This window comes from Haliotis asinina, chromosome 13, assembly GCF_037392515.1.
Source record: "Haliotis asinina isolate JCU_RB_2024 chromosome 13, JCU_Hal_asi_v2, whole genome shotgun sequence".
NCBI classification, from domain to species: domain Eukaryota; kingdom Metazoa; phylum Mollusca; class Gastropoda; order Lepetellida; family Haliotidae; genus Haliotis; species Haliotis asinina.
In genome coordinates, this window is record NC_090292.1 from 19,044,506 (window position 1) to 19,116,594 (window position 72,089).

The following is a 72,089-nucleotide window of genomic DNA, read 5'->3' on the forward strand; positions in this document are numbered from 1 at the left end:
GCAAATGGGTGGACCGCACATTGCACTCTAAACAGCTGATTCCGAAGGAAGAGTGTCACATATTTTTCATCAACACTTTAAATTCTGAAACAGTCGATATTTTAGGTTAATCAGTCTACGGTTTGACCCAAAACTATGTGTATGAAAACCAAATAAAATCGATCATGAACTTTATGCTTCTATTACTCATCCACAAAAAACCACGGATAACCAAAACATTCGGGAACATTTTTAGTTTTGTGATTAAACCTAGTCAAGGATAATTCTACCGTAGATACAGACTAAAACAAGCTATTTATTCGTAAAATAGTAAAATAACTGGACTTTGACTAAAATAGTTAAAACTTACTATATTATACAGATCTGATTCCATTGAACGCAACTTAGAAATATATTGTAACGATAATGTAAGAGACGGTCCATCAGCCTCCACAGATAAACTCTGAATCAGAGGTCTTTCGAAGGATCCAAGGCAAAGTCCGAGGTCTTGTGATGAACAGAATTGATTAGAAAAGACAAATTTGCCCCCAAAATAGCTTTAATAAATGTACATTTTCAAAATAGTGACACTGAGGTTTATTAGCTATTGTCAAAAAAATAACGGTCACTTGAACTTTGCATCATGCGCAAATAAAGCTTCAGATGTCACCCTTGTTTTGTGTTCCTAAGTTTGTGACGTCATGATACCTTGACATTTGTCCTTTGACCTTCAAGAAATTACATTCCTCGAATTTTCAAGGCGACCAACTATTTGCATGACATAAAGGGCACCCTAAAAGTGACATGTCATATTTCTGTTGCAATTAGTTTGAGTGAAGTTAGATCATTTTTTCATGTAGACTGACTAGCCTACAAGCCTCTCAGATAAATACCTTCAAAATCTATTTTCCCGTCTTCATCGTAGTCACCTTCCCGGATCATTTCATCTACTTCCTCGTCTGTCAGATCTTCACCTAGATGCTTCATAGTGTTCTTAAGATCATGTCTACCTATGTACCCGTCTCCGTCTGTATCGAAAACTCGGAACATCTCGATCATCTCGACGTCGGACATTTTGTTGGCGTTTTTCCGGTTGACAATGTTGACAAAATCCGAAAACTCCCCGAACCCTTTGCCTGAAAATATAGAGGATCATCTTGGAAGTTTTCTTCCATGAGTTTCCTGAAATTGGTATGACACAGAGGCGAGTGTAATACCTGTGTTATTGCCATGACTACGTTAAAGACTCGAATTTGATTAGATTCACTTTGGATTGAAAAATGTGTGTGATCGCATGACCTCTTCACTGCGCTCGTACACAACACTGTCGAACTATTCCCTTTTGACCACCAACATGGCCGCTATTAATATAAAAGACGTGACGGAAATGCTAAAGATAAAACAGTTATCATTACAGTGTCTCGAAAATAAAGTATTAAATGAGCCATGACCTGACAAACGACCCCAGTTTGCATATATGGGAACGCCCTCAAGAACATTCCAGTTGAAACAAGAAGGAAACACGTTGCCGTCTAAGTATTGAAAAGTTACTCGTGCGAATCGTGTCGTGGTGGTGTCTTGCTGAACTAAATCGCTGTACGAGACACGTGTTAAACAGTAGCGGTATTGATTTCACGCAACGGTCAGCATGTATTGCACGTGCTTGATAGCTAATCTACCTGTAGCAACCAAGTGTACTTGTCAAGATTACTTGCTCCGCCTGCTTGTCACAGACGCTGGCTCATCTAACACTTGTCACTTCTTTTCCTCCACCTCTATAAGATAATCTCTATATCACATTATAAGAAAATTCAAACTCAATTACAATGTACTGGTATTGCCACAAGCAAACAATATCAAAGTCATAATGTGATCTTCCCTCACCATCATGGTCCATCTCCTTCACCATATCCTGCAGCTCTGTATCTGTCGGATTTTGTCCTAGTGACCGCATCACCACGCCCAACTCGGCGCATGTGATCCTTCCGTCACCATCTTTGTCAAACAGCGCAAACGCCTCTTGGATCTCTGCAGCTGCAATACATTTTCTCATTGATTGAGCCCTGCATTGATGTAATAACTTCTTTTTTGTCATGTTTCACCCAGCAGTGACTGGGTACCCGCAGCAGTAAGTCACATGACTGGTAATCCTCTGGCGCATCACATGCTAGCCGGGATAACAATATGCGCCTTGAACATGTAAAAGTGCATCGACAAATGTGCCTTTTAAATATAAATTATCAATATTCCATAACAGCTGAAAGATGAAAGTCAGAATACTATGAGCGTCTTTCATGAGCGTCCCTTTCAAGTGTTGTGAAGTTACTTAAAAGTATTAGTACATATATTAGTAGAGACAGTAGATTGTATCAAGAAATAGGAAATTTCCCCTTCAACTTGACAGTTGTGAGGTGTATTTTAGAACGTGGGGTATTTTATTAGTGTTTAAAAGTCTTTGGCACCTTGACTCCTGAGTCTCAGTCTAACGCCCAAACGAGGCAGGTGTATGAAGCACATGTGGTCTCACCTTATCAAATTGCCTCAGTTTACCAAGCAGTGAATGGGTACCCGGTGGGATGAGATGGTCATAGGACTAACAACAACATGGGTTATGGCGCACACTGATTCACTGACAGGGTAATAACGCTAGCGCTTCAAACGAGCATACACCTTGCGGGTGAATGAGTGAGTTTAGTTTTACGCTGTACTTAGCAATTTTCCACCTGTATGTCTAGATCAGACAATCCAGTGATCTACGAAATTGAAATACGACGACATGTGTCATGTGAGTTTCACTACCCGATCCCGTTAGTCGCCTCTAAATTCGGATCTTCACGGATCGCATATTCCTTGTGAGTGGAAGTTAACACAATGTAAATACACATATTATCACATTATTATCACGAAACAACACAATTGATATAAGATACGATGAGAAACATTACCCAAGCCAGTTGCAGCAACCCGGCAGCCTTAGTTGCCTTGACGACAAACATGCATTGTGAACAAGTCTAGTCCTGACCTTTACCCGTCTCACACAAAATTTGGCAGCTGTTAAAACTCATCTCAGCTGTATTACAATGACTTCAGCTCTCCTGGATCCCACAGGACGGTGTGGTAGCTTTGTGGCTAAAGCGTTGGCTCGTCGCACCGAACGGCCGGGTTCGATTCTCCATTTATGGTGTCACCCGCCCTGTTGTCAAACTATTGCTAGAAGCAGTGTAAAATTAAACTCACTCACTCATACAAAACGAGTTAAAACTTTGTGGTGCACGTGTATGTTGGATAAATATATATGTTAACAACATCCGCTATACTAGGTACAGAATACCTACCTGAATATTGGCCTGATGTCGGTTGATCAGTCTGAAATAACATTCTTTAGCTTTGAAGGTACAATGTCACACATTTCGTACATTAGTTTGGACGATAATATATTTGATACTCATTTTATCTTCCTTTCGGTACTATTATCTCCTATGACTTGCCATTCTCTTCCCACAGAGGTTACTTGTGATATCTTCCTACGAACCTCTCTTCTAATACGGGTATATTTCGCGGTTCTCATAAAATCCCCTAGTGGCAAAAAGGCAGCAGATTTATCTCCCTTTTTTCTGTCCAATTAGAACACGTGTTACATCGACCTAGATTCAACTCGACAAATGCAAGCTAGAAGAAACATATGAGTATCGCGCACGGGAAGAGGTTCTAGTTTTCACGATGCATCCGGAAATTACCGACATCTTGCGAACGATCACTTTTGAAACAAGGTCGCTGATTGCACTACTAAATCTGATTGCCTCCAATCACGTGTCTTGAGGTTACGTAGGAAGATATGACAAGTAACCACTGTGGGAAGAGATTGATGACTTACCTGAAATCGGTAATTGAAACTAATTGGTTTCCAGAGAACAGTTGTCAAATATACAACATGAAAAAACATCCCCGTACATCGGAAAAGTCCCACGCGTTTTTATCGGTGTTTGCGTATGATGTTCGTAAAGAGTGCTCCTAGATTTCTGCACTCTATGTGGTTCGCTTAAAATATTGTTTGCGCAGATTGATACTCATGCTGTTGATCACTGGATTGTCTGATTGACTCGATTACTTGCAGATCGCCGCCATATAGCTGGAATATTGCAGCGTAAAACTAAACTCACTCACTCACTCACTCAGTCACTCGCTTTAAATAAGGATAAACCTTATATTCACAGGTTTAGCGGTGTTCTGACCACACACGGCTTATAGAAGCGATATTAAAATCCTACAAACTACCAGGGGAGATAACTTTATAGAATGTAAACCTTTGCATCACCGTCACGTCCTCAACCAGAGTTATGGCTGGAAAATATCACAATGAAAAACAAAATTTTAATTGTAAAACTATTTTTCGTTACCCTTGTAAGTTATTTAACCGTGTTTGTGGGTATTGTTTTTAAACTGGATCACTTGGTAACAGTCTTTAAATTAATCTATGTCCTCCTTATGCTTTAAATTCCGGACCCGTGAAGGTCTACCCGGGGTAGAATAGGCCTTCAACAACCCATGCTTCGGGTGGTAAGGCTCGATGACTTGGTTGACACATATCATCGATTCCCAACTTGCACAGATCGATGCTCGTGTTGTTGATCACCGGGTTGTCTGGTCGAGATTCGATTATTTACAGACTGCCGCCATATAGCTGGAATATTGCTAAACGCGGCGTAACACTAAACTCACTCACTCACTTTACATTCCGTATGTTTTACATTGTAATTCATAGTCTGTAACTTGTTTGTTTCCAAACAAATATGCGCACAACATTGCCTTTGCTTTAATAATAAAATAAAGAATCGGTGCGAAAAATGATTCTAACCCCTGAATTTACATTTTCAGTTATCGTATCTAAATGAATAAGAAGAAAATATACTTAGTCCAAGAACAGGAATGTATCCCAGTCAAACTGGTACTTACCATCTCGTAGAGCTGTTATTACGTTCTGATGTCAAAAGGTGTCGTGTCTTGACCGTCCTTAACCTTCAACACAAACACATCCAAGTCAGAGTACTGAGTGGTATAACGTCACAGCTGTGAAATGTGTTTTGACCACCAAAGATGTAGCTGAGGATGTATCAGATTGTGTTATATTTAGCAACCCGCAGACCAGGAAGTGGTTTGACAAAGGGGATTCCCCTTTGTTTACACATCAGTTGACCTACATTATACATAGCTAGGTCAGATATAAATAGAATGCATCACGTAGTTTCCCGATCTACATTGTTTCTGTACATTGTATTCATGTCTTAAACTGATCTCAGGTATGCCAGCTCGCAAATGATTGGGTTAAAAATACATCCCAGCACCGGACACCATGAGCATCGGTCCGCGCGAATGGGGTCAGCAACATAGTCACGTGCATGTGAGAGTTCCTAAACGGACAGGGTCACGTGTCACTATAGCATGTTATCGTTAGTTGGTTGGCTGGGTTTTTTTTACGCCGCTAAAACCAATAATCCAGCTGCATGACGCCGGTCTGTAAATAATCGAGTCCAGTGATCAAGAGTATGAACATCGATGTGCGCCATTGGGAAGCAATGACGTGGGTCAACCAAGTCAGTCAGTGTGACTACCCGATCCCGTTAGTCGTATCTTACAACATGCAATACCAGCTACAACCCGGATCTTCTCGGGTTGTGTCTCTGTTATTTTGTCATATGTAACAACTAACTACGGATCAGAGTGAGTCAGTAAGTTTAGTTTTGAGCCGCTTCTTACCAATATATCACGGCGGGGAACACGAAGGATGGGCTTCACACATTGTGTTCATGCAGGAAATCGAACCCGAGTATTAGGCGTAACGAGTCACCACTTTAACCACCAGGCTACCCTACCGACCAGATCAATCAGAAGAAATATGTTGTGAACTGTTGCATTTTGTGTTTATTACTTTCTGGATATGTCAACGAAAGGATATCAGATATTAGAGAAAATATAAGTTTAAAGATTGTTTGTTTCTATTTGGGCCGGGCAGCCTAGTCACGCTATAGCCTGAACACCACAACCGGTTTTCCTGTTCAGCCGAAATCAAAAGCACATCCAAAATAATACCATAGCTGAACAGTCTGTTCTGGTGACCCGATCACTGGAACGTCTGGTCCAAACTCAATTATTTACAGACCGCCGTCGAACTGCTCGAACGCTCCTGAGAGAGGCCTTAAACAATAAAAAAAACAGTTTGTTTCTTTCCGCTGACAGAAACAGGAATACGAGAGAGTGAGTGGGATTAGTTTTACGCCGCTTTTAGCAATATTCCAGCAACGTTACTGCGGGGGATACCAGAACCCCACAGTACCTATATGAGGAATCGACACCGGGTCTTTGGTGTGACGAGCGAACGTCGACAGAGAGGTCATGCACGTATAAAGATAAGGGGAATAACTCCGCTATGGTTTACACTGGGTCAATGTAACTCAGATCACATGGAGAGAATGTGCTGTGGATACGGACAGTGTGTTTTCGTGATGTTTTCTTCACATTGAACCAAACTATTCCAATACAAAGTTCTCCAATGTGAGAGGATACCTTTTGGTAATTTCACAATTTGTAAGAAACAATGCCAATGTATTACATCTAAAAGCAGGTTATGGCGATTTGGATGTCCCTAGCCAATACATAATTTAGCTCTTAGATTTCCATATTCTCCTGTTTGCGTAGATGTATTTTGATTAATTTTGCATTATTATGAACCCCACATGGGTACAATGTGTAAGGTCCATTTTCTGGTGTCCCCTGCCGTGATATCGCTGGAATATTGCTAAAAGTGGCGTAATACCAAACTCACTCACTCACTCACTCATTATTAACGGAGTAACAGCCACATTTTCAAATGTAATTAAATAACTGAAAATAATGCGACATTTTAGTTGACGTCAAGGGATGTTTTATGCATTGTGTGTCGTCGGAAAAAGACGACTCTGGTTGCTGATTAGTATATATCTTACCTAATTTCCACTCAATGTGTAAAAGATCTCGGCTTCTGTGTCAGAATTCAACACTTTTTAGCCAAAATATAAAATGAATGGTTTTACCACTGAAATAGTGTCCTGAATATATCAACAATTAGACGGTTTTACTACATATCTTATTGTGAGCAACACGCGCACCTGTCTGGCATCAATTTAGCGTAAATGAAAATTTCACAACACCTGAATATTCACTGAATATTCATTTACGAAATATACGTTTCTTCTCATGATTATGAAATTATTTCACTTCATAAGTATGCAATGAAAGGTGCAGAAGTATTAGAATGTGGACATAAGGCTTGTCCAAATTAAGACATGACCTGGTTTATATATTTTTAACAATTTTCGTATAAATATTGTTTAAGTTAGATATTCTGCCATCAGATATATTTTAATCGAATTTGAATTGACTTTATTATAGAAAAAAATGATAGTGAATCATAAAACGTTTTTGACAAACTCGCACCTGGTCAATCGATCTTCATAATTGTTTTGTCTATAAAAACGACACAAACCCACACAATGAACAAGACCATTCCTTTCAATATGAGTGCCTTTACATTTCAGAAAATGTACAAATCATTTTCATTAAAATTATCAGTTTTACTTTTAAGTTGGAATTAAATCGCTGTTTATTAACCTGTTCATATGAAACTGCAATATTTGTCCGAACGTATTGAATATTGTACATCACGGGAACTAAAGCACATGTTGCAGTAATGGCTACGTGTGATCTTCCAACACTTGTGTACAGGCTTAAAATGTGGTAAAGTACACTTACTGAGTCAATTTCCCATGTAAATATTATTCAAACAGTCAAAAGCTTTCAAAGAATAAAAACGCATACCTTATATCCACATATGATACGTTGAACATGGAAATATGTAGATACTGAAATCAGTTTCATTAAAAAATATCTGAACGATACGCAAAATACATCACAATACTAAAAGTGCAATCGGAATGGTATTGGCATTGTGTGTACTCTTGTTCTTGTACTCTTGTGACCTTCACCTCAAAGAAATTGTCTTATGTGTGCAACAATGTTGACATGTGACATCACAACCGATGACCGATTCCTTATTGAAATGGCGGCTTCGTTGACAAGGGTACACCGGATTTTGCGAGGACGTTTTCAGGGATCTTTTGTACATAAATGTGAGATGTAAGTAATCGGAATTATTCTGACTATCTGTGTATTGTTATATGTTTTTATCGTTTACATTATAAATGACGGAAGAAGCCAGAAATGCCGATAAGTACCGTTGTCGTTCTGCGTGATTTTGCGTCAGTCATGGCGTCACGCTGCACTAAAAGTTTGACAATTTCTTATGAATTACCAACTGATATCATTGTATCTATTTTTAATTTGTTATTTCTTGCTACGACACTCTTCCCCTGAATATACTAAGCGTATTTAGCCATTGTAAGTAATGATTAGACGGCTGGATGTTGGAAAATTCCGAAAATGCTACTCAATGTAAAATTGGAATTCTTCTTTGTTTACATTTCAAACAAGCGCTGTCTTTCGAGCACAGCGTTCGTTTTCATACAAATTATCTTTCGTTTCGTTTTACCTAGACCGTTGGTATTGGTGACAAAGACCATTTGTAATTTGACTCTAAGATGTGTGGGGAATTCAATGATGGATTTGTCGCAGCTAGCTATGAAGTGTACATGATGTAATAGGCGTCTCAATACCGGCCTTCTCGAAACGTGATTTTGTAAACCCTATCCAATATGGCGGAAAGCTCACTTCAGCGTTCGTGTAAGTGTATTTTCGAAAACATCCCAACCGATTGTGGGTTCATCGGCGACATTTCAGAATTGTCATTACTGGTTACATGAAAACTTAATATCAGTGACCATTAATATGCTATTTTTGAAGTTCATTACTCCCAGTAATTATCCGGTTTTCACATTTCAAAATATACTGCAAATAACGCTGTGAATATCGACTTTGTTTAGTTTGAAAAATGACGACATTTACGATGAAGCCTATTTTGAAGGGCAATTTTAAGCACTTTAGCTTGATCTGAGATAATAGTAGATGGTATCAAGAAACAGGGCATTTTCCGCAGAATTCAAAATTGTAAAGTATTTATATATGTGTGGTATATTTAGAATTTTATTGGACTTCAAAGTGAGGGATGTAGAGGAAGGATATATATGTCCCTGTTGCATCCAGGGGGTTAACCGCTAGGCTACCCCTATTGCTCCGAATGTGATGTAAACAAATAAACAAACTAATAACGGCGGACATTCACATACAGGCCCGTATGTAGACCAGTGGGGTAGGGAGACAGCTGCTCCAGTAGAAGTTTTTCACAGGCTGTTATCTATGCATCGGAATATTTACATAAGATTCGTCTAACGATCAAATAGTATTTGTTAGTGCAAGCACAAAACCTGGGATTGAGATGCTTTGCCCATGCTGTGTTTGTGCCAGGTATTTCTTAATTGGCGCACGCGGAACCAGAGCATGAAAAGGTTCAGAAGAGCCGCTCGGATCTTCTCGGCTTATTCCGTCCCGAATATAAATGTCAAGAGAAGTGCCAAGTTAAGACCATATCGCGCATAAAGGGTGATAACTCCGCCAGCCTTCTTGAATTCGTGTAAGTGAATGAAGCGCAAGTCTGACAAAAATCTCACAAGTTTTGCAAATTCGTGTTATCTGAACAATTTGTGTTATCAGAAGCAACAACCGGGGCTAGCCCTTAAATGCTGATAGAGTATATCTGCTCCTTTGAGCGAACTTTGAATGTGGTGCTTATCTTGCTCGTTAGTGATGTTAGTCCAACCCCGAGACAGGATGTCACATCTGCACCAAGTTCACCATATTTTTAAAAGGCATACTCGAAGTAAAACATGAACTCAGCCTTCTGTTCTTCCTAAATGCTTCCTAATTACCACAGTGGAAGGCTTGTTTTGTGGGGTGAGACTTAAATACACACCCTTTCTTTTTTACGCTCATTCATGCAGTCAATGCACTTTTCTCCAAGTATTCGGGGTACAATAGGCCTTCAGCAAACCCATGCTTGCCATAAAAGGCGACTATACTTGTCGTAATAGGTGACTGACGGGATCGGGTGGTCTTGATCGTTGTTTTGGTTGACATATGTCATCGGTTCCCAGTTGCGCAGATCGATGCTCATGTTGTTGGTCACTGGGTTGTCTGGTCCAGACTCGATTATTTACAGACCGCGGCCATATGGCTGGAATATTACTGAGTGCGGCGTAAAACTAAACTCACTCACTCACTCACTTCAAGTATATCGTGTTTGAAGGAAATATGATGCTCTTGTTCCAAGTATTCGATGACTGACACCCGTTCGATTGATTCCCCCATATGGTTTAAATGTGTGAAGCGTCATAAAATCATACTCACTCTCTCACGCACTCCTCTCGTTAGTAGCAACAAGATCATCACAGAAAAACCAGTTTAGTCGAATACAACAACCAGCACATGGATTTCGGTATAAAGTCAGTGATTGCTTGTTTGTTTGTTGTATACCGCCACAATAATCGCTTCTGGATCACACAATCTAGTGATCAAGAGCATAAGAATCGATATACGCGATATGTGTCAGCCATGCCGGCGAGTCCGGCCACCCAGTCCCGTTAGTCGCCTATAAGATCTAACACTGATCTTCACTGGTCTGGTTACTGAAGATCAGTTCTAACCCTGATCTTCACGTATTATGTGGATACTTTTAACAGTGTTCCAGCAATATCACGGCGGGACTCCAGGAACGGGTTTCACACATTGTACTGATGTAGGGAATTGAAGCCAGGATCCTCGGCGTGACGAGTGAACGCGGCTACCTCGCGACCCTCCCGATATTAAGATCGGCGTGGGTTGATGAAGATCAAATATAACCAGGATCTTCACAGGTCTTTATTGTGAAGTCACTGAAGCCATTTTCAGGAGTTACGCGAACTGTCACTACCACAATATCGGATGTGTTAATCAGTCTGTGACGTCACAAACTTGACCACCTCAGCGAACGGCCCGTCAACCCCGCTGAGCTAATTTCGATATAGATACACAGATCAAAGATATGTTATATTTACAAATAACAAACGCCCAGCGTCTTATCCAGCCTCACGCCCTTTTAATATTTAATCCCTGTTATTATGAATGATAAGCCAGCATTAATCGTATCATAATATTAGGGGCGTGACAAAATCTCCTACTGTGTACACACAACATTCTCGCTCACAGAGCACGTCGATGTTTGCACGTGTGCATCCACTAAAGTCGCACACATTTATGTCCGCCTTTAAATACCGCATTTTTACAAATATATAGAGGTCACTAAACGACCTTCCGTGTAATACCATTTTTATTAAACGAGTTAATGATTTGGTATCAGACGAGCGAAAGCGTGTTTGATACTAAATCCTTAACGATATATATGGAAATTGTATTTCACGGAAGCGAGTTTAGTATTCTGTTTATTACTCGCCAACATAGATTGACATAAACTGCGGCGAAATTGCCTACAGTGTGAGGACACTCAGCTTTCAAGTCAAGCAAGGTCTAGTAAAATCGCGACATCAACATTAGCATTGTGACGTCACAACTTTGAACCATTTTGACGTCATACGTCAAGCGGTGTTACACTAAATTGGTTTACACGGAAGGTCGTTTAGTATCCTCTTTACACTGTCAGTAATTTTCACTGAACTATGTCATGTAGCCTTTTCTTGATTAAAGACTCTGCAGGGAGGAGTGTTAAAGATGTATGATGAATATCATTGGAAATAAAACAAATATGGGCAATACGATCAATACGTTTTGTTTTTTGTTTTTTTTAATAGATGTGCAAATCAGATTTACAAGCATTTGCATACCGAACACAGCACCAGACTCACGACGAATCTGGAGAAGCATTATCATCAAAGAGTACAAATGAGAGAGTAAAATTTTACGCCGTTAAATCCCTGCCAACTCATTACGGAGGAGAAAAGAAATGACTTTCACTCATTGTACCCATGTGACGAATCGGACCCGGGTCTTCGGCGCTTCAACCACAAGCCTACCACAGACGATCAAATGATTTACAACACCGCCACAGTCATGTGCCCGCACAAGTAAACAAACAGTCGTACCTGGTCTCAGACAAACCAGTGATTTACAACACTACTACAGTCATGTACCCGGACAAATAAAAACTTTCGAATCTGGACCAGACAATCCAGTGATTTATAACACTGCCACAGTCATGTACTTACACAAATAAATCTAGACCAGACAATCCGGTGACTTACAACACGAGCATCGATCTGAGCAATTCTGACTCGTTGATAAGATGTCGGCGACCCTGTTGTATCTTGCGACAAGCATGGGTTGACGATGACCCATTCTGACCCTGACTGGTGATGATGTTGTTGTTGATAGCGCCGGTTCCAATGCTGTTGGAACAGACAGTTCAAAACTCGGTGCCCGACAGCATTTAGTGTTGGTAGTTAGTTCCCCTATTTCCTTGCGCAAAAACAACATTAGCCGTAAAAGCTGGTATTCGAGGTTTACATACGCCATAGACTTGTCCTAGCATTGCTTTAAGTCGGTGGGGTAGCCTAGTAGTTCAAGCGTCCGTTCGTCACGACGAAGACCTAGGTTCAATTCCCACATGAGTACAATGTGTGAAGTCCATTTCTTGTGTCATTTCTGAAATGTTGATAAAGGCGGCTTCAAACTAAACTCACTCACTAGTCTCTCAGTTTAGTAGTTGGTTGAACGTGTTTTTAGTTAAATGTCTGGCTGGTTTCGTATACTCAAGAAGTGTTGATTTGTGTCTTTGTGTCAACGAGATTCTTGGACTGGCTCCACGCCTCCACATAACACAGGTTGTTGCACCAGGCTGAAGCCTGACTGGGCTACTAAGTTGAAAGCATTTTAACTGTTTGACGTTCCCTAACCCAGTTCTAAACCTGCTTCGTGGGGTAAGCCCTAGGCAAATGATGTACGGGGATTCTCTTTGGTTTGGTTTAAATCCTTTCTGCCTGACCCCGACACAGGAAGGCGTACATCATAATAATCATCATCACCATCAGCACCAGAAACACATTTAGACACTGCACGCATCCAGCTTTTTTACAAATATGACCCTTGAAGGCCCCGTGGTAGAATAGGCCTTCAGCAACCCATGCTTGCCATAAAAGGCGACTTGCTTGTCGTAAGGGGCAACTAACAGTATCGGGTGGTAAGGCTCGCTGTCTTGGTTTGACACATGCCAGCGGTTCCCAATTGCGCAGATCGATGCTCATGTTGTTGATCACCGGATTGTCTTGTCCAGACTTGAGTATTCACAGAGCGCCGCCATATGGCTGGAATATTGCTGAGGGCGGCGTGAAAGTAAACTCATTCACTCACTCATCAAATATCATGGGGGTGGGGTGGCCTTGTGGTTTTACCACTTGCTCGTCACGAAGAAGACCCCCGTTCGATTCCCCTAATGTGAAGCTAATTTCCGGTGTTAACTGCGAAATATGGCTAAAAGCGACGCAACCTCACTCCTTCACCTATCGGGTACCCATTCCCTGCTGGTGAACACAGCCACGTACAAACTCCGCCACTAGGCATTTTTTCATAAAATGATGCCATCGTTGTCGACAACAGCGTGTGTTAAAGACATGATATATCCCAGTGTAAGTGAGCTTAGATTTACTTCACGGCAAGGGACACCAGAAATGGGCTTCACACATCGTACCACTATGGGGAAATGAACTCGGGTATTCCGCTTGACGAGCACACACTTTAACCACCACCTCAACCTACCACCCGCCCGTGTACCAGACACAGGGTAAGTCTATCTGGAGTTATGTGAGCCCGTTGTGAAATTGATATTGTCAACTTTATTACGTTGCTGTTACAAAGCGGGGTGCTACGTTCCAGTGAATGTCGACAAGTTTGCTTGCTATAAATATGTAGGTCATCGCTAGATCTGTGTATTCATGCCCAGGATGTCCTTTTATCTGAAAAAGCTTGTAAGGTGTAGGTGTAAGATACCTCAATGCATTTTTTCTATAGCAAAGAGATACGTTCTTCAGTGAGTGAGTGAACAATATCAAGGCGGGGACACGCAAATGTAAATGGGCTTCCCCATGTCGGGAATCGAACCCGGGTCTTCTAGGTTACCCCGCCGACCCAGTTTTCAGTATTGTGCAAGAATACTCGGTAAAATCAGAAAATCTTAACATAGATATACGTCAAAATATTAAAAAAAACAGACACTTACAACTTGTCATGACAACGTAGAAAGGTGTTCAAAGCTCCAGATAAGGTGCGTCTTTGCGTATTTCACTCAATAAAAACATATTTACTTCATTAATTACGAATCTGGGAGTACAAAAACGCGTAAGAATCACTTAAAAGACAATTGGTCTATAATGAGTGAGTGAGTGAGCTCAGTTTTAGGCCGTTAGTAGCCTCTTACGACAAGCATAGTCGCCTTTTATGGCAAGGATGGGTTGCTGAAGGCCTGTTCTACCCCCTGACCTTCACGGGTCGGTCTGCAATACTTACTTTACTCAAATGACTGGCTTGCGTATGACTTGTGGCGCACAACCTCTACATCATCATTAGCTGATGGTAAGCGATGCTTATATAAACATATAATATTAGCTCATTGAGATGTATTTATATCTACACATTTGGAAGAGTTAAGTACCCAATTTACATACTTAGAAGAGTTAAGTACCCAATAAGGATAGGAAACTGTGTAAAAGTACTGAGTTCTTTTTACTAGTAGGAGTATACAAAATGCTAGCTACTCCTGATGAAAATGCAATTACTCCTGTACGAACAGACATGGGAGTAAATATCCAATTGCTTGAAAGAATTATCTAGAGCTCTGGGTGATCACATTATCAATCACTAGTTTTAATGAATGATATTGCATATGAAATACGACTTACAAATAAAAATGACGACTTGCAGCACCCCTGAGCTATAAACAATGAGAACTGTCTTCAGGTTGGGAATCGAACCCGGACGCTTTGATCACTCTGACCTTTCAAACCCACCATGACAGCTTGTCATGTCACGATACAGTCGTGTCATGATTATACAGTCACGCCATCTTTCTATACTGTTCTCTTTACAACTAATATCATAACATCAATCAATACCTTTGGCGAATACGGCCAGGGACAGGTCTTCTCTGGGCTAGCCACACCCAATAGTGATCGATAATAGTTGTCACTCAATTAGTTCTTCAGCGGAATCCTCGCGTGGTCTGCAGGCTACTTGACAATGATTCTCATAGTGTCACGGAAGCAGATGATGACGAGAACACAACAATGATACTTTGTGAATGTAGACCAAGGCTGGTTGATAAAGTGAAATCTGTCTGTAAATATCAAATGTTTTATTTCGGTGGTAATTGTGTTATTCATACAAATATTACAACTTAAACTGCCCTCATATGACAAACAAAAACTAGTTCAGTCCGAGAGCAGCTTACAGGTTCGGTGCATGTGCAGGCTACTGGCGAAAGCAGACTCAGTCCCAGAGCAGGTAACTCCTACACAGCAAGTTAGCAGGTTCAACCAAGAGCAGGTAACTCCTACACAACAAGTAAACGGGTTCTGTCCAAGAGCAAGTAACAATAGTCCTATATATTTAGACACAGAGAACATTACACTTTCGAGGCAAGCAACTCCATGGAAAGGTAGATAACTCTCACGAAACACCATCTATGAACGATAACTCCCACAAGGCAGAAAACCGGTTTCAGCACAAGGCGTAACTATTCGCCAAAGTCTGGTTTATAAGTGTATGCGTGTTGATGTGTTCGAGACAAAAGAAATTGTATACACGATATGTGTAGGTCATTACAGATACAAGCTTAGCCTTACGAGTTGAATGTTGGGTGTCGCTTTCTCGAAACATTCAGTCCGGAACGAAGCGTTTACTACCACGCCTCGGCGCCCTCGATGTAAAGCTACACGGCCGATCTGCATTGCGATACTCGACCTCTCTGTAGCGAGGAGAAGCCTGCTACTGGGACACATGGAGAGATAATACACCTTGTCGTATAGTATATAAAGGTATGTGGACACGTTTCAGACTAAAAATCACACATACAAATCTGCTTTAGCCCCGACCCTTTACTGCTTTACCCCGCGTAAAACCTTACTCGCTCATTTTTTATCCTGCGGTAACTCTCGAAGGGTGGTATTAAATGTCATTCTGGTTTAGGGTACACGTGTACCTTTGGCTTATTATGCACATCACATAATCAGAGCCTACTACAGATCGACATCGACAACTATTTGAAAAGTACTGTGTTCCGACTGGGTTAACGATCGATACCCCGGGTTCTATTCATTTTAGATAATTAAGTTACGGGTTACCGAATAGTTGAATAGCGCTACATTCTGTCGTATATGGATGTGCACCGACTGCCAGTGTGCAAATTCTGCTCGCCTTCCCTCGCCCCTTATTTTACCCTGGGGGTGGCCTTGTAGTTGAAGCGTTCGCTCGTCACGCCGAAGACCCGAGTTGGGTACCCACATGGGTACAATGTGTGAAGTCCATTTCCGGTGTCCCGCGCTGTGATATTACTGGATGTTGCTAAAAGCGGCGTAAAACTAAAGTCGCTCATTCTCTTTACACTCTCTTCCTCTCCCTTCTTTCCACACTTTCTTTCTCTTTCTACACCACTGACAAAACCGAGCCCAGAGTACGTTAAAACTACAATCGATGAAAACTGTCTAACAACACGTTCATCGACCGCACGTGCTTTCAGTGCACCGAGTGTATGATTGATTGACGTGTTGTACATCTCCATGTACATTGCAAGACAGGCGGTACAGAGCCTTGCGACCTGGGCGTGGTCAGCATCAGGCGAGAACCTGCTCATGTTGGGCGTGGTTCTGTCAAATTCCGGGCCGTAACCAAGATACCACTGTCGATGTCACTCTGACAATAAACAACATCAGGACTATCAGTAGCAATAATAACAATAATAGTTGTAGTTTCATTTTCGCTGCTATATCATTTCATGTATAACAAGGCATCTTACTATCTGACGGAAGAGCATAATGAGTGAGTTTAGTTTGACGCCACACTCAGCAATATTCCAGCTATATGGCAGCAATCTGTAAATAATGAACTCTGGACCAGTCAATCCGGTGATCAACAACATGAGCATCGACCTGCGAAATTGGGAACCGATGACATGTGTCAACCAAGTCAGCGAGCCTTACCACCCGATCCCGTCAGTCGCTTCTTACCACAAGCATAGTCGCCTTGTATCGCAAGCATGGGCTGCTGAAGGCCTATTTTAACCCGGACCTTCACGAGTCGGAAGCTCATAATGAAACTCCGGGTGATATGCAACAAAAATGGTTCCAGAGCCGCACAACTCGACATCACATAAAGTTGACATTGTATAGTAAATGTAACAGTGGACTTTTGCATAAAACAAAATACATGGCTCTATTGACAGAGATTTGATGAAGATAAGTTGAAAGAACATTTTCTATATAAAAAAAATAACTCCAAGATATTTGTACTCAAAAACAGTTTTCATTAGATTCAACTAACTGGTTGAAATATCCAAATAGGACATTCCCATCTATTTGTGGGTGTTGTCTTAAAAAAGCACTAGTCTTGTGACGGACAACTGGGGTGTCTAACTAATGGGAATGACCTCCGACCTTCACCCCATCAAACTGGTAAATGGATACAACTCATGGATGCAGTTAAGAACCGGTCTTCTTCGCTGGTTTTAGGAATATTCCAGTGTACAAGTGTGGGGGTCGAACCTGGGCCTTCGGCGTGGATGCTACAATCACTAGCATATCGATCTGTGTAAGGACAAAGGTCACCAGTAACCTTCACTTTATGTGAACGATAGCTAAGTGGGGTCCCCTCAGGTCTTTTTACCTCCCCTTAATTCCCAGCGCCAGGCAGGGTAACAGCACTGGCAGAGGGTGACTAGGGATCGAGTGAGTGAGTATCGTTTTATGCCGCTTTTAGCAATATTTCAGCAATATCACAACAAGGGGCATCTGAAATGGGCTTCACACGTTGAACCCATTAGGGGAATCGAGTCTTCAGTGTAACGAGCGAACGTTTTAACCATTCCAGACTTGGAATCGAACAATCGACCGTCCGCTGCCATGGCAGTCGTTGTATGCGCTACAACATCGAAATGGTCACATTCCGCTCAATCAGGACGAAGTGGTTCGGTGATATTATGATGATATGGCAACTTCAAGGTGAGGGTGTGTTTAGTTTTACGCCGCATTCGGCAATATCCCAGCCATGTAGCGGCTGTCTGTAAATAATCGATTCTGGACCAGACAATCCTGTGACCAACAGCATGAGCATCGATCTGCGCAATTGGGAACCGATGATATGTGTCAACCAAGTCAGCCAGTCTGACCACCCGATACGGTTAGTCGGCTCTTACAAGTTTAGTTGCCTTTTATGGCAGGCATGGGTTGCTGAAGGCCTATTCTACCCCGGTACCTTCACAGGTTGCAACTTAAAGGTCGTCATGAAAAGGTTAGTAGGTTATACTGCGGCGTCAAACAACATGTTATGTCTCTTGACAGCTGACAGCTGTTGGGCTTTCGCATTTCGATAACTTCAATGGTCACGCTATCGTCCATTGGTTTGTACTGTTCTATTTCGGTTATATTTACGTGTATTTGTACATGCCATAGGGCGTAAGAATAGCTCAGTAGGTGGTTAAAGAGATTGGTCGTTACGTCGCCTCCCTGAAAATATGTAAATTATATTTCCAGCATTTGTCGTGAAATCACGAAATTAACGTTGAGACATCCCTGAAACGTTGTGCAGTGTAGTGAACGTCAGCTGACGGATGAAATCTACTGAAATATACAAGCCGACGATCGAGCCTCGCCCATTGTACATAAGTAATTAACACATCCAGAATACCAATAGACAAGGCTTGGCATCACCAGCACATCGATTATGTGAGGTATAAACTTATGAGCCGTTCATCTGTAGGTCAGTGATGCACGTGCTGCACGCGGCTACAGGGCGCGGCACATCAAAGCGGGGATGTAATGAACACAGTGCTGCAATAGACATCACTTGTGACAGTTGACGAGCGGTCGTCGTCTCGTGCTCTCCATGACACGCAACAAGTAAGTCCAGGTATGTTGAACACGGTGAACAGTTCGTAACGGACAATAGCAAACTCATGTTAAGGATTAGGTAATTCCTGGGTTGAAGAAGACTGCCCGGGGGAATATTTCTGTTGGACGTGGACCTTGAAATCTTGCACGCAGTAAGTATGTGTTGTGATTTATCCTGTGTCTCGTATGAGCGTTATATTGAAGTCATGTGTCTAAACAAGTGGTCCAAACATTGGAGAGAGGAAGTTCCGGCTTAAAAATGCCCCTACTATACTGGTAGAAAAACTTGATATAATTAGGGGTCAGACTTGCTTGACCATACGTCAGAGCGCGGCGTTTAACAGTGAGAATCTTACCAATCACTGGATTGTCTGGTCTAGACTCGATTTTGTACAAGTTGACGTCACATGTCTGGAATATGACTAAGTGTGGCGTTAAAAAACGACTCGGTGGCTGAGTGGGTTAGAGCCTCCTCTCGTCATGCCGAGGACGTGGGTTTGATTCCCCACATTGGTACACTGATTCAGTGCCTCCCCCGCCCTGATATTGCTGCAAAAATCACTAGAAAAACCTTAATACAAAACTCACTCATTCACTCCAAACAGAACGAACGACGATGGCATGTTATAGCAGGCGAATTTAACCAAACGAGCGCATCAAAGATTTGCTAGAAGTTATTTCCGATGTGAAAATAATCTGCTGAATCTATGCTATATCCACTGTGAACAATGCTGTTATTGTTAATAAGCTACATGTACAAAATACAAATCTTGGTATAAATGCGCCTTTAAAACATGGGACTGCAGGCAGGGTAACAAAAATTACCATCGGCTAATATGTTCTCGCGGTTGAAATGCCATCCTTCCGAACTCCGAACTCACGCGTTATCAAACAGACCGTGAGGCCGTACTAGAGAAAGACCAGATGATTGACTTACATTCCTGTAGAACTGACGATGATCGAAGGTAGCCCTTACTTCCGCATTTTAGTACTTGACGGATTTGCATGTCTCCGTCATAAATATCGCAAAGATACATCCGGAAATTTTTAAGCACTATTCCTTCTATACTTACTGCCATACTGGACTTTCAGGTATCCCCTGCAAACATCTACATACATTAACCTTTTTTGACAAATTATGCATACAATGATCCCCATAACCAATAATATCTCTGAGTGTTCGTTGTTTAATGTTTAGTGATGTCTTCCGCTGTGTTAGGAAGTTTGTAGTCTTGAAAATCCAGTGATTGACAACATTGGTATCGACAACTAAAATGGATACGATGACGTGTCAACCATATCAGCGAGTACTTTGGCCACCCGATCCCGTTAGTCGCCTCTTACGAAAAGCATGGGTGGCTGAAGATCAGTTCTGACTCTGATCTTCGCGGGTCAGAAGAAACGCATCTCATGAGCTGACCATGACGTATGGTTATTTAAGAGGAGCATTTATGTGTTGAAAAGGTCAAGTGACTGCTTTCACTGAGGCAATAAATAATCGAAATAATCTATAGATAAAGAAGAAATGCTAATATATATTATTGTGTGAGCGCGCGCGCGTGTGTTCTCGTGAAGAATACAATCCACGGCGTAAGGGTCCGTTCATAATTCATGGCTTGGGGCTGATAATGATTTACATGGAGCAGTATGTACAATGAAGTGAATGACCCCTACCTAAATTCTGTGTGCAATGTGACCATCACCGTCCCAGCCATAAATGTGAACGGTCCCTGAAAAAAACAAACAAAAACAAACAAACAAAAAAAACAACCCCAATATATAAAAAGTCCCAAAAAACAAAAAAACATTATTCTTCCGCCAGGCTCTTAACTCAATACGTGTACTGACCCTTGACATAGTACAGTCAACTATATAAGTACTGACACTGATCCAAACAATCTAAATTTGTTTCGTTAGTAGGAGACAGGCGCTGCTTATGTCAATTTTAAAAGAACAGGAATAAACATAACGTTTCCGACTGAAAAAAAAAAGAAACAAAACTCCCGGGTGTCCATCCTGTTCGCGTCGACTTGTCACCCAGCTCATGTGGTGCACGAGCAGTATAACACACCTGCATGCGAAATACGCATTTACCGTTTGCATGTAAGTGCCCTCGTGCGGGAGTGGTTGTCATGTTTACATTGAGGGGGCGAACCGTGAGCATGGTTTTCACGTGCATTCCCCAACGTGGGCTGAGGCGGTTATCTATGCATGTTGGCAAGTGAGCAACAAGTCCTCAAGATTAATACTGGTTTAATGTATACATTGTTCTCGTCACGGTGTCGACGTAATATTGCCAGTGACATAAACTCACTCACTCTTTGTGTTCAAATATTGGCCCTGGGGGAATGTTTGCCCAACATGTATGATGCCTGTTCGAATCCCATAACGGATAAAATCACTAGTCTTCCGCCATAATACTTGAGTGGGTGAGTTTTGTTTTAAGCCGTTTTTTTAGTACTTCTGCAATATTATGGCGGGAGCTTCACATATTGTACCCATACGGGGAATTGAACCTGGATCTTCGGCGAACGCTTTAAACGCAAGGCTAGGTTCAAATGATGTAGCTAGGGGAAGGTTTACCTGACATTGTTCTCACCTCATGTTGGGCGACGAAATCACTCAAACCCTCAATTATGAATTATAGGAATTTAAGTAATTGACTTCGGGTGCCCTTAACTTTCGTTAATATCGTTTATACCACAAAAAAGTAATAACCTTGTGACGGTCTAACTTGCGAGACCCAAGAGTCGTGCATAATCCCATATATACACCATTTCACGTGATACGCTCGGATTCACGTTAAAACAATGTTGTTTCGTGTTTCATGTAATTGCTGTAGATGTTCGGAACACAACAATCATTGAGTTACAAAATGTAGTATTTATTGATAACACATTAGGTTTTTTTTATACAATGTACATATTTGCTATATACCGGTTATATATTTGGCTATATTAAACCGAAATAAGTAGCTTGTATTTCTAAACCCATTTACTAGTTGACGAAAGTAATAATTTATGCACGCTTATTTTTTCTTAGACGTCATGCTTAGCGCATTAACAATCCTTATGAATTGATTCGCCTTCTTGATTTCTGAAATTTTGTTCTAAAAACTCTAACTACTTTAAATAAAGTTCAATTTTAGTATTGAAAATTTTAAAACGTAAAAATGTTAAGATGTATTATATTTGTATAGGGTTCATTCATAAACTCATTATTTTCATTCGTAAGAATAAATAATTTTGAGAAATTCATGGCTGCTTGTAAGACATAATATTGCCCCGTACACCTGTATTTCAGCAATGGCTTCAATTCTTACGCAAAAATGATTTCAGCGTGCGAAGTGAATATGTTGCCATACTTTCGTAACGGTAGCCGAAGCATCGGGCGATACCGGCTTCGAGTAATGAGAACATAGCCTCATTATGCGGGACCGCAGCCTCATAGTCAGTGCTATCCCATAATTTCTGCTTTTCTGGCTGTTCCGTCAATTGAACGTACATCAACCTGCGCATTATTGCGCGTTCGTGTGCTTTTCAAGGTAAGGTTTCTCAAATGTATATTCGGGTATTTTCATTCATCGGTCTTTCTTTTATCAAATGCATATGTGGTATTGTATTACATGCGTTTTTATTTCTTACCGACAGGAAAGTTTTACAATTGGAAACCCCCCTTCGCTACCACACCCTAATGTTAACCGTATGACTCTATAGTCGAAGCTGAATTTGCGAATTTTGAACAATTCGCTCGGAGTAAGACAAGTTGAAACTGGGACCGTGCCCCCGACGCTTATTGAGAGGAATTGGGGGACGGAAGGGGGGACAGTAGTGATTCTGGACTGCTTCGCCGGACGGAAGGACCGAGCGACAACTATTGACTGGCGAGCGAGAACGACAATCTCCTCGTCAAAATGGCGTGCTGTCTAACAGAGGAATTGAAAGAGCAGAAGCGAATCAACCAAGAAATTGAACGCCAGCTTCGCAAGGACAAGCGGGATGCTAGACGCGAGTTGAAGTTGCTTCTATTAGGTAAGTATTTTCTCCAGAAATGCTTCATTTTGACTACATAATACATGTGTTTTTGCTCCTGAAGTAAACGTCTGTCTTTGAATGTAAGGCTTACCAAGCAGCCATGCTGGCCAATAATTAAATGTTTAGAGCCATTTTGGCATTATTATGTTGAATGCGTCTATGCACTGTAGGAATTAAGGTAGTATGCGAACGCAAGAGACGTTTGCAGCTTTATTTTGGTGTAAAATATCCTTTGCCGGCAGTTGGTTTGGCTTGAAGTTTAGCGTAGGACGCCATGTTGGATTTATACGGAACATTGATGCATATATAATTCATTTAGAACGATCTATATTCCTCGATGGCTGTGCACATGCAGATGGGGTATAGCGCGTGCAGGTGCACCCTAGTTGAAATATAACGCTGTTTATATGTAATATTTCTTGTGCGAGGGGTTAAGAGAGTCTACTTTTGTTCGGAGTTGAAAATCCAAGACAAGCAGTACAAAGTGGCATCTTCCGCCAATAGGGCCTTCAGATCATGAAGTAAAGGTACACTTAGGGATTTGCAGCCAAAATATTCCGTTTACCATCTTCACCAGTGCAGGTGCCCGTTGACTTAGGGTGTGCAACACCCGTTTGTTTTGACAGTTGTCAAATGTACACCAAAGCGTGAACACCGACTTGCTGCAGTACTGTCATGGCTGCTTGGAAGCCAGCATTAATAAATCGTCTATTTTTGCAAATTATTTATGTAAATTATTTGATGAGTGTAAATAAAATGTTTTATTAGTATATTTTACCAGGGAAAGATTATTGTGTGGGGCTGTGCCCCCCATATCATCCTGTGTGGGGGTATTTTGGATTCGACAAAAGTGACATGATTTTGTGTTCCATTTGCAAAGCAGACTCCACTCTCTGTTTGGTCTGAAACCTTATATAGATTTGCAGATATCAGAACTGTACTGTCTGTGGAAGGATTTTGTTCAAGAATGATTTTGGGTGTTCATAGCAGTAAGAATTTATCCCCCAACAATTGTTAGAATTTTGTTTTCATGGTAGTCTTCAGTGACCATGGTGTGAGAAAAAGACACTTTTTACATTTCTTCATAAGTACAGAATATAATTGTTTTCGCGAAATAACCATTGTTGAGAGTTGCCAACTTTGCTACTTCGCTACATATTGATGGTAAGGGAAGGGGGTTCTAACTTGACCTCCCTTGTCCCCCCTACCACCAAGGATGTACAGAGGATGTGAAAATACCATGGGATGAAAATTGTCCATATATTTCCAATCCCTACTCTCGTAACAAGCAATTTGAATGTTACAGATGTTTTTCACTGTGGAAATTAGGTACATACAGAGGGCAAGATCTGGCAGAATGTTTTCGTATTGAACCATATCTTACGTTTCCAACATGTATTTTTCTTGCCTTTGAAAATGCTTGAACAAGTATGATTTTCCAATGAAGTGGAGTTCACGCTTCAGATTTCAAGTGAGTGAAATAATATCATGATTGGATATATTGGTTGTTGTTTTATACCGCACTCAGCAATAACAATTACAAGTAAACTGGACAGAAGCATTCTGTCTCTGATTGTAGAGGCAGTGGGGTAGCCTATTGTACCCGGGTTCTATTTCCTACATGGGTACTATGTGTGAAGCCAGGTTCTGATGTTCTCCTGCCTTGATATTGCTGGGATATTTCTGAAAGTGGCGGAAGACAACAAACCAATTTATCTGGTGGTGAAAAAATGGATTACATCTGTAAATGGTTAGAATGGTCAGTCATCACTTAAATATGTGTTTACCAGTTTATTTTGAAACTTAGGTAACCAACTTATCAAGTTGGAAGAATGTGTTAGCAGAGATTTTGAATTGGGAATCTTCTTTCTTTATGAAGCACTGTGAAGTCACTTAGTGGTTGAAGTGCTCACTTGTCAAGCCAATCACCTGGATTTGATTTTCCACATGGGTACAATGCGAGAAGACCATTTCTGTCATCACTGGTTACCTGTGAAGATCTGGAGTAGAATAGGCCTTCAGCAACTCATGCTTGTCGTAAGAGGCAACATGTTTGTGGTAAGAGGTGACTAGCGGGATCGGGCGGTCAGGTTTGCTGACTTGGTTGACACGTCATCTGTTCCCAGTGGAGCAGATCGATGCTCATGCTGTTGAGCACAGGGTTGTCTGGTCCAGACTCAATTATTTACATATCGCCGCCATATGGATAGAATATTGCAGAGTGTGGTGTAAAACTGAACTAACTTACTCAGCCTGGCATTGTTGGAATACAGAATAATAACCAAAAATGTGCACGAAGTCAACCTTTATGACAGTGTATGCTCTTCTCTTTGTAGTTTAGAATTGGTGGTGGTTGGTGGGGGAGGGGCTCAGGAGGTAGTTCTGTAGCAAAGACCGTGACAGTATGCAATGGTTATGAAATACACCCATGTTAATGCCCATCACAAAGGCAGCTAACCTTGTCTGAACAAGGAAGATTTCATGTATTTGAAGCTGATACAGGCCATTTGGCGAGTGGTTTGATCCCACCAACTTGTCCTGTCCTTTGCTGGTGTGGTAGCTCAGTGGTCAAAGCATTTTCTTGTCATGCCAAAGACCCAGGGTTTGATTCCCCCACATAGCTTGAATGTTTTGTTCCCTGATGGTATTGTCGGAAGTGGTTTAAAACTGAATTCATTTGCATGGATTGTTGCTCAGCGCATCAGTCACCTGATTGTCTTGTTCAGAACTGTTTATTAAGAGGCTGATCTCTAGCGGGATCATTATTTAGTGGAGCTTGAAAACAGAGCAATGAAATTAAGAGTAGCATTTCAAAGATCTGACAAGTGGACTTTGTCATGTTAATAGCCTTGTGTAAGTGTATAATATTGTTATATTACTACCACTCAGAATGGGGATTCATGCCAGGAGTGAATGAGTGAGCAATGTCGCAGGGGTATGTAGATGGTCAAGTCAGAACCAGGCAATCCAGTGATCAACATAATGAGCATCAATCTACACAACTGAAATACAATGACACGTGTCAACCAAGTCATTGAGCCAGACCTTCGAATCCTATTCCTCACCTCTTACAACAAGCATGAGTTACCAGGGCTCCAGATAATTTTTCAACATGAGGAGTACGTACACCTTATTTCTTCAATATAAGAGTACTGGGAAAAGTTAAGAGTACATATAAAGTATTGAATGGAATTTAATGGTGTGGAAGTAATCTTGTGTTTCATTTCATACATCAATCACAACAGTGCTACCCTGGTGTAAACAGGTCAAACAATGGCCTAGTGGTTACAGTGTTGGCTCATCACACCAAAGACCCAGGTTCAATTCCCCACACCCAGGTTCAATTCCCCACATGGCTATGGTGTGAAGCCCCGTTCTGGTGCGATATTGCTGGAATATTGCTAAAAACACCGCAAAGCCGTCACTGTCGCTCACCCACCCATCCAATCCCATCCACTCTGTCTGGGCCCAGTTCTAAGGTGAAATCCGTCCATATTTATTCAGCCAGTTGAATTATCACTTGGTTGTTGCTTCATTGTTACATTGCAGATAATGTCAATCACTAGATTGGTTGGTCCAGGCTCAAGTATTACTGCCACCATGCACCAGCAATGTTAAGTGTTAGGATTGATTGACCCTTTTGTTGATATTCAGAATAAGATTCCATCCCGATTGTAATCGTATAAAGTCTTTGAATTGCATTGAAGAGAGATGTTTAAAAAGTGAGAATCTTCAATGTCAACTTTAATCTTGTCAGACGTTTACAAACATGGGGTGAAGTCACTTTTAACCTTTACTAGACAGATGGATTGTGTGGAACAGAGAGTCAGTGGGGTAGCCTAGTGGTTAAAGCATTTGCTTGTCAAGTTGAACTCCCATGTTTAATTCCCCATATGGACACCATGCATTGAGTTGATTTCTGGTGCTCCCAACTGTGGTGTTGCTGGAATATTCCATCTCCCTTTCTCACTCCCTTTCTCACTCTCTTGCTTACTCCATCGGACCCGTGAAGGTCCTGGGGTAGAATAGGCCTTCAGCAACCCATGCTTGCCATAAAAGGTGACTATGCTTGTCGTAAGAGGCGACTAACGGGATCGGGTGGTCAGGCTCGCTGACTTGGTTGATGCGTGTCATCGGTTCCCAATTGCGCAGATCGATGCTCATGTTGTTGATCACTGGATTGTCTGGTCCAGACTCGATTATTTACAGACCGTCGCCATATAGCTGTAATATTGCTAAGTGCGGCGTAAAACTAAACTCACTCACTCACTTCATCGCTCACTCGTAAATGTCGTATAAACACCTAAAATCAGTTCTTGGTTTGCCCAAGTTTCATTTCTGTTCATCAAACTTATATCTTTGTTTGTGGTAAACATGTGACACCTACATCACTTTTTGCATTCCTCCTACAGTAGTTGTGAAACTGTTGAAAACGATTAACCACAGTATCCTTTGCTGTTTCTCCGAGGTGCGAAAAATGCTTTTATGTAATTGTAATTAATTTACGTAATTGTTGACCACATTATTGAACAAATGCACCAAGTCCTCATGATCTTAAATTTAGCAGGTGTTGATTAAATCTCTAAAAATTAAAACAAATTCTTCCTGAAGGTTGAAACATTGCAAGTGTGGTTCATTCAAATGAAGGTAGTTGTAACTTAAACTGTACGAAAATCATTAGGAAAGTTCAAACAGCAGAGTAACGTTGCACTCGGCAATATTCAGTCTATATGGCGGCGGTATGTAAATAATCGAGTCTGGACCAGACAGTCCTGTGATCAGTAGCATCAACATCGATCTGCACAAATTGGGAATCGATGATGTGTCAACCAAGTCAGCCAGCCTGACCACCCGGTCCCATTAGTCGCCTCTTACGACAAGTATGGTTGCCTTTCACATCAAGCAAGGGTTGCTGAAGGTCTTTTCTAACTGCAGAGAAAGAAACCTTTCAAAAGTTTCCACTAGACCACAGGACCAGTGAGTTGACAGTAATTACTGGTCCTGTTTGTACTTCATTGCTCCAAATTAACATTTGTAGATTTACTTAATTATTAATACAGAATTCACTTGCCACCAGAAACATTGTAAACTTACCATTTACTGGTTTTCATGAAACTACTACAAATCAGGGACTATGGAATCTTTGTAAATTTGTAAATTTCTCAAGCTGTATCTGCAGGGATTGTGTAAAGATTGCTACAGTTTGTTATATCTAAATGTAAGCAGCGTTGTTGACTTCCTTGTTTTGATTTCTGTCTTGTTTCCTCACATGCTGTCTGATTGGTTAGTATATGTATGTGTGTATATTGTCTGATTGATTGATATAATGTATATGCGTGTAGTGACATGTTACCAGTTACACAACCTACGAAAAGGAGGCGTCAGGTCTGAGTGGTTCATATCATGTACGTGAACATAGTGTAATATGTGGCAAGTTGTCCAGCGGCAAGATGTCAGTGCACATGGCACCAACTACTTGGAATGTGTTTGATCATGGTTCAACAGTTTTGTTCATTATTTCTCATGGGAAATCACATCAAATTTTAAAAAATGGAATAGATCAGTTTCTGTCAGTGTGAAAAGATCGTAATGAAGAGTAAAAAGATTGGTTGAATGATCTCCAACAGCTTGGGTGGTTAGGCTTGCTGACTTGTTAGATGCGTCATCGTATCCCAGTTGTGTAGACAGATGGTCATGCTGTTGATCACTAGATTGTCTGATCCAGGCCTAATTATTTACAGACCACTGCCATATAGCCAAAATATTAAGTGAGACACAAAACTAAACTCCCTTACTCACTTGTTGATGTGGACACAGTATTTTAAAATTGTCATCAAATTTAATGTGGCAAGTTCACCATCAAGCTATTTTCGAGAATTTAAATTGTGCTACATGGCAGTAGCCTAAATTATGTTGTTTTCCAGTTAGAGGTAAATTGCTGTTTGGTGGACATAATTTTCTTGGCATATATTTTTGCATCAGGATCCCAATCCACAAAGCGTTTGTAACATCACGACCATTCTTAACTCTGTAGTTAAGTATAGGTTTACGAATTTCGTAGTGCTACCAATGCTTTGTGGATCGGGAGCCTGGAACTTATTGTTTGATGACAATTCTAGTGATGCCATGTTGGAAATTTTGATGCATGTCACTCTGAAGTTCCCTGCGTGGGTACAAAGTGTGAAACTAATTTCTGGGGTCCGCTGGTATTGTATTGTTGGAATAATGGTAAAAACGACGCAATACCAAACTCACTCGCTGCTGAGTTTTGCAAACCAATTTTAGTGTGATATATTATAAAAATGTCTTTCTCATACACTCAGATACCCGTGAAGGCCCTGGGTAGAATAGGCCTTCAGCAACCCATGCTTGCCATAAAAGGCGACAATGTTTGTTGTAAGAGGCTACTAACGGGATCGGGTGGTCAGACTGGCTGACTTGGTTGGCACATGTCATCGGTTCCCAATTGTGCAGATCGATGCTCATGTTGTTGATCATGGGATTGTCTGGTCCCGACTCGATTATTTACAGACAGCCGCCATATAGCTTGAATATTGCTGAGTGTGGCGTAAAACTGAACTCACTCACTCACTCAATCGTACACTCAGATAAAAAAAGTTGTTCCTTTTGTCAACTTAATGGATATGGTCTTCATTCGTGAAGATCCGGGGTAGACAAAAGGCTATGCTTTCTGCATGAGGTGACTGATGTAATCGGGTCGTCAGATGTCTCTGTCACCGGTTCTCAGTGGCACAGATACATGCTCATGATGTTGATCACTGGATTGTCTGGATTGCTGAGTGTGGCGTGAAACTAAGCTCGCTCAGTCATACTGGAGGACTTCATTGATGTCATTATCGTACTGTTGCTCACAGTGTCAACCTCAGGCATTAAACAACAAAGAAAACAGGGACACACCTGACTCTGAAAAGATACAAGACAAGGTCACACATAGGACCAAAAACATGCGATTTTTTCTTATCTTATGAGATTAACTGTTCGCAATCCAAGTAGTCCTTAAAAATTTTCATGTTGCATGAGATGTTTTCATTAGCATACATGTTTTTGGAGGCAGGATGTTAAGAACACAAATTCCGAAAACATACTCTGTACAGCATTACACAGTGCATAAACAACACAGTACTGTGAGTGCACCATACTCCTTGCAGTGCAGCTTGTTTTGTAAAGCACTGTGTAGCAGTGTTCAAAGTTCCATACTGGAAGTTGTTTTGAAACTTAATAATAGGTAAAAAAACAACAGTAATTTCTTTCACAGTACAAAGTAACGACAAAGCCTTTTTCAGTAAGATAGATTTTAACACTTTGTTGTTTCTAGTCGTACAGGTAGGCTGAATGTGATTTTAAGTCACTGCAGATACAGTTGCGTGGATTTTTATAGGAATTGATACAAGAAAATCACAGTATTTCAGCCCAAGTAAATCCCTGGAAAATGGTGTGTCTTTGAATGCCGTATGAGATACGACTTTCATATGTTTCTTTGTAATGGTAGCAAAGTTTTCCAAGCCAGTCAGGCTGGCTATGCCCGAAAGTTACTGGCCCGACTAGATGTGTACTAGCCACGAACTAGTAGGCCAGAGGTTATTTCCCACAGGTAATATTGTGTTACACAGGTCTTGTTATGGATCGATGGGAAATGCGGACTGCTGAAACAGCTTCACATCTTTTACCCATGTGGGGAATCAAACCTGGCTAGCTATTCTCGAAACATTCGTAGCCCTACGAACTTCTTAAGCCTATTCTTAACACATAGACTATGATCAAAGTTAAGAATTCTTAGGGCTACGAAGGTTTTCGAGAATAAGGGCCCTGGTTTTTTGGCGTTATGAACACAATGCTGTCCCACCTCTCCTGGATGGATGTATTCATGGATGTATTCATGACAAACTATCTTAGTACCTATGATCTTTTGATAACAGTAGATGATGATGTCTTGCATTGTGATAGTCAACCAGGAAGTGGAGACTGATAAGTGTATCTATGACAGTGATGAGAAGATAATGCTGTCAACTACTGTCAATCACTACACTTGAGTACTTGAGTGTCACTCGTCAGTTTGCTGACTCGAAAATATCATATCTGTAACAGTTAAAAAAATGTGCCCCTTTTGAACTTTTTGTGAAAAAGAATCTTCAACTGCTGCTTGTCTTAAGCTTTTCCGGGCGGTGAGGTAGACCAGTGGTTATTCAGCTTGTGATGATGATAACGCGGGTTTGACTCCCCACATGGGTACAATGTCAGAAGCCCATTTCTGGATTGCTGGAATACTGCAAGAGGTGGTGTAGAACCGTACTCACTCACAATTCACATCGATAAAGCCCTTATGCACACCAAAAACCTGTCGTAGTGTGTTTGAATCCTGGTTTGTGGCAGTGATGGTTCTAGGTTTGTCTCCTTTCATACCTTCAATCAAGAGCTGTTTTCTCACTCATTCAGCTGATGTCATGTAATTTGGAAAAAGGTTTATGGTATCATAACGGTTTGATTTTCTGTATTGGACCCTCAGTTCGATCATTTTTGATTCTTCAAACAATGTTAAACATCCAATTTCATGTAACTCTCAGAGTCTGCCCTTTTGATGCAAAATCCATTGTCAACATGGTGATGTCTATAAACAATAAAGCTTATTGGATAATTAGCTGACCATAACCAATCTCATTTTGCCTTATTTCAGTGTACTAAACTACTTGAGTAGGAGCCAGAATTAGTTCCTGCTGTTTGGAAGTAATTTGAATAGGTATTCAAATATCAAAACCATAATAATATTAAACCTTTCCTAAAATATCTGGAAATTGAATCATTTTGTCAGAATCTATGCATTTTATTGTTAGACGAATCCAGGATAGAATAGGCCTTCAGAAACCCGTGCTTGCCACGAAAGGGGATTATTTTTGTTGTAAGAGACAACTAACAGGATCAGGTGGTCAGACTTGCTGACTTGGTTGACACACGTCATTGGTTCTCACCTGCAGAGATCGATGCTTATGCTGTTGATCACTGGATTGTCTGGTCCAGACTTGATTCTTTACAGACTGCTGCCATATAGCTGGAATATTGCTGAAAGTACGGTAAAAATAATTTTCACTCGCCCACTCGCTCATTTTGGTGGACAGTCGCTATTTTCCAGGAAGTAGGCTCTCATGTACCAAACTAAAATGATCCGAAACGGACCTGTGGCCTTGTGTAGCAATACGCACTATACAGTGGTAAGAGTGTACCACACGTAAACATGATCTGTGATGATCTGTGATGTACATGTCTGTGTAGTGCTTCAAGTTAGAAGTGGCAATAGGAAGCTGTCTCTTACGGTTAAGTGCTAGGTGTCATGTGTTCAGGCAGAATGGAGGTCAAAGAAGCAGTATTGTTTTGTAAACCGATCTACCACAGAACCTGATCTCATTAAGATCCATTTTTACAATCACTGTACGTGCATGTTGTGCTTTGAAAGCAATGTAGTGCCTCATTTGCCTCTACTGTGAAATATTTTTAAAATAAGGCTTTAAATGTGAGGTTGGTATTTTGTTACATGTTTGTTCAGTCCTCGCAATATAGTGTTGCCTCCCTTGGCAGATGAGACACTACGAAAATAGACCGATGATCGTTTACTGTATGTTGATCAGTTATCAGTGTGAGATAGTGGCGGAGAGTGAAAATGTGCTTTTCCCTCAAACAACATGAAGGAAGACTACATATTTCACATAACTGACGAGTGGTGACATGTTTAAGTTTGGATTAGCCACAAAACATTTTATATTCCAGAACTCAGGAAATCTCGCTTGTGTGAGATCACGTGATATCTCGCTTTGACAGTAGATTTTGCACAGTGCCCTGACAATGCTATGATGTCATGAACTGTATGCCGTCACAATGTTTTGACATCGTTGCACTGCAAATCGTTGCACTGACATCGTTGCACTGCCAGTGCTGTGTTCAGAGATGTACACTTTTCATTGAAAACTAAGGAAGAATGATTTTGGCATATGAATAGAAAATCACCTGCTCAAGCCTCGGATATTTGTTACTTTATCAACTGGTGTTGATGTATTTGGTATCAGTTGTAGACTTGAGTGAGATTCTCTATGCCCTGAAGTTTAAATTAATGTTGTTTCACACAGCAATTTATGTAGAATTAACATCGATGACAGTTTTCATGTGCATAATAAATAGTGTCCTGCCAAAACTTCTACATGCCAAAACAACAATATACATGGTCCAGTGCACAGCTAATCATCCCCTGTCCCTTACCTCAAGTGCACTGGATGGACTAGTTCAACAGGTTAGGCTTACTTCAGCACAAGAACATATAAATATCCCAACATGTAATGTATCAGTATTTTATAGGATTCTGTCTGCAGTCTGTATCTTTCTATGAATTTCATATTCAGTAAAAGAGTAAATTGATACAGTGAAATGAAGAATGTAAATCCTGTTGAGTTTACCCTGCCAAATTTAAATCGCAGAATTTTATTCTTGTTTAAATAAAAGTTGTTTAGCAAATGATCATAGTTTCAAATTACATTATTTATTTGTATTCCAAGGTTGTATGCATATTAAATGAAACGCTGTGCTTTGTTACTTGCACTGGTTCAGTGCACTATTATGAAGTGCAACCTACTAGAGAGTCTAACTTCACTTGCACATAGTGTAAGCCAATTTTTGAGAATTATATCAACAAATCTGACACCATAAGCACAGATGTGTCAGCTCCTTTCTCTTCATAGACATGCCACCGCTATGACAGCTCTTTTAAAAAGGGTTCAGCTGTGCCTCTGTGTTGCTATGGTGTCATGTGTACTACATCACAGAAATATGCACCTACACCTATAACGTTTTGGCACACAATTTTGCATCTGGAATTTTGCTGGTGCAACTTGGTCATTACCTTATATAAGCAGAGATCGATGCTTATGCTGTTGATCACTAGATTGTCTTGTCCAGACTCAATTATTTAAAGACTGCTGCCATGTAGCTGGAACATTGCTGAGTGCGGCGTAACACTGAACTCACTCACTCACTCACTGCTTCTTCAAGGCGCTTTGCATCTGCTACTGAGTGACTTGTCAATACTGTATGTCCTGTTAAATCCCCAGCCATCTTTGTTAAAAAATTGTCTTCCTACAAGTACTAAAATGACTAATAAATCTAGAAGATATTTAATAAAATCTTAATGAAAATGAGAATAGATGTTTGTAACAAGTTCTTAGAACATCTGTATAATACGCGAATTCTTTGGAAAGGTCTGTACTAATTTTTTACGTCAGTTATATTCCAAAATACTAACTGGGCTAGATTAGGGTATGGCTGTAAAGAGGTCCAGTACAAACTATGGGCATTGGGTGTGTCTAGTTTAATGTATTGGTGCATCAAGGACAATAACACTGAAGCTGTTCGATGGTGAAAAATCTTGACCTGCAAAGCAAGAAATAAAAATGTTTTATAAAGTAATGACATGTTATGGTGATCTGTAAGTTCTTGATAATTGTTATTGGTGTTTAAAATACCAAAATGTTTTCAACGCAGACTACCACATTCTCAAATTCACCTTCCAGATGGTCAGGTAAAAATTTAGACAAGTATATGACAATACTTTTTGGGCATTGAGTTTTGGTCAGGGACAGCAAGTTTCACATCTAACCAGCCTTGTGATCGGGAGGAAAACTTTGGGAGTTGCATGCTCATTAGTTATAATTACAATATGCTTTTTATCATCCAAAACTGTGATATCCACAGGAGATATCCCTTGTGTGAGATCAGACAATACCTCCTAGGAGATATCGTTTTGACAGTAGATATTGCACTGTGATGTGACAATGCTATGACGTCATAACTTGATGATGTCACAATGCTATGACATTGCTGCACTGCAAATTGAATGGCAGTACTTTGTTCAGAGATGCACATTTTTCACTGAAAACTTATGAAGAATCATCTTGGATGATAAATAGAATCTCACCCTCATGTCAACTGATATCAGTTACATCAGCACTTGTTGATAAAGGTGAAGATAACCTCAGCTAGCCTCAGATATTTGTTACTTTATCAACTTGTGTTGATATAATTGATATTAGTAGACACTAGGGTGAGATTCTCTGTCACAAATTTGGCACAATAATTGTGGGTGTGGTCTTTAAGGGAACACAGAGTTGTCTATAGTTAATTGCTCACATTTAATGAACATAAGGATCGGACTGCTCTGGTTCATTGATAGACACACATATGTTCTACAGCATAGATGTCAAAGAACAACATTTACAAGATTGGTGTTCATACCCACAATGGTCAACTTTGTAAAACTGGAGCTGAAGGCAGGGAATGTAGAGACACTGGAGTTAAAATAGAAAAAAAATGGAACTGACAGCAGTGAACAGACCATAAGACTGAATTGTCCAGAAAGGTGTTCATTTTCAAAAACCGCAGTCCTTAAAAAACAGCCAGCTTCCTCAGTCTACTGCTGGCATTAGGATAGTTAAACTGTATTCTCAAAAACTGCAGTTCTCAAAAAAACCCACCAGCTCTCAGCCTACTGCTGGAGTTAAGATAGTAAAACTGGAGCTGACGGCAGTGAACAGACTGTATGTGACCCACTGGTTGCCTTGCCGGTCATTCATCCCACAACAAGCATTGATAATAACACTGCCTGCCGGCCGGCTGGCCAGCCAACAGCCAGTCAGCCGGGCAGCCCAGAACACTGCATGAAGCAGTTGAGCCATTACAGATCAATACAGGCTTGTGGTGGTGGCTGCATGCTCCCTGAAGATGTCGCGGACAGCTTGTTGGGTGTGGCTCCATGTAGTCCACTGTGAGCTGTAAGCACTGGCTTAGTAATCCCCTTCTTATCTGCAAGATCTGTATACTGACTCACTCACTCACTCTGGCCGCCCTGCTGTTGTGTGAGCTTTAGCTCTGTGGGATGTAAGTGGTGGGTTCATTTGGGAAGTGTACTAGTTGCTATGGAGAATTCCATTCATATTGTGAAGATCTATACTATCACTTTTGATGTACTAGTTGCTGTGGTTTAGGCCCTTTGGGATGTCAGTGGTTGGGAAGTGTACCTGTTGCTGTAGAGAATTCCCTCTGTTTTCAAGATTGATATACTGACTCCCTTGCTCTAACAATCTGTTGTGTGAGATTTGAGGTCTTTTGGATGTCAGTGGTTAGTTTCACTTGGGATATACTAGTTGCTATGGAGAATTCCCTCTATGTTTGAAAACCGACTCACTTGCTCCGCCCTGCTGTTGTGTGAGGTTTTGGGTCTTTGGGATGTCAAAAGTGGGTTTCACTTGGAAGGTGTGCTTGTTGCTATGGAATATTCCTTGTGTGTTTTCAAGATTTATATAATGATATACTCGTTTTGCTCTGCTGTTGGGTGAGGTTTACACTCTTTTAAATCCACGATTTTATTAGTTGGGTTCAACTTGGCGTGTACTAGTTGCTGTGGTTTATTGCTCTGGTTTAGGCTCTTTGGTGAGTTTGACTTTGGAGGTTGGGGAACGTTCATCAACTGCTAAGGAGAATTCCCTTAATATTGTCAATATCTATGCTGTTTCCTCAACAACCTCCCTATCACTACTAGAGAAATCAATTGTAAAGACACTTTCAAAAAAGCCCCCAAACCCCATATGAGGGGTTCAAAATTTTTGTTTTTTAAAAGCCACTTGCCACTGGGCAAGTGACTTGAAGAAAGTAACTTGTCCTGACTAAGTTTCCACTTGCCCTGATTTTATGACACAGTGTTTGATATTAATGTTTACTGGACTATTTATCGAAGAGTGATAAATTTCAAAGAACGATAGCTCTAAATTATTATTATCGTGAAATGTAGTAGCTGCATTATGAACAGATATGCAATATAATCCAAGTTTATTTGCAGTTTGAAACCATAAATGGAAATCATCAATTAGTCTATGGACAAGTAAGATACCATTATTTGTTTGCCAGAAATGAAAATTGACTTGTCCCGGGTGTCGGGCAGTGGGATATTTTATCCCCTGCACATGTTCAAATTATCCCTCTCGTAGGCTGTTCCTACTTTCATCTTCAGTGCAGTTAAGCAAGTACTTTCTTGAAACCATGCAGTGTATATTCATTGTCATTATCATTATCATTGCTTCAGCACTGTGTCCCAGTTGTCGTGGTGCACTAATTGTCTGGTCAAGACTCAATTTTTATTTATGGACTGCAGCCATATTTCTGAGTGTGCCATAAAACTAAAGACAGTCACTCACTCACTCACTCACTCACTCACTCACTCACTCACTCACTCACTCACTCACTCACTCACTCACTCACTCACTCACTCACTCACTCACTCACGTTCAACAATACTACAGTATTCTCAGCCATGTTAAAATACTGTAATAGTCGTAAGTATTACAAAATTGTCAGTTATGCTAAAACCCTGTAATGTTCAACAGTTTTTACAGTATTGTCAGTCAAGGTAAAATGTATTAGGTTGACAGTCTTACAATAATACAGATGCAGTGTTGCAGTACTGTTTGACTAGGATCAACCTGTCAAGATGACAGTATTCAAGGTCAAGCCCTGGAATAGTCAACATTTTGTGCAAGGAAGTTGGTTATCTTTGAATGAAGGACACTCTTGTTTCCTTGGGCACAGATATGTTGCCTTTGAGCAGGACAACTGATCTTTCTGTCCTACGTATTCCCAAGATCTTGATGTTCCCAAATTCATGTACATGACAGTATTGTGGCAAGGGATGAATGATGGCCACACAGAATTGTCATGAGTAATGCAACAAGGTCTATGGAATATGCTACTCATATTTAGATCTTCTACACTGAGACTGAGATGTCAAGCATGTTAATTAGTAGTGATGGATTGAACAGTGATGAACTTGATGTGATGAACAGTTATGACTGGGTCTAGAAGGATTTGAAAGCCACGAGTGTGTGGTTCCATCTGCTGTGTTTTGTATGAAAAGGTTTAATGATACCCTGATACAATACATAGCCTAATATACGGGTGTGATATGATTCGTATCCTCCTGCAGTATTTTAGTTTCATTGCTTCATATGGCCCTCCATTATTCCGACTAACCAAGAATGATTTGAGGTTCTTGAGAGGCATCTAGATGTTTGTGTTCAATTATAACAGAAAATATTATATACTACCCACATAAGGACACAATCTAATGCTTACAAGTGGGGCACATTGAAGTATACCCTGCTGTCAACGACAGTTCATTCGGTAATTCATGGTAGCACTGCTTTGTCTTAAATAACATTCACTCGCGCATGATGTTGTGTGAATGACATAGATGGAAGGGAGATAACTCTAAATTTGTTTTTCCTGTTCTTCTGCAATCTCTAGTAGCATGGGTATGAAACGATTTGACAAAAAGTTCTAATGTAGTCCCTGTGAATGTTAAGAAGTGAAATTACACCGTGACAACTGTATTAAGACGTTACCAGTGGGAAATACAACGAGATGCAAGATTCCAGTTGTTTTGATTCACTCAGGTTGGCTGAAGTGTATGATACGATACCCATCCTTGATTCAAACAGATAAATACGTTGTTCACGGGGCCCTTGGGGCCCATGGATAGATGTACCTTTGATATGCCCTCATGACCAGTGAACAACTTGTGATGTCGTGTTCATGCTTCAGGAATTAAGCTGCAGGGAAATTGCTGAAAGACATATTTGGATGTTTAATTACATTTCACTGTTATTTAATATTTCATTTGTTGTATGGTATAATGCCTTCATCTTTATGACCTCAAAATTGTGGTAAAAAGTGCACGATCTCACGGTATCTCACGGTATCTCGCGGATCTCTTATCGCCATCATCAGATTAATGTAGGTTTATGAAAATGCTGGTTAAAATTGATCTCAAGTAATCCATACTTGTTGTAAGTGGTGACTATTGGGATTGGGTGTTCAATCTTACGGACTTCTTTGGCACATGTCATCATATCCCATTTGCACTGATTGATGATTTTGCTGTTGATCATAGGATTCTATGGAATAATGCTGAGTGTGGCATAAAACTAAACTCAGTCACATTAATAGGAATAAAATCACCCAAGGCTTTTTTGTCATTAGCTCAGCTCATTGCCCTCTTTTTACACAGCATATCATTATTATTATCATTATTATCACTATTATCACTATAACCATATGACCCGTGAAGGTCCCGGGCTAGAATAGGCCTTCAGCAACCCATGCTTGCCATAAAAGGCGACTCAGCTTGTCGTAAGAGGCGACTAACGCGATCGGGTGGTCAGGCTCTCTGACTTGGTTGACGCGTGTCATCGGTTCCCAATTGCGCAGATCGATGCTCATGTTGTTGATCACTGGATTGTCTGGTCCAGACTCGATTATGTACAGACCGCCGCCATATAGCTGTAATATTGCTGAGTGCGGCGTAAAACTAAACTCACTCACTCATTATAACCATATATTATTTAATGTATAGGCCACGTTAATATGATAGGCAATAATATGCAAGAGCAACAAAATCCATGACAACAACATAGAAATCTCATGATATAATGTTGCAGTTGCATTTTTTGCAGAAGGTATTTTCTGGTGCTATGATGTGTGTCCAGACATAAAAAATTATAAAAAACATGCAAAAAATATTTTGTGTGTGTGTTTTGATGCATGGATTCAGATCTCCTCAATTTTAAGAAGTACCTGAAAACAGGACCATGTAACGAAAATAAATTTTGAAATGATTCTGGATTGTTATGAAAATTTCACGCGTATAAGATCTGGACTACATCTTTGTAATTGTATTTCTGCATGCAATCTTACAAAACCTACGGTGAACACTGCCAGTCATTGGTAGTTTGCCGCAATGGATTGCTCGCCTTGTGAAGACAAACATGGATAGTTGTGGGCTGATCGTCAAGCTAGTCTGTGGGATGGGCTGACAATTCGTGTGGCTTTGATCCCCTGAAATTTGGGATAGGTGTAGTGTTGATTTCATATGGTAGGTTTGGAAGAAATATTTCAGTTAGAGTGCAGAGATAGAGCTCTGTTTAATGTGTCTTGACAATTTTCTCACAGGCATATATGGTTCACACTAGTTACTGTTCCCATGAATATTCAAATTAACTGGTGACTAGTGATATAGAATGGTCATGCTCACTTAGTTCATGCATGTCATCATATCTCCATTGTGCGGATAGACAATGATGTTGTCAGTCGCAGGATTGTCTGGTTTTGACTTATTAATGTACAGATTGCTATGATATGGCTTAAAAACGCTTAAAATGTTAGATTAAACAACAAAGTCTCTATAAAAAGGTGGCATTGTAAAAGGTGTGTTACACCAAACATTGTTCCACAGAACATAATTTAAGGAACCAGGTGTGGTTTGAAATGAATACCTGATTCCACTAGATAAAACCCAGGTCCACCATGGTCACATAAATTCATCTATGTTGCAACTTGGAAATAATGTAAAGTATGGTTTGAAAGCAAGCTACACACAACACGGATTACTGAGGTATGGGAAGTAAAGCTTATGGATACTGAATGTGTGCAAAGATCAATATTTGTACAATTAAGGATTCAACATAAATTTGAAAGCTATTGACATGCACTTTAGTGCTATAGATACAGACATTAGGTTGCATTTGCAGTGACAAGTTGGCACTATTGACTGTTCAATTGAGCCTTCATAACTGTCATACATATGTCAAAGCCGGTGAAGTGAATTTTTGTGTAATTTTCTTATTATGAGCAGATTTGGGGCAAGTGTAAATGGGACATACTCTGTACCGTGTTGTCTGCTAGGAGTTTGTTTATTTTTGGGGTAAATCCTTGGCAGCTATTCGTTGGTGCTCGAAATATTTTTCTCTATTTTGAGTCATCTGGTCATAAGTCACTGCCAAGATGTACCTTCCAATCTTCTTTGCTCTCACAGGGATTTTTAACTTGATACAAGACACTGAAACAAAATGCAAAAGATAATAAAGAGTAACCTAATTTTTGATGAAAATAAATTGAAAAAAAAAGAAGAGAGAAAAATTGAAGTATAGTGTCTTGATCCTGGGAATCTGTGTATGAGAAGAGACCGTCTTTGCGAGAAATGATTTTGTACACATTTGATAGTTGTCCATTTGCTTTTATTTTAGCTTGACTAATCCCAGTTGTTGTTGTATTGTATCGGAAAATTTGATAAAGGCATTGACATTCATTCACAGCTGTACAAGTATTGCCTTGCATTGCTCACCCCCTCCCACCTCAGTCAGGCCCACCTAACCATGCCTCATCCCCCACAGATCTGAGTTTGATTCTGTCATTAATTGTGTGTTGCGTTTGTGTTCACAGGGACAGGGGAGTCCGGGAAGAGTACCTTCATTAAACAGATGCGAATTATCCATGGTGCAGGCTACTCTGACGATGACAAGCGAACCTTCATCAAAATTGTGTACCAGAATATTTTCATGGCGATGAATGCCATGATAAGGGCTATGGAAACTCTAAAGATCGCTTACAGAGACGTCAACTCCGTAAATAATCAGACAGTAAGTCACATGGTTTCTTTTTTATAATTGTTTTGTTTTAGTTATTGTAATTCTTTTCAAACATTTAAGGTACTTGTGAATCTGTACTGTGCATCCAAACTGCTGTTCAAAATGTCGACATGAACGACTTTTTGAAACAGTGATTTTATGTTCGAATTTCAAACGTTTGTTTCAATATTTGCCACACTGGGCCAATGATTGTGATTGTCACATTGTGCCAATGAATGTCACAATGATTCCTATTCTTGTTTAAGTATTGGAAAACGTCGTTAAGGGTTATCTGCTTTAGCCTATTTGAAACTCTTACACGAACATGTTGTCTTGTTACCTTGGAAACAGGATATTGGATATTGTTACATATGTTTAGGCATGCTGTGTACTTCCCTACTTTAAATTCGTCAGTTCTTCTTTGGGATTATCATATCTAGGCTGATAAATCCATCCCCAGCTTGCCCCCAACCATCGTCTGCTTCAGCTGTCTTGGTTTTGCTTAGCGAAACTCTGTGGTACAAAAAAAAAAAAAAAATATTGTTACATCCTTAATAGTTTCAGAATGGAAGTTATTATTTTTTACAACTGCTATCATTTATAATGAAGCTGAATTTCGACTCGTGAAGGTCACGGGATAGATTAGGCCTTCACTAACCCATGCTTGCCATAAAAGGTGACTATGCTTGTCGTAAGAGGTGACTAACAGGATCGGGTGGTCAGACTAGCTGACTTGGTTCCCAATTGTGCAGATCGATGCTCATGTTGTTGATCAGTGGATTGTCTTGTCCAGACTCGATTATTTACAGACCGCCTCCATATAGCTGGAATATTGCTGAGTGCGGCGTAAACTAAACTCACTCACTCACTTACTATAATGAAGCTAAGTCTAATTAAAAAATGGGCATTTAATAAGTGTTCTTTGTAATACAATATCATCGTGCACTAACTTGCTGTCTATTCCAAATAAGTCACATAGGACTTTGAAAAAATCTGCATTGCTCATTTCTGCACTAATCTCTACAGAGTAAAGTCCAACCACTGGAACTGTAATTACACAGTTACACAGAACTTACTTTCACAGATATTTCACTCTGCATAAATTGTACAGATAAACTTGAAAAAAGAACAGTTTTCAGACAGTACTATAACTTCTTGTCCCCTGTTTTTCAGGATAATGCAATGTTGATCCGAAATGTTGACTACGAGACGGTGACAACGTTTGAACCCCAGTATGTGGAAGCGATAAAGTGTCTGTGGGCAGATCAAGGTATCCAGGAGTGTTACGACAGACGTCGAGAATACCAGCTCACCGACTCTGCTAAATAGTGAGTAGAAGTTGTAGAACTGCAGTGACCTGCGGAAATATGATCAAAATGTGTTTTATCACTTTATTTCTTTCTGATCTGGGTACAGCATTTCATACATGTTTAACAAGTCAGCATATTTGTTGTATTACCTTGCAAGTCAATTTACAAAGAATTCCTTACCCACGATGATCAAGTCTGTGACAAGTATGACTCCACGTGACCTTACCCAGACACAGATAATTGCAGTACTGGTCACTGGTTTGTGTGGTTCCGACTATTATTTCTTGGTCACATTCATGTAGACAGAAGGTTGCTGAGAGGTGCATTGCACAGCAAACATTTCAGGAATGTTTTGCCATCAGCAACAACTGGCCATGCTTCATTAAACATGCCACCACTAAACATTACCTTGCTTCATTAGCTGTGGTATTTAACAATCATGGAATAGGTTGACAGCAGAAATCAATCACTAAGTATCCTGCAAATGTTTCATATGACACAAAAGTGTTGTATCTATTGTGCTGCATTGTTGCAGATTGAGCAGATTATCTTGATCTGCTCAGTAGCAGATACAGTTGAACCCCGTTTATCCGGACATTTTGGTTTCACTTGAAAATCGTCCGGATAGCGAGACATCCAGTTAACTGGATCAAATGAGCAAAACGTGAATATTAAGTGAAAGCAAAAAAATATTCATGTACGTATATCAATAATTCCACAGTCAATAGTAATAGCAGTGAATCATCACAACATATAAGTGTACCGATAATACATGGATAATACATGTCCTTTCAAACATGTGGGGCCAGGGGGGATATGTCATGTTCTGATGACTCTTGTTTTTAAAGTTTCAATGCCCTAAAACCATATGACATCGCATCAAACTTATGCTGTCTGCAGAAAGTAAACTTCTGGATGGAATCACATGACGTAGATCAAGTGGCAGGCTATTTTGAACTTACATCACGACAGATTTTAGGGGGTCGAGTTTTTAGTGATATAAACAATACAATTACAGTGTAGTTTACCTTAATTCTACTTAACGTGTTTTCGTTACTGATGAGATGTTCGCACACCCGCCAAATCCTAATCAACAACACGAGTGACACGCGTACCTAATGTTTTGATGGCTAATTAATCAATTCACATCAAATGCATTTTGATAGATTAAGAGTGAAATCACATAGTCGTGCCGTAAACGGTAGTTACGTGACACATACACATGAACAGGTCTGTCCGTCCGGATAATTGGATCATTTTTCAATGGAAATCTATAGGAATGGTTTGAAAACTCACCGTCCGGGTCCGGAAGCATGGGGTCCAGTTAAGCGTGTACAATAAATGAATATAAGTTTCTTTTGACGTAAATCGACGTAAAAATTTGACGTAAATCGTCCGGAAGGTGGGGTTTTCGGATATGTGGGGTCCGAGTAAATGTGGCTCGACTGTATTCAGCTCAAAGTTAGCACAATTTCAAATTTGAATTGAATCTCTTCCATATTCCTAAATTTTTCACATTATTGTAAATTATCAATATTATGAAATAAACTGTTGTAATACAAAGACCATTATACCTGTGAAGGTCCCAGGTAGAACAGGTCAACCAAGTCAGCAAGCCTGACCACTCGATCACGTTAGTCGCCTCTTACAACAAGTATACTTGCAAGTATGGGTTGCTGAAGGCCTATTCTACCCCAGATCGTCCTCTGAACTGATGGTCCCCAATTTAAGAACAGCAATCGTCAAGGACCTCAGTTGCACCTTGGGTACCTCAACACTTCTATGGCATTACTAAAGAAGGTGGAGAAGATATGTGGAAAGTAACGACACTGATTTCTTTCAGCTATCTGAACAATGTGGACAGAATAGCAGCACCTGATTACCTACCCACGTTACCTGACATCCTCCGTGTGAGAGTACCCACTACCGGCATCATAGAATATCCATTTGATTTGGATAGTATAATATTTAGGTGAGTACAGACGATATCTTTGAACTGCTCTTGTTTTCGGTGGTAAGAATATCTTTCTAAAATTTCTAAGGCTCAGAGAGTACCCACAACCAGCATCAGATCTTAAACGATTAAACACTGAAGATTGTACAGATTTTGTGCACATTATCGTTTAGATCTGATGCTGGTTCTGGGTACTCAACTCATTTCAATTTTTAATTTTTCACTTAGAATAAACATTATAGTGTTCACTGATGATGTAGTTTAAGTATACCCAGTCATCAGTTTTATGAATATCTTTTCATAGATTAACTTTTTGCACAAAATCTGTACAATCTTCAGTGTTTATTCTAAGTGAAAAATTAAAATGAGTGTGCTTGTCAGTTGTAGGATACACGGAGTTTCCTTCAAAATTTAGTCTGTTCTTCAGAGGCACATTTAGAAATTGTGGCGTGTACATGTTGACGTCATAGAATAGTTTTGTACGATCTGTTTGGGTTTAAATGGGAAAGGTGAATGATTTAATAACTCGAAATAGAGATAAGTGCTCAAAACATAAATACCACACAGTCTTGAAACCTCTGTACTTACTGATGACAAACGGCTGGTGGAACAGCACAGGCACATACTTCTGGAACAACACCCCCCAAAAAAGGGTAAAAAGTGAAACTCAAACTTTACATGGAGTTTCTTAAACAATTTTCTTTTTGTGATTGATCTTAAAGCGTCAGACTTCAGGTCATGTTGATTACAGAGATTTCAGTACCATGTCTCTTATTTATGTTTTTTTCACTATCTCTATTTCACACCAAAGATGATTTGAATTTTTTTCTCACCATTGTGTCCCCACATCATATCATTGCATTATGTTATAAGAATAAGTCTTTAAAAGGCATTTAGAAGTTACAAGAACATAGATACATGACACTTTCTTGAATAAGAACTTCTTCTTTTTTCATCATTTTAAAGCCAATTGGTCCTTCATCAATGGAATAAGAAAGGAAACCGTTCAAAATTGCTTACCAAACCGAGAATTGTCATATTGATGCATTGTCAAAGAGGACCCCTTTTATGGATGCACAACTTCGTAACTGCAGCAGATTCGATGTTGCAAACATAGATACTAACAAGCAAGCACTAGCAAATACACTAAAATGTTATATCCATTGCGATAAAGAAGTTCCCTGTCCACAACAGCTTCTATAAACCATGTAAAGACATAATGTATTTTCTTACAAAACAAAAGTGGTGTATTTATTGTGATAAGGATGTTGTCTCCACAGCAGCTTCTATGTACCATGTAAAGACATGACATATTTTCTTACAAAACAAAAGTGTTGTATTTATTGCGATAAGGATGTTGTCTGTCCACAACAGCTTCTCTAGGCCATGGGGGCGGTGGAGTAACCTAGTGGTTAAAGCGTTCGCTTGTCATGCCGAAGACCCGGGTTCAATTCCCCACATGGGTACAATGTGTGATCCCCATTTTCTGGTGTTCCCTGCCTTGATATTGCTGGAATATTGCTAAAAGCGGCATAAAACCAAACTCACTCACACACTCTCTATGCCATGTTAGGACATGATGTATTTTCTTACAAAACAAAAGTGTTGTATCTATTGCGATAAGGATGTTAACTGTCCACAACACCTTCTGTATCTCATGTAAGGAAGTGATCTAATTTCTTACACCACCAATAGAGAAGTTGTCTGTCCATACCAGCTTCTATATGACAGTTAGGGAAATGATACATTTTCATTTGGAACAGTCCCTAATCATCTGATCTCATTGCAGAATGGTTGACGTGGGAGGACAGAGATCTGAGAGACGGAAGTGGATCCACTGTTTTGAAAACGTGACGTCCATCATGTTCTTAGTAGCCTTAAGTGAATATGATCAAGTGTTGGTAGAATCAGATAGTGAGGTAAGACAGTAAGTTGCCTAATGGCTAAGATAGATTATGAAAGCAGAAAGTCTCAGTAAGACAAAACAAGGCTTACATTATGAATGGTTGGATGATTTCAGGATTCCACAAAACAATCTAACCACTGAGATTATTCTTAGGGCTTGATATAAATGTATTGTGTGATTTGGGGTGGGTTGTATTTACACCTCTTTTTGCGAGTGGAGGTGTACTGAGAATTTTGAACGAGTACCAACATACATTTGTGTGAGCGAGCAGGTGATATTGTTTATTATTTAGAATATTAAACAACTTTCCAGCTATTAAACCTATAAGTTAGACGTAAAAAGTTATATGGGCATATGATAAAATGTGTATTAATGTTCGGAAGATGTATTAGGGTTCGGAAGATGTGTATCAGAGTTCAGAAAATGTGTTTTCGAGTTACTGAACTATATGTTTGAGTTGGTTTAATAAGTAAGGTGTGGAAACACCGACCTGACATGTCCCGCTGTTTCTGACAGAACCGAATGGAGGAATCTAAAGCGTTGTTCCGGACGATTATCACCTACCCCTGGTTCCAGAACTCCTCCGTCATTCTCTTCCTCAACAAGAAGGATCTGTTAGAAGAGAAGATTATGCACTCTCATCTAGTCGACTACTTCCCAGAGTTTGATGGTGAGTTTCACAAAGTTATCCAAAACTAGAGAATGTGTGAATCCCATTTCTAATGTTCCTCACTGTGATATTGCTGGAATATTGCTAAAAGCAGTGTAAAGCTAAACTCTCTCTTTCACTCTGTTATTACTGTCTGCCGCTGGAAAGTTGGAATATTGCTGAGAGCAGCGTAAATCTAAAATCTCTGAAAATTATCTGGTGGATTTTGGTTACAAATATGGGTAATCCACAAACTATATTCATAAGATGTGATTACATGGAAAAGGAGAGGCAATTGAGCTTGTGGATTTCATCCAGAGCAGTGTGCCCAAGTTTATGATCCTTGTACCTATCACTGGATTGTCTGATCCAAATTTCATTACTTACACCACATTTATGAGTGCTATAACCACAGCACAAAAATAAATGCACAAAGCTTGACCAAATAGTGGTTAAGGCAAAGCAAAAACAGGCAGTAGTCAATGTGTCCATAGATGTGTTCACATGGAAAGGATTAATGGCATTGATTCACATTCTAAATGTAAATTTCTTGCTGTTGGTCTCCATTTTGCTGATTCTGTCATTTGTGGATACATTAGTGAAAGGGAAGTAACTCTGTTCACTCCAATATTAGCATTATATATGTTTATGAGGTATGTCGTCATTCTCTGATGCAAGGGTTAGTGGAAGGGAGGTAACTCTGCCTGTCTTGTTATAGACAGCTATGGTAATAAAGTAAGCCAGTTTCAGAATTTATGCCATTGATCTGTTTTCAACAAGTAAGCAGTATGGACCATTTGAAATAATATATAATGGTTATCTTTCTTGGGATATGGTGAATTAATTGAAATGGTTAATAGCACTATATAGTCAAAATGGTTTATTGCAGTATTTTGTTGGAAAATGGTTAATTGTTTGAAATGGTTAATAACAGAGTATTGTGGAAAAAATGGTTGTTTGTGGGGAAATAGGTAAATTATGCGAGGATTAAATTGTAGCATTTCAGGATTTGTTTGGTTTGTTGTGCAACTAGGCTAAATTCGGGCATAGTGGTTTAATTACAATTCAGGTGTCTTCTAGCATGCACGTATTTCATTGCATGACAGTATAAGTTATTAGACACTAGAAAACCTGGGAAAACCAAACAAACTGAGTATTTCATAAAAAAATGTATATATTCTAATGATAAACGATAATCTTTTCACCATGATGTGCTCCGATAATTAGTACTGGATTTTGTTTCTGATTCCCAACACTACTCTCATTTGAGTGAGTGAGTTTAGTTTTACGCCGCACTCAGCAATATTCCAGCCATATGGCAGTGGTCTGTAAATAATGAAGTCTAGACCAGACAATCCAGTGATCAACAATACGAGCATCGATCTGTGCATTTTGGGAACTGATGACATGTGGCAACCAAGTCAGTGAGTCTGACCACCCGATCCTGCTAGGTGCCTCTTGCGACAAGCATAGTCGCCTTTTCTGGCAAGCATGTGTTGCTGAAGGCCTATTCTACCCTGGGACGTTCACAAGTCACTCTCACTTGACTTCTAGAGAGATGGCAAGGAGTTAACTCAACATGCAAAGCTAGGAATTCAGAAGAACCCTATTGGCTACTTGCAAGGGTCCTGGAAATATGATGGTCCTGTGAAGTATTGAAATTATGTAGAATATTTCCTTATAATGTTCAATAATGACGTTATGATGCTCTTGCAGCAAATCACATATTTTTACATACTTTGTCTTTGTTTTGTTTTTCAGGTCCAAAGAAAGATGCTGGAGCAGCTCGCGAGTTCATTCTTAAAATGTTTGTGGAGCTCAACCCTGACCCGGACAAAATAATCTACTCGCACTTCACCTGTGCTACAGGTAAGTCCAGTTTTGTCTCTTGTATACATTCCCCACATGGGTAGGATATGTCAAGCCCATTCCAGGTGTCGTGATATTGCTGGAATGTTGCTAAAAGTGGTGTAAACACTTACTGACTCTCTTACATACAATTTTTGTCTGTAGACAAAGATTTGTTGAAGGCAAGACAGTTGTCATACGTTCTTGTAAGGGTCATTCATAAAGATTATTTCTTGATATGTTCAGAAGTGCTTAAAAATGGTACCCATGAAGATACGGATTACAAATGGCCATAAGCAGACCATGCTTGTCCTACGAGGCAACTGATGGGGTCGGGTGGTCAACTTGGTTGACACACATCATCGGTTTCCAATTGCACAGACCAATTCTGTTGAGCACTGAATTGTCTGGTCCAGGCTCCATCTAACTGGAATATACTTGGACATCAGTTAAAGTCTATTTCAGACATTGCCGTGTGCATTAGTGACTGTATAGATGGCTAAAGGTTATTTCAATGAACAGTTGTTACAAAACTCGACTAGTTTGAGATTTAATGGACCAGAGCTCCAGATAAGCTTTTGATCATGTGGGTATGATACCCACACTTTTGAAACTATATGGATATTTCCAATTTCAAGTGATTATCAATAGTTTTATGTACCCACCATTTTTTTTTAAAATCTTAGTATCCGTTTCAGATAAGTATGACTGATGCGAGATTGTTTTATTCAATAATAGAATGAGACAAAATCAACCCACCAGTGCCAAATCGTAGCTAATACAGCTTGTAAGAAATAATACTTTTTCTACATCCATTTTTGTGTAAAACAAGATACCAAGATGTCTTCATTCTGATGGTTAGTTGTTTTCAATACCCTCTTCCCGTCATGTTTTACCACTTCCCCAATGCGAGGAGCTGATGTTACAAGAATGAAGTAGTTTTCTTTTGTTTGTAAAGCATAATAAAGTAGGATTAATTTGAGCGTGTGGAGGTTTTCAATCTCACTTGGCCACCATTATAAATTTCTTTACAGAAAGAAAACTGCTGTTTGATTGGTCTCTATTTACAGATGGGCCATTGAATGCAGGGTTGATAAACCAGGATTAGTATTCTGTTCCTGTTGGACAATTTAATTGCTTTTAGAATTATTCAAGATTTTCTTCAATGAGGAATATTTAGAGACAGAAAAATTATAATTTGATTTGCTTTAATTGATAGGATGCACAACATGATTTTGATGTACAGGGTAAAATATGCAGAGTTATTTTGACATAGTATGAATGAAAATGTTTCATGTTTTTTCATATGTTGGCATATATTTTTTTATGCCTATTTAAACATTTCTGTAGTGAATTGTACACAAATATGCAGTTTATCTGGAGCTCTGATAGACAATTTATGATAAATTAGTTTGCAATTTATCTTTTTGATTATTGGACAGACTCCCTTGGTACTGAACCATGAAAATATGTCAAACTTGATGGCAAACTGATGGAGAAATCCGATTTGTATATACACAGAAAATATATATTTATACTGACCCGTGAAGATACGGGTTAGAGTAGGTCTTCAACATTTCATGTTTGTCATAAAGTGCAACTAACAGGATTGGGTAGTCAAGCTTGCTGTCTTGGTTTGTTGCATAGATCAGTACTCATGCTGTTAATCACAGTATTGTCTGATCCAGACTTGATTATTTACAAATAGTTGGAATATTGCTGAGTGCGATGTTAAACAAGAAACCAGCCAGCCACCAGTAAATTGACTGGATATATGTAAGACTTGTTTAAAAAATGTTCCCCTCTTTTTCAGATACGGAGAACATCCGATTTGTATTTGCGGCGGTGAAAGACACCATTCTTCAGTTGAACCTGAAGGAGTACAATCTGGTCTGAAGACGGGTTGAGCCGGGCAGCTTAAAGTTGGCAATTAAACGTCTTTTTGTGAAAGTGTCCTTGATCGCTGATCGATTCATGATGCAGTTGATTCAGCCAGTACCACTGGTGTCGCCATTACGTCAAGTCTTCTTTGACCTGCACAGTCCCCCCCCTTCCCCCCCTTACCTTGAAACGATTGATTCCTGTGCGTACATTGTGACAAGCGTCTATCTCTGCATCTCTCTCGCACTTGCCATCGTCATCAATATAGATGGATGTTTGTGATATTATCTACTGTCCCAGTTACCGGACGACCCCGTTAACAGTTGACCGTATACAGAGACTGTTCGGCTTGGAACATGGGCAGGGCAGGGGAGGGATGGGATGGGATGGGAAGGAAGCCATGTAGTATCGTGTAGTGGAGTTTTGGCTTTCTCTGACAGCACAGAACTACCACTCGCCCAGGATCCGCGCCACAGTATCAGTCAACCTTCATTAAACCTGTTTCTTCTTCTGTCACAATTTTTTTGTTTCCACCTGATTGCAAGCCACGTGTGACATCCCGTCTGACTGGCAGACGCTAAGTGGCAGCATCTGTTGTTATTGTTGTTGAATACAAAACCATGGACAAGTTTCTGCCATTTTGATAATTCAACAACACAACCACCTCTTTCTTACCCAGTTTGGGTCGTCATCTCACGGACTGAAGGTACGATCCAGGAAATGTCGAAGAGGGGGAGGGAGGACGGAGAGCGGGCCAGTCGCACTTAGCGACTGTTTTTAAGTGCGACTGATCTATTTCCAGCTATCTTGCTGGCACCGAAATTTGCTTGAAGGGCATGTTTATTTGTGAGTCCACACCGAGCTGAACCTGCTTATCAGAGGGCCCAGGACCATTCAGAAGGGCTTGCAGGCATGTAGGAGGTCAACCTTGACCCTCCTGTGTTGTCTCAGTAACAAGTTCACAGAGGAGGAAGACGTGAAATACATACTGACTTTGTCCCTCTGAAGGTGTATACTGGGGCACGGTACGGATCGTCTACGACGCCTGCACGTCGTACAGTTCCCATTTGTAGGTACAGAAAATTGTACATAGCTTTTAACAGTGGACAACACTTGTGTTTGTTCCTTACCGGAAAATGTGTCAACTTCTTATGTTTGTGGTGTCAGCTTGTGTTTATATCTAAGTACAACTCCTCAGTGACTGTGTGCTCAGAGCAATACACCAGCAGCCCATTTTGTTTACCTTTCTAACCATCCTGCACCTTGTCCATAGTGGACATGGACAGTAGGCCAAATTACACAAATTGGACGTTTCTTTTACTTTGGTGTATTTCTCCGAGCACTTAGATTGCAAACACTGATCACTACTGACCATGAGAATGATAATGTATGTGCAAAAGAGGACTGTATAGTATTTGTTGTGTGAAAAAGTTCTTGTGTATAACTGTGCCGCCACAATTTTCATACCACCTGGATCTAACAGGGCGTTACTCGCTTTTGATACATATTGACTGTCTATGTGTAAGAAAAGTAGTGTTAATATTTTGATGTCCAGATGTGTGAATGTTTATAATTATTATGGTGAATTTGATTATAATAATTATTATTACTATTATTGTAATTATGATGGTTTATTGCCGTGGTGATGTATCAAGGAGATACGATTCAGAATGTGGGTGCCTCGTGGAGCATCTTGTTGCATTGCTGTGGAGTCAGTACCCTGAGGTGAGACTCCAGTTAGAAGGACTGTGTAGGTGTTCCAGCACTGATCAAGTTTACCTGCATCCAGGGATCTTTAGGAATTCTCTGCCAGGAGGAGTGCCCTGCGGACAGAATTAGCATGAGTGACACAAACCCAAATACTTGTCTTGTGACCGGCATTTTATGCTTACATTTTGAAAATGGCTGTATCTGGCATTTAACAATTGACTGTGTCCTGGGCTTATACACGTTGAAGGAGAGGGGCAGCATCTCCATGTTGTCCGAGCCTTCCCCATTGACCAGAAGACCAAGGCTATCTGCAGACCGTGTGTTGATTGACCATTGACACTTCAATACTGCCACAGGCTGCTCCTGTCTCTGCAGCCATTGACTGCACCAGCAGTTGGTGGGAGACCAGTGATAGCAATTTTCGTCAATAATTTTTGGTTTGAAAGAAACTGATATTGCTTCGTATCATGAGATATTCATATATCCTAGACTTATTGTGTGTTGGATGAGAGTTGTCTCCCTTTGACATTTTTACATTGATAGAATTTGTTGGAAATTTCGAAAAAGGTCATTTTATGCTAAGGCTAGAGTTGGAAATTGTGAGTTTGCATCTTTGTTATTTTCCATTGTTGAAGGGAATGGGGAGATAATAGTTTGAAAGGGAGACAATCCTTGCCAAAATTTTGTAATGTATGTATATGTATGCATGTGCAATTAGAGTTGTGCCCCTTGACTACTGGCTGTATTGTGTGAGTGTGTGTGCATGTGACCTTTACTGAGGTGTTTGTCTCCCTATAGATCCAAGAGCCTGAACTGGAGAAAGGACTTGATGGGTTAAATAGGCACAGTGCACACATAGTTAGGACCACCAGCCTGCATTCTTTCTACTGGCTTTTCCAAGCTATAAGGCAGCATACTCTCTGAGAGACTCACTAAGGTCAGTTTCTGACTGTAGGCAAACAGACTGTCAAGCATACATGGGCTGGTATAAGTAGTTTGCTGGCAGGACACCCAGTAATAATCATACCTCAACTGTGCAATTTCCTTATCAGAATGTTCTATTGACTTTGGCTATTCAATCCAATTCATACTTAAAAATGACTTAACTTTTTCAAACTTAATGATACTTCATGTGTAAAGATTCCATATTGAGGTAACAGTTATGTTCATGAGTCTTCGCAGATAAGAATGATGATTTTTTTTTTTTCAAATGAACCCCTTCTACTTAAGCTATTTAGACTGTTTTTTTTCTTTATTTATTACTGATGACCGATTTCGACTTCTCACATGAACTATGCTGACAACTCCCTACTGTATGTTCTTTGTGAGTACGATGACTAATGTATTTCTGTTGTACGTAGTAGTGTTTCAATTGGTTTCATCAGAGCTGAATTCAGACGAATTTGAAAACCTGAGCATTTGTATGTGTGTGTACATTTTATATCAGAATTAATCAAGTATGACTGTTGTGAGCCCTGAGTTGCTTCTGTATGTCAATTACTGTAAGTTGAGACTTTTTCAAATTTACGCAATTGCCTTTGAACTAGACAAAATTGTCACCCTCAAACCATGTGTACTCACTAAGCTGACCACCAGGGCATGGCGAACTTGTAGAGCATTGCCACGCCGACTGTTGTCATGGAGATGTGAAAGTACATATGGTTGTATTTTGACTTTTGCAATTGCATAAGAAGGTAGATTTAATTCATTTGGTGAAGTGTGCCACCGGTAGACTCCTCCCAATCATTAGATGTCTGTACACGGTTTGTGTACCTGTGTTTAACACAAGCCGGGAGTGAGCTTCATGCATGTACAGCAATTCACTGTTATACATTTGTGTATAAATATATAAATACCTTCTTCATGTCTCTGGGAGGCTGAGTGATTGTGTCCCGTTTTAGATTAATTACTCGTAACAGGTGGAAGGTAAGTAGTGACTTTTCTACACGGAACATTCATATGATGTGCTCAACTAAGCCTCTGGAATATATGGTTGTTACCACTCCTAGTCACCTTGGGAGGAACGGTATCACGTGTACTTTGTAGCACACGAGTCTGTTCAGCTGCTCGATTCGCATCTAATTTCTGGGCGATATTGGAGGTTTACATGACATCTGAGAAGGATGTTGGTTTGTCCTATCCAAGTCTTTGGTCTCGTTAGAATTTTGGGTTTTTGAAGAGAAAGCGTTTGAAATGTTGCTAAGGATACAGTTTGTCTGCAGTTTGTACTGCCTGAACGGACTCGTGTGTGGTCTTGTACAACTCACATCATTTAATCATGACTGATGTTTGTTCATGGAATGCATCCTGTAATTATGGCTTATTTCTGGTGATTGAGTGATAGGTCCCATGGCTTCTGTAGCAGCCTGTGTGTTGATTTCATTGTTTAACTAGCTGTTTGTGATTGCATGGGGAACAGGTGTCTCCCCTACATAGTTCTACAGAGTTGTGTCCCTTTACACTGCCCACTTTTGTTGCCATTGCCAAAATGTAGTGTGGAAAATAGGACACTGTTTTGAAACAATGTTTGCAATTGGATTTGAGTAAAGCGCTCCTAACGTTAATGTCAAAATTGTCTCGGACCTCAAGAACATTTTGAGAGAAACATCATGAAGCCTCTTTGTATTGTGGTATATATGTTAGTGATAATGCAATGTTACTTTAATTGACCTAGTTCCACCAACAACTAGTGCCTAGTGTTATCTCTGTTTGTCAACTCTTGTGTCGCAACCATGGACTTGTTCATCATAGGAAGCAGGATCTTTTTATATGCCAGTGTCCTATTGTTCAATAGTGTAACTGTGATTTTGTAACAAGTTTGACATGTCTGTTTGAATGGGCCAGGTGCAACATATATTCTTTCTTGCTAGAGAGACCCGGATTCTCTTCATGTCCCACACTATTTGGATCTAGTTTACATTGGTCAGATGCGCCTGATGGTGTGACATGATCAGTGTTGTCATGAAGCGACATGCTGGATCTTGGCTGTTTTGGGACATACAGGGCTAAGCAGAGCCTCTCTGGATAATTAATATTGGAGCAGTTCATGGTGAAAGCAGGGACTATTGGAATAATTTGGGTCTTTGCATAATGTAAGCGTTACTAGAAGTGTTTGAAACAGGTTTTTCTAGTCTTGAGGGGAGATGGTGTCAGATTTACAAATTGCGAAAGATGTTCTTCTAACTTTAGACCCCCCTGTCTGCAGGTAAGGTTAGGAGTGCCATTTCCAAATTTGCAAATCTGAAAAAGGAACCTCGGTGACTTGATTTTGGAAGATGCCATAATGGATGAAATATCATTTTACAAAAGCCCCAACAAGTAAAGCTAGGAATTGTGAAACATGTCTCTGGACAAAAGAGTGCCGGTGTAAATGGACTAGGATGTTGTCCTGGGGCCATTGAAGAGTCCTTTTGGATCACATGGCATCCAGGGACAAACATGGAATGCTGGTGTCCATGAACTTGCATGATATTTTGTTTAAGGACAAGATTGGCATCCTGACACCCAATGATAGATGTCGAGGCTACAGTGCAATATGGTGATGACTGTTTCAAGCTTTCTGTTGGCTGAGCTGTCCCACAATAGAGAAAGTTTCGTCCCATTTCTGAGTGCATAATTTGACCAAGTGCTTAACTTGAATCTCATATTTCATGGTGTTTTGTCCACACATAATACAAATGCGATCTCAGAAAGATGTCTGCATTTTGTTGGTAAGCTGGAATTTTCAAATCCCCGACTTGCAATGACAATTGTTCTAGCCTATTTGAAACTTGAGTTTGGGCACAAATTGGGAGGCATAGAAAGTGTTAAATGTGCAACTGACAAACTACTGTAAATTTGTATGTAATATGAAGTGCTTGTTTATTATTTAATAATTGGAAGTTTGCTCAATATGAACTGCATTTTGTAGACTGATTTATAAATATTGTGACCAGGAGGCAGCATCAGCTGTGTCTCTCCCCCACCAGTTGTCTCCCTTGGACTGGCTACTTGTGGTTGCCTGTCCAGTCTGTTGCTCTGTATAAAGGCTCAAGTTTGCACTATCTGGTTATTACACAGTGTTCATTTTCTCTGTAAATGTATTTGTACCACAGTGCATGTATGTAAGTATGTATGTATGTATTCTCGGGGTTCTGTTGCTATGGCAACAGGTTCTCTGTTCAACAAGTTTCTGGGATTTGTTTTGCATATTGAAGAGCCATTTTAAGCTCCAATATGGAGCACCAGTGGGTTAGTCGCGGACCCTATCAGGTGATCATTGTATTAAGAGCAGACAGTGTTATTAATGTTGATAATCATGGTAGGGAATGTATTTTGTAGCGCTTTTTGTAGTCTCGTTGCCATGGAAACGTGATGCATGGGTGCGTCATCAAAAACTCTGTTACGCAATTTATCTTATTGACTATGCGCCAATGATGTGTCATTTTGTTTGAATGATGTGAAAATAATCTCATTTTTTAAATACAACATTAAAAAGTGGCACTGACTTGTGTGTTTATTTGTGTTTGTTATGGAAACTCGTGGAAGACATAGACAAGCGATCGTCATTGGAAGTGTTTCTCATTATTCACATGGGACTCTGGCTGTGTTGTGAAGGGTGCATGACGGGAGAAAATTGGGATGGGTGTCCCGTAGTCTTGTGATTCAAGCATTATATGCCAAAGACCTGTTTCCAACTCCGCATACAGACTACTTTGCAGCTAGCTGGAAGTTGGTTGCTCATCAGGGTTATTGCGTGCGATGAATGATGCTATGTTTGAATTATCTTGAAGGTATTATCTTTGAGCATCGTTTCGAACTGCACCAAGTACCATCCGAGTTTAAAACCGGAAAATGTAAGGTAATATTTTTCAACTGTGATGTGTAAAGGATATTCACAGTAAGAAATACAAGAGTGTCAACCTGCTTCCTCTGACGGCATGCTCCGTTATGAAGGAAGCCAGATAAAGTACACTGGACTACATTTAACATTTATCTAACATTTAGTGTCATCGTTTAAATGTTGAACATTGTCTGCATACTTCGTTTCCATGCTAAGTGTGCTAAACTGATCAAACAAGGAGCCTTAAGCTTATGAATACATGTGCATTGTACATAATCTCTGGCAGCACTTTACACATGCTGTCTCTCGCAGGGACCGGTTAGATGGTACGACAGGTGCCCGGAGAGGTGTTTGGTGGTTGTAAGGTCTTCGTTGTATTTAGAAAGGAAGTTATGTGACCAGAGACTACAGACCACTCAATCTGTTATCAAATTTAGATTACTGTATACACACAAAGCATACCTATGGCGCTGCGACCTTAATACACACCTCACATACAGTTATGTAACACAAATTCTCCTCCTTACATTGACATTTACTGAAGTTGCTAGTCATGGAATGATCCGGTAGAAAGTGAGACATACAGACGATTATCAAACTGAAATGAAAAATGGTATTGAGCAATATCAGACTTACAAGTCATGTTGCCGTGAATCAGTCGTGCAAAATGTGCTGCATATAGATGGAGGAACATGTTAAATTTCAGGTTCAAGTCCGATTTGGACGGGGAAGCAGTGATCAGTAACGCTTATGACTACCATGAGAACGAATGCAAGCTCTGAATGCACTGACCAAATGAGCCTTTGGCGTTGCTGTTTTATGGTCTGCCATTCTCTCTCTAATGTTTGCTCAACTTCACATAAAGACAGTAAACATGGTTTCCTATGATGAACCCAGCATGTTCAATGGGATTAAGACCAGGAGGCCTTGGAGGCCAGTCCATGTGTACAATGTTGTTCACCTAAACAACATCATTAACAACTCTTTCTCGGACATTTTCATCCACAATGAAGTTGGGACCCACTTCTTGTGGCAGAGGAATCATAACGGGTGGGTTTCGGATAGGTTCAACTGATCGGACTACATGTGTGAAGTGTGGAGCACATTAATGAAACATTTTATTCTGAACGTGGTAAGGTACGGGTGCTGTTGTCATGTTATCAGAAAAGTCAGTTTGACAGTCATTAAAGGTTATGTTTTCTTTAAATATTCAACTTCCAGTAACAAGGTCGGAAAAATCACAATCGATATTCATAAACATATTACACTGAAAATACTTATTGCTTATGTTTCTGTAAGGAGTTACATATTTCATTTGCAGTGAATTTTGTCGTGTGTAGTTTCATCGTGACAACACGTGAGCATCAAAGTTCATTTTCTGTGTCACTGAAGGACGGGTTTTGCTCATGCCCACTATGAGTAAACGCGTTATAAAGACAACGCCGCGACTTCATGGGGATTGTGAGAGAGCTCGTCCAGGGTCCCGTAACTCAAAGCGATCGTAGCGCTACGATGATCGTAACTTCCAACATAGACTTACGACCAGTCGTAACGCTACAATGATCGTAACTTCCAACATAGACTTACGACCAGTCGTAACGCTACAATGATCGTAACTTCCAACATAGACGTACGACCAGTCGTAACGCTACAATGATCGTAACTTTCAACATAGACTTACGACCAGTCGTAACGCTACAATGATCGTAACTTCCAACATAGACTTACGACCAGTCGTAACGCTACGATGATCGTAACTTCCAACATAGACTTACGACCAGTCGTAACGCTACAATGATCGTAACTTCCAACATAGACGTACGACCAGTCGTAACGCTACGATGATCGTAACTTCCAACATAGACTTACGACCAGTCGTAACGCTATAATGATCGTAACTCCCAACATAGACTTACGACCAGTCGTAGCCCTACGATGACTTTGAGGAATGGGGCCCACTTGCTTGTCACATCTAGGGGTTGCAGTCCTGCTTCTGTCACGTGTCTCATCACCTATCACCTTCCCAACCCGCTCCCAAGGACGTTAGGAACAGTTTCTAAAGGTGGCTCCCACTGTCACATACACGGTCAAAGGGAGACAACTCTTTGAAGCAGTGCAGGGTAGACAACACAAAATGTTTTCCTACATACCTGTATAGTAACGATATATATGTTTTTAAAAATCACCTTATATATATCACCTTATATATATAAATATACACGTACACAATTTCCGGGTAACTTTGCCTTCCAATTTTCCACTCACAGTAAGGTGAACACATCGCCCCGTGTTCAAATCAAATGCTACCCACTTGAATATATCTGTACACTCATTAAGCATACATCCACACAGTGCAATACAATCCAACGTACAATGCATTTATCTTACCGCCTTGGTAAATGTGCAAAACTTCATTTGATTTTATATTGAAGATCGCTACTGACTGTATGACACGTAAACAAATTGGCTCCTGCCCCTCGACTGTATTTGAAAAATCAATGAAACACATGCTGACAATTTAAAACTGCTATGAGAACCGTTAAATATGTTTAAATTAGCATGCTAGCGACTGAATATATAAGATAGTTTCAATAAAGCAGAAAAAGTCGGAAAAATAAATGAGTACATAGTGAACTCAAAAACAGCAAATTGAACGGTCGCCGAACTCGGGGCAATGCGAAAATTACCCATGGAATAAACAGAACTATACAAGGGTAACTTAATTAAGCACCCCTAGCATATTTTAAGTTACTGACTTACCTTACGATAAATCGTAACGGTGACTATTATCTGAACTGTAGTGTCTTTAAATATTGTTTTACTGAGTCAATCGTCAAAACACATCCCAATATGCAACTGAAACACACTACCCATCATTGTCTCAAAACGCTAAAGCAATGCGACTAACCGTACAAAACGCCAAAACCTTTTAATGATTTAACCATTATCTGTTATGATGGCACGAAGGGGACTGTCAGAAGCTAGATGGTGTCAAAATATTGGAATGCACGACACCAGGGGTGTCCTGCATGGCTTTTGGACAACAGTGTGACATTCACCACACCATCACAAAGGCCCGTTCTCACGGTGCGACTTGTAGTACCAACTTGTAGTAACAACTTGTAGTATCTATATGTAGATTTGAAAATCGTACCTAAAACCAGTCAATACGACTTGGAAGCTCGCGATAATCTCGTAGTTTTTGAAGCACAATGGCGTCATCAAGCGACGAGGGGACAGCTGGAGTTGATTGCCGTACATCTGGTAAATGAAAAGAAAAGAGGAAAAGAAAACTCAAATCCGTCTGGATTAGGCAATGGATACTAGACCTACCACCGACGCATATCACTCCCTTTCACGGGAACTGGAGCAAGAAGACCCTCTCTTGCTGGCATTAATTCAAGAAAAAAAAACCAGTCAACCCCAAAGAAGAACTCGATATCGGCAGGGGAGAAGCTAGCAGTTACCCTGCGTTTCTTCGCAAGTGGTACGTTTGCTTATGTCTAAATTGTATAAATAATAACATGTTCAAAGAGCTTTGTTGTAAATAGTGTATAATTTATTTTATTATAATACTTTTAAGACTGAGTGCGGCGTAAAACTAAACTCATTCACTTTTAAGTAATTCGTTGCGTGCGCTATAGGTAAAGGGAGACAATCTACCTACTTACTATTTTCAGTATTAAAGCGCCATAAAATATCTAACACAAGATTTGAGTTAATAATGATAAGATAATATGATCATGGCGATGAATGCAAACATAGCTGCACAACATTTACTTTATGAGCTTTAAAACTATGCCTTTATAACTGTCATATATGATATATATTGCACATTCCTTGTCACCAGGTGATAGCTACAAGTCACTAGAGTATTTGTACCGCATGCCAAGAAATTCAATCTGTCAGTTCAGTCCAGAAGTCTGCCAGGCCACCTATGAAGCACTGCAAGAAGACTATGTGAAGGTAACACTAATATGTATAATGATGAACTATTTGTGACATATACATTCGTTGATTACACCATTAGAGAGTTTAAAAATATTCACCTTTATGGCACCACCCACCCCCGAAAAGTAAAACAAAAACAAACAACAAACAACAATTATCTAAAATGATTATTCATATTACTTTCTTTTATTTTATCCCAGCACATCAGATGGCATCTTTTCCTGAGAAAACAAGACTATTCTGGTGCACAGCAAACCTTGAAAAACGTTACATGAATAGGAGATTAATGACATCTGACATAATTTCATGTCTTACACTGTGCTTTGTTAATTGTTTTCGGGACCCAAAATTAAAAAAAAACAAAACAAAAAAACAAAAAAACAAACAAACAAAAACAAAAAACCAACAAAGAAAATATTGAAATATAATCTAACCTAAGATACGCTAAATAATAAAAAACGAGAGGTTAGGCGAAACAGAAATTTCATGATACGCTACGAATCATGAGATACATAAAGAATATAAATTTGATATCTTATGATATTCAGCATACATATCATATATTAGTATTTGAAACGATTGTTAGAATACAGCCATGTAAATTTTAACCCAGTCCTATATAAGTAAATAGGATAAAAACTATTGATTTTACAAGAAAAGATAATTTAGTTTGTATAACACATGGAAATCATGTTACTGCAGAACATGGGCTAGCTTCAATGATACCACATGTAGAACTAGTTACATTGTACACGAAATGATAATTTACATACATAATTTCTTGTACAATGTACAAATATATCACATGGAATCACAAAAATACGGGGGATCATTGTGCAGAAAGGTTTCAGTCCGTGTCACCACCACGACACGATTCGCATGAGGAAATTGAACTGTTCACTATGTAGACGACGTCCTGTTTCCCTCTGGTTTCAAATGGAATGTTCTGGAGGGCGTTCCCATATATGCAAATTGGGGTCATGTGTCAGGTCGTGGCTCATCTAATGCTTGCCAAGCAGTAGGCATAGTTGCGTTAGTTTTGAAAGTAATTGATTGTAATATAAAATGCTCGATACAGAGTGGCAGCCCTTACTTGATGAACAATCCAACATGCTAGTGTCACTCATCAGTGTTATCAGCACTATATAACCGCCAGTTTGCTATGTTTTCACTTCTGAATAACAACAACAAATCATCAAGACAGTACGTTAAACTGGCATTTGGATGTTTCTGTGCTATGGTCAATGGTAACGTATCGATACTATGAATAACATTAGGTGTTGCGATACTTTTTTCCATGTGCATATTTCAATTGAGTCTGATTATTATGATGCTGTGTTTTCATCTTCACGTGCAGTACTGGGGCTCTTCCGGTTGGTCTGAAACACAACAGTTAAGTTATTATTGTCCTTCTAGCTTTTCAGAGTAAGAGCCACAACTTCACATCATTTGACAAAAAGACATTTGTTCCCGGTTATCTCCCAATTGAAAAAAGCACCCAGAATTCCAGCTCAAGACCAGAGAGTGCAATCAACAGCATGAACATCGATCTATGCAAGTAGATACGATGAAAAGTGCCTGACCACCCGATCCCGCTAGTCTCCTCTCACGACAAGCATGGGTAATTGAAGATCAATTCTAACCCGGATCTTCACAGCTGAGGCAACTCAGTACAGTGGATTGACAGCCACTGTACCCTGTAATATAACGAATTTGATAATTGTTGGGGTTTAAATATCTTGAATTATCATAATCATAATCAGTGAGTGAGTGAGTGAGTGAGTGAGCACTCAACAATATTCTAGCGATATGGCGGAGGTCTGTAAATAATCGAGTCTGGACCAGACAATCCAATGGTAAAAAACATGAGCTTCAATCTGCGCAATTGGGAACCAATGACATGTGTCAACCAAGTCAGCGAGCCTGACCACCCGATCCCGTTAGTCGCCTCTTACGACAAGCATAGTCGCCTTTTATGGCAAGCATGTGTTGCTGAAGACCTACTGTACCTTGGATCATAATCATAATCACCATAAGAAGAAAATTGGTAGTAATAACTATTACACATTTATATTTTTCTACTTATATGATCACCCTGTACGGTCCTGACAATCCGGTACATACATCCCAACGAGCTTTTGGACTATGAAAACTACCAGTTTAAACATATCCATGCATGACAGGTAGGTATGCATGACAGCAAGGTATGCATACGTCTTTAGGAATGTATGTTTTGCACACGTCTGTAGGAACATATTGACATGCTCATGTCTGTAGGAATATATTGTCATGCTCATTGCACGTGTCTATAGGAACAGTCTCATGCTTATATCTGTAGGAAGATCTTCCTATCCACATTTTTGTAGGAACGTATTGGTTTGGATATTCCTGTAAGAACATATTGGTATGCACATATCGGTAGGATTATATTGGTATGCACACATCGGTAGGATTATATTGGTATGCACATATCTATATCCACTTGTCTGTAGGAACATACGGGTATGCACATGTCTGTAAGAAGATATTGGTATGCACGTCTCTGTAGAAACATCTTGGTATGCACATATCAGTAAGAACGTATTGGTATGTTCATGTATGTTGGTATATACTCGTATGTTCATATCTGTAGTAAGACATTGGTATACACATGGAAACACTTTGGTATGCACATATCTGTTGGTAGATATTGGTATGTACCTAACTGTAGAAACATATTGTCATGTACCTAACTGTAGGAACATAGTAGCATGAACAGGTCTGTAGGGGCATGTTAGTATGTACATGTCTGTAGGTGTATATTGATATGAACAGGTCTGTAGGAACATGTTGGTATGCACATGACTGTAGGTGTGTATTGATATGAACAGGTCTGTAGGAAAATATTGGTATGTACATGTCGGTAGGAACATATTGATATGCACGTGTCTGTAGGAACATATTGGTATGCACGTGTCTGTAGGAACATATTGGTATGCGTGTCTGTAGGAACATATTGGTATGCGTGTCTGTAGGAACATATTGGTATGCACATGTCGGTAGGAACATATTGGTATGCACGTGTCTGTAGGAACATATTGGTATGTACATGTCTGTAGGAACATATTGATATGCACGTGTCTGTAGGAACATATTGGTATGTACATGTCTGTAGGCACATATTGATATGCACGTGTCTGTAGGAACATATTGGCATGCACATGTCGGTAGGAACATATTGATATGCACGTGTCTGTAGGAACATATTGGTATGTACATGTCTGTAGGCACATATTGATATGCACGTGTCTGTAGGAACATATTGGTATGTACATGTCTGTAGGCACATATTGATATGCACGTGTCTGTAGGAACATATTGGTATGTACATGTCTGTAGGCACATATTGATATGCACGTGTCTGTAGGAACATATTGGTATGTACATGTCTGTAGGCACATATTGATATGCACGTGTCTGTAGGCACATATTGGTATGCGTGTCTGTAGGAACATATTGGTATGTACATGTCTGTAGGAACACATTGATATGCACGTGTCTGTAGGAACATATTGGTATGCACGTGTCTGTAGGAACATATTGGTATGCACGTGTCTGTAGGAACATATTGGTATGCACGTGTCTGTAGGAACATATTGGTATGCACGTGTCTGTAGGAACATATTGGTATGCACGTGTCTGTAGGAACATATTGGTATGCACGTGTCTGTAGGCACATATTGGTATGCGTGTCTGTGGGAGTATATTGTTATGCACATGTGTGTAGGTGTATACTGATATGATCACGTGTCTGTAGGAACATATTGGCATGCACATGTCTGTAGGAGTATATTGGTAGGAACATGTCTGAAAGATCTTTGGAGCAGACAAAGGGGCAAGACACGATGAAAGGGACTTGTATTGAATTCGACATAGGCTTCGCTTTTGGGTGTTTGTTATAACTATATATATCGATGTGTCGGAAGTTATTTGTGCTTGTGGTCGTTCTTTAAGGCTATAGCACAGACAGTATTGATTTAGCGTTAAAGGTCAAACTATGGTTCAACATAACCTTTACATGGTTAAATGTAGAGGCAGATCTCTATCATAAACACAAAATCCATTGTGAAGACCATTATGATATGATAGTTACATAGTTACAAAATGTAAATGTTGTTCGGGACGTCATCTATGTAGCGTTGGTCGGATTGAAACAAACAGAGTTAAACACTGGTGTACCAGTGTCGAAAATATAGTTGTCTTGAAGTGCCTGTCACATCATATGATCTGTCTATTGATATAAGTTCATATTCATATGTAAAGTCTCGAAGTGTTTAGTCAGGTTCCCAGAACTTCGACAGAAGGGTGTACAGTATACTCGTGGAATGTGAGTGAGTGAGTGAGTGAGTTTGGTTTTACGCCGCTTTTAGCAATATTCTAGCGATATCACGGCGGGGGACACCAGAAATGAGCTTCACACATTGTACCCATGTGGGGGAATCGAACCCGGGTCTTCGGCGTGACGAGCGAACGCTTTAACCACTAGGCTACCCCACTGCCCCTCGTGGAATGTGTAATGTCACATGAAACCTGAGCCAGATATTTAGAACTTATTTCTGTTCAAACCATGGGTCTACTTAGAGTTTTCTTTGTTTCAGGCACAAAGAAGTCCATTTTAAACGTTATCACAAAACCATCTGATATCCCAAATTCCATCAAACATTAAGTACCTGAAGACATCATGGGTAGAATCCTGTTGACGAAAGCACATTCGTGATGGACTACTCCATGTCCTGCTGCTAATTTACTGCCCACGTCAAGGGTCATGTAGGGGATATCAGTGTTGTCAGAGGCTGGCCAGTTCACTTTGACGGGGACAGGGGCGTTAGGGTTGCTGTAAGATAAATGAAAACTTCTAAATGTCTACGTTTATGCAGTTTTATGTCTCCCAATGGTTGCTTGACATTATGGCTGTCCTGACCACATTTCAAAATATTCCACGAGGAACCATTTGAGAGACATGGCAATGATTGGTTGGAAGTTATCCAACATTTCTCACTCACTCACCCATTTCACTCACTCACCCACTCACCCTGACTTGGCAAAGTTGGTCCAGTACATCATGATGGTCCTGCTCAGTTCCATCTCCTCTTCTGTACACCCCAGGGACTCGTCAAGTACCAAACCAAACACAAACTCAACCTCATACCAGTGGGACGCACCAATCCACTGTGGATATGGACTAATTGACAGTCGGTGATTAAAACTGTACACGAAAGTAGGGTTAGCAGGAGAATACAATCTGTCAAACTCCAGATGGGGACATTTCAATCCTTTATCGGAGTTCACTCTTTTTACAACATCAAAATAGTCGGTGTTTTTGAGAGGTGTTTTCTCACTTTCATAAAACAGACGAAGGGGTTCTTCGACTCGTTCTCCAGTTGCAAGATCAAATTCCAAAAGCTTTTCATACTCTGGGCGACTTAAAACCATTGTGTCTGGTAACGAAGATGTGTTTCTCATCTGCCTCAATATTACTGACATAAACAGTGTTGCCTCATCTTTAGTAAAACCATGCAATACACTGGTCTGCTTGACGGAACCAGTGGCCAGAAGACTCTTGGGGTCATCGGGAAGGAAATATCCATCTACGACTGCTTTGAAAGCCAGCCCTTCATCGAACAAAGCAAACTGAAGGTCTGCCATAGTTTGTGCATCTGCTGTCATCAGACAGTCATACATGTCTGCATCAGTTAAAGATGACGGACATCCAAGGAGATCAGCGAACCTCTTCATCTTTCGTTTTGCTGTTTTAGGGAAGGTGTAAGCCCAGGTAGCAACCTGAGTTCCACTTTGCATGATAGCTCTGTGAAACAAATCACGTGACAGAGGTGAAATCAAATGGTGACCTACGCTGGCACTTCCAGCACTTTCTCCAAATATGGTCACCCGGGTTGGATCTCCACCAAAGCTGGCAATATTGTCCTTCACCCACTGCAAGGCCAGTCGTTGATCCATCAGGCCCATGTTGCCAGGGATGGTATCTGGGCCAAGGTAGCTGAATCCCAAAGGGCCTAATCTGTAATTCATGGAAACAATGATAACGTCATTCTCTGCTGCAAGGTACTTTCCTTCATATAGTGGCAGTCTTGTAGATCCAAAATGCCACCCACCGCCATAGATCCAGACCATCACTGCCAGGTTGCCACGAGTGGCTGATGGTGTCCACACTGTAAGATGAAGACAATCTTCACTGTAATCATCCGGCGTCTGTCTGTAAGCCTCCGAAGATCCAAATGTGTCCTTGGTTTGAATGCAAGATGGCGTCGGTTTTTGTGCATCCCTAACTTCCGGTCCCCATGAATCTGAAGGCTGTGGGTGTTTGAAGCGGAGATCACCTACAGGGGGCTTGGCATATGGGATTCCATAGAATACGTCAATGGGCTTGCCCAACACTGGCACACGCTGTCCATGAAGCTGACCGTTCTGGGTGGACACTATCTGTGTGCTGGCAATGTGCAGAACCGCCAGCACAATCAGGTAGGTAATGCCCATTCTTGCCCTCATCCTGAAAAAAAACATGATATTTTTTACTTAACAGATAACCGTTTGCTTCACACTGGACTTGCCTGTTTGTGTGTTCTGTAACGCCGCTCTCAGCAATATTGAATTCCTTAAAGGGGAAGAGGAGACGAAACAATTAGATTTATTCCAATGTGAAACTAGGTGAAATATTTTAATTAGTCAATATCATTGTTTGAAAATATAGACTAATTTCTCTTACAATGAAAGTATAAACTCTCAAAATAAGTGCTGAAATCTTATGCCATTTGTTGAGGCCTTTATTTGCCGAGGAAATCAGGATAGAGTTACGGCCTTTGACTATGACCGACCATGTCCATAGTTAAGTTTTCTTAATAAGGGGGACAGTATCCACCTTAAAACAATGTAATATCAATACTTTGATGTACAAGATATAATTTGTAAAAACATTCCCCCGCCCTCACGGGCTACTTACGGCCCATAGAACTGGTCTCCTGTCTAATCCCAAATCAAAACATAATAATACTAAGCTTAATCACGTGAAAATCTTTTGTGAAAATACGGAAGAAGCAGAACAAATTAAGGAAAAAATCTGATAAAAAAAGTGTGCATATACGTTGTTTCAAACAAATCATAAGTAGACCGATATATTCTAACAATCTGCGTGTTGTTATTTCCTGTTTTTTTTAGTTTTTTCGTTGTTTTCATTGCGAGAAAGGGAAATAGTCAGAAATAAGGAAAATTTAAATAGTGTGCGTGAGTTTGAGTCAATACCATGTGTTCTGAACGTGTCGCCCCTTTAAGAAGCAGGTTAAAACTGATTTTCAGCAACCCATGCTCGTAAAAGACCTGCGACTGTGCTTGTCGTAAGAGGCGACTAACGCGATCGGGTGGTCAGGCTCGCTGACTTGGTTGACACATGTCATTGGTTCCCAATTGCGCAGATCGATGCTCATGTTGTTGATCACTGGATTGTCTGGTCCAGACTCGATTATTTACAGATCGCCTCCATATCGCTGGAACTATTGCTGAGTGTGGCGTAGAACTAAACTCACTCAATGTAAAAGGCGACTAAGGGGATCGGGTGGTCAGGCTCGCTGACGTGGTCGACGCATATCATCGTATCCGAGTTGCGCAGCTGAATTCTGCCGATGTCTGGGTTGTTTGGTCCACACTCGATTACTCGCTAACCGCCACCATATAGCTGGAAAATTGCTGAGTGTGGCGTAAAACATGAAACAAACTAACGAAGTGATGTGGACCCAATCTAAACTGAAATATAATAAGGGCACACCGCGGAATTCCACACTACGGAGGGGCATGCTAAAAGCGCTACTATCTGATTATTATCACCCCGGATAACCCAAGCTGCCTGTGAGGGGTTAGAAGGCTAGTAGATAACTTATCTCATCCAGTACCCGTTTTCAAGGCAACTTTGAACAAACTCGCTCATGCCATTATTGCCCGGGCCCAACGTTGATTGATTGTGACCTGAGCTCAATGCACAGGACCCTGTGCCACCATTCCATACTGACAAAGTCCAAGTTATCATCACTATGCTATGGATAATTATATTTCCGACGATCGGGTATTAAAATGAGTTTTAGTATAGAATAATGTTATTTTTCATCAGAAACTTACCTTGATCTAAACCTGCCGCTCCACCCCAGCGGCTCCACTTCGTGTGTACACGGACTTAATGTAACGCTGAAATACCACAAGATGACCTCGCTTGTATGCCTTGCTGTGACCCTTGATCTTAATCGGGGAAGTGGGTTTACACTGAATGAATGTAGTTTAACAGTGATTGAGTTACACGAGTCCTCTTGGTCGCGGATGTGAGTGAGTTTAGTTTTACGCCGCAATCAGCAATATTCCAGCTATATGGCAGTGGTCTGTAAATAATCGAGTCTGGACCAGACAATCCAGTGATCAACAGAATGAACATCGATCTGCGCGGTTGGGAATCGATAACATGTGTCTACCAAGTCAGAGAATCTGACCACCCGATCCCGTTAGTCGCCTTTTACGACAAGCATAGTCACCTTTTATGGCAGACATGTGTTGCTGAAGGCCTATTTTACCCGGGACCTTCACGAGTGGACTATTGGCAAATGAACTGTATTGCAATATATTGCCATTCAGGTACCCTTATTGCGATAGGTATTGCGATATATTGGGAACACAAGTGTGTAACAGGATCATCCATGATATTGCGGTTGTGTCTCATCTCGGATAACTAGAACCATTTATATACGCCAGTCAATGACAAAAACGAGTCCCGTTTCTTATCCATTTGTAATAACCTGCCAAGAAACCTTCCCATCGAAATATATATATGTGAAACGACGGCCATGCATCACTGTGTCAAACTTACGATCGTCGAGAAGTACAAGATTGATCGCTGCGGATTCCTTCCTTAATCATGATTTGCGGTGATGTATAACCTCGGATAACTCGACACAGCGGTTAACTCGACATACCTCGATCTGCCTCGACACAGTGGCGTTGAACTTGAAAAATTAGTGGATATTGGATTTACAAGATTGATAAAATGCGAATGATGAAGCGAAGGAGGAACCAGACGAATACGAGAATGTGAGGGAAAGGGTTAAGGGAAAATGTGACAATTTATTCCACTCCTTGGGAAATGTTTCATCTGCATGGATATACATTACTTTTTATCATATGCTTTGGCATTGGCTAGTGGTATGCCTGCAAAATAGAATATCCCTACCTTTTGAATGATATATACGACAGGTAGTCTCCTCGGCATGGCAGGACAAAAGGTATCCATTTATGAGTGAGTGAGTGAAATAAGTGAGTGAGTGAGTTAATACTTAGCATCACATCGGCAATACTGCAGCCACATTGTGACGAGAACAATTCAATTTATATGTATATAAAAATAAAGAAATTGCGTACGTAAAAGCCGGTCATCGAAGGACAGTAAGAACACTATCACGGACATGAACATAAAACTAGCATATACAGCTAAAACATTGTAATTAAAGAAGACAATACAATATAAAATAGGGGCAATATATCACCAGCAGTTGAAGGTAGACCACCATACTTGGGACCATGGGGACTTACATTACTTTTGCTACCTGCATGGACCCTGTCTAGATTGACACCATCCATGCAGCCATTAGTGATAAAATACGAATCTCGCCACAAATGAAAAGGACAGATAAGCTACAATTACAATTATGCCATTTATGTCGAATGTTTGTTCATTCTAAAAACAGTTTCCAGTATTTCATTATGATTCAAGACAGGACGACACATGATCTAACATATTTAATACAGGGATGTGAAATAAACAGCTCGAAGTTGTGTTGACACCTGATCTGGTGTTTTATTGAGACGGAGCCAAGGCTGTTTGCTGAGCTATTCGTGGGTGCGTCTGCGCTGCTTGCAGCACGGCCACAGCATATTAACATGAGAAGGTATACAGACTTTGTTTACTTGTCCTATATACAAACTAGGACGTACATTATGAGTGCGTCAGGTCGTTTTCACATTGAAATTAAGGTTCGAGACAGAAATATTGAGTGAGTTTAGATTTCTAGTCACATCGGCAGTACTAGTATTTCGAATGTTTTGGGACTCTCAGGAGGACAATAATTTTGCGGTACTTCATCCTCACTTGAGCATACCGCCACTAAAGATCTAAGTTGATAATTGAACTGCAAATGATGTATAAATATATAAATAAAATGAAATTAAACATATATATCTATATACAAAACATATCCATTTATAAAATTTATAAGCTAGTTAGTGCAATTTCAGTAACTGAATGATAATTAATACTGCTAAATGATCCTTAGCTGTTATTGCACTAAAATATTTATTCCTAGCGATGGAACAATCATTTTAGCAAG

At 40.2% G+C, this 72,089-nt stretch overlaps 3 protein-coding genes across 4 annotated transcripts in view; 1 reads left to right on the top strand and 2 right to left on the bottom strand.

Moving 5' to 3' along the window:
• The window catches only part of LOC137259869 (uncharacterized), a 5,294-nt gene extending 207 nt beyond the window's left edge, over nt 1-5,087 (bottom strand). The window contains exons 1-5 of the mRNA XM_067797502.1: nt 4,933-5,087; nt 3,315-3,345; nt 1,864-2,013; nt 873-1,115; nt 1-84 (exon numbers count right to left, since the gene is read on the bottom strand). The exon at nt 1-84 is cut by the window's left edge and continues 207 nt beyond it. Of these exons, the coding sequence (XP_067653603.1) occupies nt 56-84; nt 873-1,115; nt 1,864-2,013; nt 3,315-3,345; nt 4,933-4,935 (456 nt within the window). The 5' untranslated portion in view covers nt 4,936-5,087 and the 3' untranslated portion in view covers nt 1-55. The remainder of the gene's footprint in view (nt 85-872; nt 1,116-1,863; nt 2,014-3,314; nt 3,346-4,932) is intronic.
• Nucleotides 5,088-18,978: 13,891 nt separating this feature from the next.
• LOC137259941 (guanine nucleotide-binding protein G(q) subunit alpha) lies at nt 18,979-57,383 on the top strand. Of its 2 annotated transcripts, none has more exons than XM_067797596.1 (9): nt 18,979-19,125; nt 22,757-23,137; nt 41,462-41,658; nt 42,820-42,974; nt 44,800-44,928; nt 46,700-46,829; nt 47,333-47,486; nt 49,227-49,334; nt 51,127-57,383. In XM_067797596.1, the coding sequence occupies exons 2-9, from the start codon at nt 23,020-23,022 to the stop codon at nt 51,207-51,209; spliced, it is 1,074 nt and encodes a 357-aa protein (XP_067653697.1). In that variant the 5' UTR covers nt 18,979-19,125; nt 22,757-23,019; the 3' UTR covers nt 51,210-57,383. The 2 variants fall into 2 exon arrangements, with proteins under 2 accessions (XP_067653697.1, XP_067653696.1); XM_067797595.1 differs by lacking the exon at nt 18,979-19,125 and adding an exon at nt 22,587-22,650.
• A 5,641-nt stretch (nt 57,384-63,024) lies between these two features.
• Nucleotides 63,025-68,223, bottom strand: LOC137259388 (cholinesterase-like). The gene is made up of 3 exons (XM_067797056.1): nt 66,749-68,223; nt 66,387-66,550; nt 63,025-63,056 (listed from the first exon to the last, which is right to left on the bottom strand). Exons 1-3 carry the CDS (start codon nt 68,221-68,223, stop codon nt 63,025-63,027), a joined length of 1,671 nt encoding a protein of 556 aa, XP_067653157.1.
• Nucleotides 68,224-72,089: the final 3,866 nt, after the last annotated feature.

Bases quoted from the DNA above. Each gene is read 5' to 3' on its own strand.
- LOC137259388 (XM_067797056.1), bottom strand. From the start codon at position 68,223: ATGAGGGCAAGAATGGGCATTACCTACCTGATTGTGCTGGCGGTTCTG. The intron at 66,551-66,748 runs GTGAGTGGGTGA...TTTATCTTACAG, and splicing joins ACCAACTTTGCCAAGTCAGG to CAACCCTAACGCCCCTGTCC. The intron at 63,057-66,386 runs GTACTTAATGTT...GTTGTGTTTCAG, and splicing joins TCTACCCATGATGTCTTCAG to ACCAACCGGAAGAGCCCCAG.
- LOC137259941 (XM_067797596.1), top strand. From the start codon at position 23,020: ATGGCGTGCTGTCTAACAGAGGAATTGAAAGAGCAGAAGCGAATCAAC. The intron at 42,975-44,799 runs GTGAGTAGAAGT...GATTTCTTTCAG, and splicing joins CTCACCGACTCTGCTAAATA to CTATCTGAACAATGTGGACA. The intron at 49,335-51,126 runs GTAAGTCCAGTT...CCTCTTTTTCAG, and splicing joins GCACTTCACCTGTGCTACAG to ATACGGAGAACATCCGATTT.